We start from the raw sequence: 60,948 nt of genomic DNA on the forward strand, positions 1-60,948 counted from the left end.
TAATATGAGTCTGTGTATTGTTTAGAGATTTCCAGTGACAAACAAATAGAATTTCTCTGTGGTAAATTGGAGTGTGGGACTGTGAGCAAAGAATAATCTTTCTCAATTCCTAGCTAATTTTAACCTCTATTTGCAAATGTCTTTATTGCCCAATAATTTTGGGGTTATGGGGGCTGAGCAAAATTAGACCCTAGTAGTTTATCATTACCCTAAGAACAAACAGTCATGGGTCAGGACTATGATAACTTTTCAGTTGTTTCAGATAACTATTTTAACAATCTCAGTTGTTTTTCATTTGAAGATGTATGGATTTTCACTTTTTCTTGCTGTAAATTCACAAGGAGGCTTTGAGTACTTCAAGTTTGTGAATTTTATGAGTAATTGAAAGGTCTATCATGTGGATAGCACTAGGCCTACATAGCATTATTTTGATTGTGGCTTCCTCCCCTGTACCTGAATCAATGATAAAGCTCTGGACCAAATTATAGACGTTCAAATCTCTGAAGTCGACTATTGGTGCCACAATCATAACTCTCTGTTGTTCTCTACTCCAACCTGAGGTGGCAGACTAAAAGCAGTCTAAAAATAAAGGCACATTGAAAAGAGTGTAAGTAACATGTTCCTACAGTGTAGGCTCTGAGAGTCTACTACCACTTCAAGTTTTAGCTTCAATGTTGTTCCAGACATTTGCACAAAATTATTTTGAGTCAAAACATTGATTTCACCTCAGCTTATCTGGAAAAATGAACTTTTTCTTTACTGACATCTGTTTTAACAAACAAGACACAAGAGGTATATGTGTTGGTCAGTGCTAGCTAAAACAGAGGGGAGGAGAATCAAGTCAACAATGTTACTTTCACTGGTAAACATAACATTTCAATCAAAACAGCAAATATATGAATCATTTCAACCAATGTCAACATGAAGACATGCAGTCAACAATTTTCCAACAGTACAGACACAGTGATAATCCTACTGGTCAGCCAAAGGGGCTTGTAGTTGCACAAGATGTGTGATTTGCAGATAGTTATCATCTGTTGACATGGTCTTCGCCTGCCATGACACTACTACTACTCACATCATATCTCCTACATCTAACACAAAGACAGACAGAGCAGGCCTAAAATATGCTGCAACAAGCACATTGCCTCCTTGTTCTCACTCTTCTTATCAATATCTACAGCACTGTATCGTACACACATCATAAACACTTACATTTTCCCTGCGCTGAAGCTCTCCTAAAAATAATATGTTCCCATATAGTATATTCCAAATATCATTGACTCTTGGTTTCCCCCCAGTTGTTGCCTCCAGTTATTTGTTTTTTTCCCCCACTAGCTCTTTCCATTGGGATCGAACGTGTGGAATGAAAAAGAGTCATTCAGTGGAAGGTACAAATAGGCAGTGGTTAACAAATGGAGTTTGGTCAGTGGTCGGACTATTCAGATTCCTATTCAGAAGACAGACAGGACTTTGTTCACAAACTGGAGTTTGAAGTTAGTTTCAAAGGGGAGAATCACACTAGTGTTACATCAGGTCTCAGCTGCAGTCAGTCCTTTGACTTTTAGCCCCGGGCTGTTTCGGTGACTGATTATAAGACTGACTTGACAGGACTTCCATACACACGTCATACACAGATGAACATGGTTACTTCATACACTACCGTTCAAAAGTTTGGGGTCACTTAGAAATGTCCTTGTTTTCGAAAGAAATGCAATTTTTTTGTCTATTAAAATAACATCAAATGGATCAGAAATACAGTGTAGACATTGTTAATGTTGTAAATGGCTATTGTAGCTGGAAACGGCTGATTTTTTATGGAATATCTACATAGGCGTACAGAGGCCCATTATCAGCAACCATCAGTCCTGTGTTCCAATGGCACGTTGTGTTTGCTAATCCAAGTTTATCATTTTAAAAGGCTAATTGATCATTAGAAAACCATTTTGCAATTATGTTAGCACAGCTGAAAACTGTTGTGCTGATTAAAGAAGCAACAAAACTGGCCTTCTTGAGACTAGTTGAGTATCTGGAGCATCAGCCATTTACAACATTAACAATGTCTACACTGTATTTCTGATCAATTTGATGTTATTTTAATGGACAAAAAAATTGCTTTTCTTTCAAAAACAAGGACATTTCTAAGTGACCCCAAACTTTTGAACGGTAGTGTATGTGTGTAACGAGGACTGCCTGTGTCAAAAGGGAGCGTGAGGGAACATGTTATGTCATGTTAACCCTTCATAAATATTTTTGAATAACCTTGTTGAATACATTTTTCTGTGTGTTCCACAGAAATAAACTATTTGTCTAGAATACATTTCACTTTGGCCGTTTTATGGACTGCATGTTACTGCTAAAGGTCTAGTCTTCTGACTGTTGTGTTAGGTCTGTGCCCAGTGCAGGTTAAAACAGGTTAAAGTGAACTAGTTAAATCAGCAGGCTTCTCTGATTACTCTGTGATAAGGTACTCAGGAGGCTACTTTGGCTGCTCTATGATAACCCCCTGCTCTGCCCATCCCATCGTTGCTGTTTGTGTGCCGTGGGAATGTACGACATACAGGTTAACAGGAACTATTGTTAAACATACAACCTCATATAATAGCACTCTCCATATTTGAAAAAGCATGACAGATCATATAGTTATACTAAGATGATATATTATCATTGAAGATTATATTTAGCATACTATGACATGGAATCCTGTTAGCATCATGTAAATGATATGGAAGCCATGCAAATAATCAATATTATCCAGAACTCCCACATTTAGTTAAAAATCTCCCATCTGCATAAATGATCATTAGTAAAATACTGAAAGTTACTAAAAACGTAGACCAGTTATGTGAGTTTAAGGTGATGATCCAAAAAGTTGCTATCAGTATCTTTCTAAACCTGAACAGTCTGTCACTGCCCGAGTGTGAATACGAAAGCCTTAACCTTGCAGATTACACTTTATAGAGCAGTATATGACTGTTCTTGGACGAGTTCACAGAAAAGGAAGATGTGAGCTGGCGATAACAAAGACGTTTAATGGCTAAGGAGATAAGATTTGTTCTAAGTGGCTCATTCCCCTCATCCCTTCACACAGATTTCCCTCAAGCTACCTTCTAGGTTCTTCACCATCATTACTGCCGTGGTGACTGAGCAAATATGGGCACTTAGGGGGCGTTCCAACAGAGTCTTTGTATGTGACCCAAATGGCACCCTATTCCCTTGTGCAGTACTTTTGACCAGAGCTCTATGGGCCCTGGTCAAGAGAGTGCACTGTATAGGGAATAGAGTGCTGTTTGGAACTCAGCCGAAGTGCTTCATGATCATTACTGCAGTGGTGCTCAAGCAAACATGAGCAAATATGGGCAATTGAGGGGCGTTCCACTAGAGTCTGTGTCTACCAAATATGTGGAGAAGTAATCAATTGTAATGACCTCTGTTCAGACTTACTTGTATGATATACACCCAAAAGCTCTGGCGAGGCCCTAGATTACTTGCATGTTCTATTTGACCACCTCTTGTCATCCATTGATAAAACAATTTGTGACAGGCTACAAATATTCCTATCTAAAGCTCAAAGAAAAGTGAAGATTCTTTAGTGACATTTTCTTTGTGATTCTAAATCGATATTCATCCATCTGACTGGTTGTACTGTACTCTCTACACTCTCAGGCGGATCACGGTGACCGACTTAACCACAGGAATGTTATGACTCGGAAGGAGAGATTTTATTTGTTGAATCCTATATATGCTCTGGGTGGGTGATTATCAACTTCACCAGCCTGCGTTTTACTGCTCTGAGGTCTAGGTGAACCCAAGATCATTGACCTATCGCTTTGTACTGGCACCTTCCCTTCTTCAAATACAACACTTCTGTTTGCCATGTCACATTTACTTACACAGTGGGGCCACCTTATTTGCGTATTCTGCAACATTTATTTTTTTCTAAAATCAGTTGCTTTATATAAGTGTTGACTGTATTAGACCTTTAAAGATGATGTCATCTTATGAACTTATAATAGTAATACTTTAGAGTATTATAATACTTTTCTCGCAGCGCATTCTGTTCTCAAATTCTTGTTAAGCCACTTTCATTTGGTAAATCCTGCTGAAAGCTTTATAGTAGGTAGCTTAGTGGTTAAGAGCGATGTGCCAGTAACCGAAAGGTCGCTGGTTCTAATCCCCGAGCCGACGAGGTGAAAAATCTGCCGATGTGCCCTTGAGCAAGGCACTTAACCATAATTGCTCTGGATAAGAGTGTCTGCTAAATGACTAAAATGTAAATGTAGTACAGTGCTTGCTTTCCTGGAGTCCCCAAAATGAACCTGTATGGCTTGAGACTCATATCCCAATCCCAATGTGTTCCTAAAAACATACCTCCTACCAAATTAAAACACATTTTTGTTGGGTTCCAAGCTCCAACAGTGCAGTAGTATTTAACAATACACAACAATACACATGATTCTAAAAAGTAAAATAATGGAATTTAGAAATATATAAGTATTAGGAGTCCGGAGTATAATATATCTACAGTGAGGGAAAAAAGTATTTGATCCCCTGCTAATTTTGTACGTTTGCCCACTGACAAAACCCAGCGCCGTCCGGGTTTGGCCGGTGTAGGCCGTCATTGTAAATAAGAATTTGTTCTTAACTGACTTCCCTAATTAAATAAAGGTAAAAAGAAAAGAAAAAAAATTGTAATGATAAAATGATCAGTCTATAATTTTAATGGTAGGTTTATTTGAACAGTGAGAGACAGAATAACAACAAAGAAATCCAGAAAAACGCATGTCAAAAATGTTATAAATTGATTTGCATTTTAATGAGGGAAATAAGTATTTGACCCCTCTGCAAAACATGACTTAGTACTTGGTGGCAAAACCCTTGTTGGCAATCACAGAGGTCAGACGTTTCCTGTAGTTGGCCACCAGGTTTGCACACATCTCAGGAGGGATTTTGTCCCACTCCTCTTTGCAGATCTTCTCCAAGTCATTAAGGTTTCGAGGCTGACGTTTGGCAACTCAAACCTTCAGCTCCCTCCACAGATTTTCTATGGGATTAAGGTCTGGAGACTGGCTAGGCCACTCCAGGACCTTAATGTGCTTCTTCTTGAGCCACTCCTTTGTTGCCTTGGCCGTGTGTTTTGGGTCATTGTCATGTTGTAATACCCATCCACGACCCATTTTCAATGCCCTGGCTGAAGGAAGGAGGTTCTCACCCAAGATTCAGTCCTTCACAGCGTAGTGTGTTACCAATTGTTTTCTTGGTGACTGTGGTCCCAGCTGCCTTGAGATCATTGACAAGATCCTCCTGTGTAGTTCTGGGCTGATTCCTCACCATTATCATGTTCATTGCAACTCCACGAGGTGAGATCTTGCATGGAGCCCCAGGCCGAGGGAGATTGACAGTTATTTTGTGTTTCTTCCATTTGCGAATAATCACACCAACTGTTGTCACCTTCTCACCAAGCTGCTTGGCGATGGTCTTGTAGCCCATTCCAGCCTTGTGTAGGTCTATAATCTTGTCCCTGACATCCTTGGAGAGCTCTTTGGTCTTGGCCATGGTGGAGAGTTTGGAATCTGATTGATTGATTGCTTCTGTGGACAGGTGTCTTTTATACAGGTAACAAACTGAGATTAGGAGCACTCCCTTTAAGAGTGTGCTCCTAATCTCAGCTCGTTACCTGTATAAAAGACACCTGGGAGCCAGAAATCTTTCTGATTGAGAGAGGGTCAAATACTTATTTCCCTCATTAAAATGCAAATCAATTTATAACATTTTTGACACTGAGTTTTTCTGGATTTTTTTGTTGTTATTCTGTCTCTCAATGTTCAAATAAACCTACCATTAAAATTATAGACTGATCATTTCTTTGTCAGTGGGCAAACGTACAAAATCAGCACTGTATGTGTATACACTACCAGTCAAAAGTTTGGACACATCTACTCATTCAAGGGTTTTTCTTTATTTTACTATTTTTTACATTGTAGAATAATAGTGAAGACATCAAAACTATGAAATAACACATATGGAATCATGTAGTAATCAAAAAAGTGTTAAACAAATCGAAATATATTTTATATTTGATATTCTTCAAATAGTCACCCTTTGCCTTGATGACAGCTTTGCACACTCTCTCAACCACCTTCATGGGGTAGTCACCTCGAATGCATTTCAATTAACAGATGTGCCCTCTTAAAAGTTAATTTGTGGAATTTATTTCCTTCTTAATGTGTTTGAGCCAATCAGTTGTGTTGTGACAAGGTAGGGGGGGTTTACAGAAGATAGCCCTATTTGGTAAAAGATCAAGTCCATATTATGGCAAGAACAGCTCAAATAAGCAAAGAGAAACGACAGTCCATCATTACTTTAAGACATGAAGGTCAGTCAATACGGAAAATGTCAAGAACTTTGAAAGTTTCTTCAAGTGCAGTCGCAAAAACCATCAAGCGCTATGATGAAACTGGCTCTCATGAGGACCGCCACAGGAATGGAAGACCCAGAGTTACCTCTGCTGCAGAGGATAAGTTCATTAGAGATACCAGCCTCAGAAATTGCAGCCCAAATAAATGCTTCACAGAGTTCAAGTAACAGACACATCTCAACATCAACTGTTCAGAGGCCTTCATGGTCGAATTTCTGCAAAGAAACCACTACTAAAGGACACCAATAATAATAAGAGACTTGCTTGGGCCAAAAAACATGAGCAATGGACATTAGACCGGTGAAAATATGTCCTTTGTTCTGGAGTCCAAATTGAAGATTTTTGGTTCCAACCGCCGTGTCTTTGTGAGATGCGGTGTGGGTGAATGGATGATCTCCGCATGTGTATTTCCCACTGTAAAGCATGGAGGAGGAGGTGTTATGGTGTGGGGGTGCTTTGCTGGTGACACTGTCTGTGATTTATTTAGAATTCAAGGCATACTTAACCAGCATGGCTACCACAGCATTCTGCAGCGATATGCCATCCCATCTGGTTTGGGCTTAGTGGGACTATCATTTTGTTTTTCAACAGGACAATGACCCAACACACCTCCAGGCTGTGTAAGGACTATTTTACCAAGAAGGAGAGTTATGGAGTGCTGCATCAGATGACCTGGCCTCCACATTCCCCCGACCACAACCAAATTGAGATGGTTTGGGATGAGTCGGACCGCAGAGTGAAGGAAAAGCAGCCAACAAGTTCTCAGCATATGTGGGAACTCCTTCAAGACTGTTGGAAAAACATTCCAGGTGAAGCTGGTTGAGAGAATGCCAAGCATGTGCAAAGCTGTCATCAAGGCAAAGGGTGGCCATTTGAATAATCTAAAATATAATGTGCTTAGGGTCGTTGTCCTGTTGGAAGGTGAACCTTCACCCCAGTCTGAGCACTCTGGAGCAGGTTTTCATCAAGGATCTCTCTGTACTTTGCTCCATTCATCTTTCCCTTGATCCTGACTAGTCTCCCAGTCCCTGCCGCTGAAAAACATCCCCACAGCAGGATGCTGCCACCACCATGCTTCACCGTAGGGATGGTGCCAGGTTTTCTCCAGATGTGACGCTTGGCATTCAGGCCAAAGAGTTCAATCTTGGTTTCATCAGACTAGAGAATCATGGTCTGAGAGTCCTTTAGGTGCATTTTGGCAAACTCCAAGCGGGCTGTCATGTGCCTTTTACTGAGGAGTGGCTTCCGTCTGGCCACTCTACCATAAAGGCCTGATTGGTGGAGTACTGCAGAGATGGTTGTCCTTCTGGAAGGTTCTCCCATCTCCACAGAGGAACTCTGGAGCTCTGTCAGAGTAATCATAAGGTTGTTGGTCACCTCTCTGACCAAGGCCCTTCTCCCCCGATTGCTCAGTGCCCAGCTCTAGGAAGAGTCTTGGTGGTTCCAAACTTCTTCCATTTAAGAATGATGGAGGCCACTGTGTTCTTGGGGACCTTCACTGCTGCAGAAATGTTTTGGTACCCTTCCCCAGATCTGTGCCTCGACACAATCGTGTCTCGGAGCTCTACGGACAATTCCTTCGACCCCATGGCTTGGTTTTGCTCTGACATGCACTGTCAACTGTGGGACCTCATCTAGACAGGTGTGTGCCTTTCCAAATCATGTCCAATCAATTGGATTTACCACAGGTGGACTCCAATCAAGTTGTTGAAACATCTCAAGGATGATCAATGGAAACAGGATGCACCTGAGATCAATTTCAAGTCTCATAGCAAAGGATTTGAATACTTATGTACACTAACGTTCAAAAGTTTGGGGTCACTTAGAAATGTCTTTGTTTTCGAAAGAAAAGCAATTTTTCTGTCCATTAAAATAACATCAAATTGATCAGAAATACATTGTATACATTGTTTATGTTGTAAATGGCTATTGTAGCTGGAAATGGCTGATCTTTAATGGAATATCTACATATTCGTACAAAGGCCCATTATCAGCAACCAAGAAAATGAAGATCTCATACAACGCTGTGTACTATTCCCTTCACAGAACAGCGCAAATTGGCTCTAACCAGAATATAAAGAGGAGTGGGAGGTCAAATACATTAGAGTGTCTAGTTTGAGAAACAGACGCCTCACAGGTCCTCAACTGGCAGCTTCATTAAATAGTACCCACAAAACACCAGTCTCAACGTCAACAGTGAAGAGGTGACTCCAGGATGCTGACCTTCTAGGCAGAGTGGCAAAGAAAAAGACATATCTCAGACTGGCCAATAAAAAGAAAAGATTAAGATGGGCAAAAGAACACAGACACTGGACAGAGGAAGATTGGAAAAAAGTGTTATGGACAGACGAATTGAAGTTCGAGGTGTTCGGATTACAAAGAAGAACATTTCTGAGACGCAGACCAAATGAAAAGATGCTGGAGGAGTGCTTGATACCATCTGTCAAGCATGGTGGAGGCAATGTGATGATGTGGGGGTGCTTTGGTGGTGGTAAAGTGGGAGATTTGTACAGGGTAAAAGGGATCTTGAAGAAGGAAGGTTATCACTCCATTTTGCAACGCCATGCCATACCCTGTGGACGGCGCTTGATTGGAGCCAATTTCCTCCTACAACAGGACAATGACCCAAAACACAGCTCCAAACTATGCAATAACTATTTAGGGAAGAAGCAGTCAGCTGGTATTCTGTCTATAATGGAGTGGCAAGCACAGTCACCGGATCTCAACCCTATTGAGCTGTTGTGGGAGCAGCTTGACCGTATGGTATGTAAGAAGTGCCCATCAAGCCAATCCAACTTGTGGGAGGTGCTTCAGGAAGCAAGGGGTGAAATCTCTTCAGATTGCCTCAACAAATTGACAACTAGAATGCCAAAGGTCTGCAAAGCTGTAATTGCTACAAATGGAGGATTATTTGACGAAAGCAAAGTTTGAAGGACACAATTATTATTTCAATTAAAAATCATTATTTCTAACCTTGTTAATGACTACATTTCCTATTCATTTTGCTATATTTCCTATTCAAACTCATTTCATGTATGTTTTCATGGAAAACAAGGACATTTCTAAGTGACCCCAAACTTTTGAACGGTAGTGTAAATACGGTATTTCTGTTTTTTATTTTGTATAAATATCTTAAAATTGCTGTAAACGTAACAAAATGTGGAAAAAGTCAAGGGGCCTGAATACTTTCCGAAGGCACTGTATATATAAATATATATATATTATACTACGGACTTCTAATATTTATATATTTCTTAATTCCACTATTTTTCTTTTTAGAGTTGTGTGTATTGTTGTGTATTGTTAGATATTACTGCACTGTTCGAGCTTGGAACACAAGCATTTCGCTACACTTGTGATGGGATGTATAGACATTATGGACAGTATGTGGATAGAATATATAGTATACCTGAAGAATATGTAGGATAGAATAGTATATGTACAGCAATAGCTAAATAGGATGGCCTAGAGTAGAATACAGTATATACATATGAAGTGGGTAAAACAGTATGTAAACATTATTAAAGTGACCAGTGTTTCATTATTAAAGTGACCAGTGTTTCAAGTCTATGTACATAGGCAGCAGCCTCTAAGGTGCAGGGTTGAGTAACCGGGTGGTAGCCGGCTAGTGACAGTGACTAAAGTTCAGGCCAGGGTACTGGGTGGAGGCCGGCTAGTGGTGACAAACCAATGATATTAGTGACCAAAAAGTGTTCTAAAAAGCATTACATTTGACTCTACGGAGCAATTTCTTTGAACAAAAACGTTTCTGAAGAGTTGGGTCACATTGCTTTGTTATGTAACGTGCGTACAGAATTTTATGAAACAATGAACTCTTTAACATAAAGGCAACAATTTGTTATCAGCAATAGTTATTTATCTTGTTTATTATGCAAGAATTAACTGAAATTTACCAGAGACATATTACACGTGGACATAGGTCTGAATCTAGACTGTTGGCCGAGGCCCCCTCATGATACACTACTTCCAGTTGAGCTGCACCTCTCTTCATGTTGAGTATAGATTTGATTAAAACATCTAGCTAAAAGGCAAAATAATCGGTGTGCTCTCAGATTGCAATAATAATTAATATGATAAGATGCTCTTTGGTGCCCTGATTAAGGCGCTGGCTAAGAGTGCCTTGGCCTACAAGTTGAGCTTCCAATTCTTTGGTCAAAGACATTTAGTTATCTGATGGTTATAACTGGCAGGAAACAACAAGATGATTTCAAGCAAGTAAAGCACAATGATTTGGCTGAGATTCAACATTAATTTTATGTCTCTCATGATATAATTGTTGATCCATTACTGACAGCAGGGTGGAAAGAGAGAGAGAGAGAAAGAGAGAGAGAGAAAGAGAGAGATAGTGAGAGAAAGAGAGAGAGAGAGAGAGAGAGAGAGATAGAGAAAGAGAGAGAGAGAGAGAGAGATAGAGAGCGAGAGAGGGAGAGAGAGAGAGAGAGAGAGAGAGAGAGAGAGAGAGAGAAAGAGAGAGAGAGAAAGAGAGAGATAGTGAGAGAAAGAGAGAGAGAGATAGAGAAAGAGAGAGAGAGAGAGAGAGAGATAAAGAGCGAGAGAGGGAGAGAGAGAGAGAGAGAGAGAGAGAGAGAGAGAGAGAGAGAGAGAGAGAGAGAGAGAGAGAGAGAGAGAGAGAGAGAGAGAGAGAGAGAGAGAGAGAGAGAGAGAGAGAGGGAGAGAGAGAGAGAGAGAGAGAGAGATGGGGAAAAGAGTGTGAGATCCAAGTTATGTTTGAGAGAAAAACAACCATGATTTACCAATAGAGGAGTCTAGTTAATCATCAACCAGACTTCCACCCCACCCCTCCTCTGGATAGAGGGCCAGCCTGTGAGGAAGCTTCTCCTGTCAGTCAGACCCGGACTTATCATGGCCTCCTCCTCCAGAGCTCTGGAGGAGAGACTGTCCCCATCGCATACTCAGGGGTATCTCTATCTACTTTTAGGAGGAGGAGCTTGGCCAAATATGGGGGGGCACTTAGCTTCTTGGACAAGTCTTTTTGCCCAGCTGTCAGGTAGCTGAGAGGGCATTTGTTTGTCCAAAGCACTGGAGGAAATGGAAATGGCAGACTATAGTGACACCCTGGACCCAGCCTACACCACATTGGAGTTTGAAAACATGCAAGTGCTCTCCATGGGCACAGGTGAGTCAGAGTCATACGTTGCCTGGTTGAACTTTGAGACTTTTGGCTACTAAACGTTTGGACAGAGGGTTTTAGTTGATGTTATCAAGAGTAGCTGTCATTTGCCCATCTTGTATTGGATGCAAAAGGATGAGAATGTGATTCTTTCCTGATAATATGATCACCTCTTGTTGCAGTAGTAAAACATTCAGGGGTTTTGGACAATACACTTAATGCATCTGGATGATTTGGTGGTGAAACAATTGTTTGGTAGAGAATTACCTTATCCTGTTTAACTTGTACTGTTATGGTATATTGGTCATATTTCACCTAAGATAGAGTTACAACGAATAGATATTCATTCTCTGCGATAGTGACTTAAGTGACATGGACATCCATCTCTTGTTACCTATATCTATGTTCCCACGCATTTTGAGGTCCATACAATGAGAAAAGCGTTTCTCAGAGTTCTTTGACAGCATGATAGGCTTTTTGAAAGTGAAACATTGGCCTTTCTAGTCTCCCATGACGTTTGGCCGTGAACTTGATTCTGAAATGAAACAATTTCCTCTGAGGAAGAAAAGGCAATGACCCTTGAAAGATAATCACATTGCATGGCCAATATCATCTTTGCTAGCCCTTATTCATTGTACTGGCTTATCCACATAAATATTCCGATTTTTTATGATACGTAAACAGCATACAGTTCAATTGTATATGTGTTGTTTATTTCAACAATAAATGTTTTTACTAGTGTAATTACAGCTTTACTACACAGGTATAACTAAGAGTAACTTAATGTAAAGTGTTAGCAGAAACGTTCCATACTGTATGATTGATTGAACCAGTCATCTCATTGATGACTTTGAGGGAGGGTGAGACTGAGATTAAGACTGTCTGTCTCCAGTGATTGCCTTTTCTGAGGTAATCAAGCCTAGATCAGTTACTGTTTACCTTGACTGGGCTTTCAGCTACTACTCAGATAGGCAGTATATACTACTGTAATAGACCATAGCCTGATCAGAGCCGTATTAGCCCATTTGATCAATCAGCAATGACACTGACTGACTTTAATGTAATCACTTGATGCCTGTCGTTCTCACCTTTTAAATGAAACCAGTATGTTAAGTTAATATTCAGTCATTCTATTGACCAATTAGTCAATAAATGAGGACTGAGAGAGCTAAGAGTCGAAACGTGACTTTTTCACATTTTATAGCAGTAACAAATATTTCAGGATCACATAACATTTCCTTCAGTTCTATCCCTTCTAACTGTTTTCAACTAGTCACTCCACACCATCCATCCCTATCCTCACAGGATACCTTCCACCAAGTTCCAAGCTGTGAATTATTTCATACAGTCGTCAAAAATGTCTAGTAACTACTAATACCACTGCACACATACATATCCTCTTTCCTAAGTCAAACATTGAGGAAGATTGGATTTATATAGCACTTTTCCACAGCTCAAAATGCTTTACATAATGTAGCACCCACAATATCTCTCTGTCTGTTGTTTCAGACTCCTCACCGGCTGAGAGTGCCAACATGAACACAGCCAACCACCTCGGGGCGACCGCCCTGTGTGCCATCTGTGGGGACAGGGCCACGGGCAAGCACTACGGGGCCTCTAGCTGTGACGGCTGCAAAGGCTTTTTCCGCCGAAGTGTTCGCAAAAACCACATGTACTCATGCAGGTGAGGATCAGGCTTACAGTACATTATACACAATGGTAAACAAAAGAACCACCATATTCTGGTCTATTTGGTAAGAATAATGACAAAGTTGCAATTGCTGATTTATGCCTCTAGAGCCAGAGATAACAATGAAAGCATGACATACAGATGGTTGCAATAATGATACTGACATATTCAACAACAGTTTTCTCTCTACTGCAACACAATTCATCATAAAGCCTTCTTCTAACTCCCTTCTCCAGGTTCAACAGACAGTGCATTGTGGACAAAGACAAAAGGAATCAATGCAGATACTGTCGATTGAAGAAATGCTTTCGAGCTGGCATGAAAAAAGAAGGTATACAATTAATTCCACTTCATTCAAATGGTAATTTACAAGAGTGAAAGAGTGAAAAGATTATTGAGATGATTGAGATGATTGAGATGACTGAGATTATTGAGATGATTGAGATGATTGGAGATGATTGAGATGATTGGAGATGACTGAGATGATTGAGATGATTGAGATGATTGAGATGATTGAGATGATTGGAGATGATTGAGATAATTGAGATGACTGAGATGACTGAGATCACTGAGATGATTGAGATGACTGAGATGACTGAGATGACTGAGATGATTGAGATGACTGAGATCACTGAGATGATTGAGATGATTGAGATGATTGAGATGATTGAGATGACTGAGATGATTGAGATGATTGAGATGACTGAGATGATTGAGATGACTGAGATGATTGAGATGATTGAGATGATTGAGATGATTGAGATGATTGAGATGATTGAGATTGAGGTAGTACGTATTATGCTCAATCTCTACTTTTTGTACAAGAATGTGATGACACTAGCAGTTATTATTTCATAATCTCTGGTAAAGGATATCCTAGAACTAGAACGTCCCATTGTTATCAGCCAGTCCCTATCATAGTGTTGTAGAGCCAAGCAGAGCCTTGTCATGAGGTATGTTGCAAGAGCCAGGAGACCAGCACTTTGTTAATGTTGACTCCATGATGCACTGAAGTCTATGACCGGCTTATGCTAAGCAAACAGTTCTGTGGGGGAATTATAGCCACACATACTGATAAACACATCTACCTTGGGAGACTTTTGTCTCCCTCAGAGTCAATGCTAATATGAGTCAATGATAATATCCCCCTAAGAATTATTAAAGACTGTCAGATAATATTGTATGCACCGTTGATTACATGTGTTTTACTGTGTATGAAAGGAATGGCATATTTGAGTTGTATGACTTTGTAGGTTTGTCAAGTTGAGTCAGAATGACAGTATGGGGAGTGTTTTGACTGAACAGTTTCTGGTGAACAATAGATAATAAAATATATATTCTATTCTGATAGCCACGGTTTATTTGTTTCTCAGCTGTACAGAACGAAAGAGACAGAATCAGCACCAGGAGATCTAGCTATGAAGACAGCAGTTTACCATCTATCAATGCACTCATCCAGGCAGATGTACTCTCAAGACAGGTAAGGCCCATGGATATGGCTATTTCGATCGAAATCATGTAAACATTTTAAAGTAATTTTTAATTGCCCCAGAGGGGGTAAAAAGTTGTATTGAACGGAATGGAATTGAATTTATTTGGGTTAAATAAGTGGTGTTTATAATTAGGACACACATTTATTTATTATTGTGTGTGTGTGTGTGTGTGTGTGTGTGTGTGTGTGTGTGTGTGTGCGTGCGTGTGTGTAGATATCCTCACCTGGGCCCATACTGAATGGTGACATCAGGACGAAAAAGATAGCGACCATCACAGATGTGTGTGAATCAATGAAACAGCAGCTGCTAGTGCTGGTAGAATGGGCCAAGTACATCCCTGCCTTCTGTGATCTGCCTCTGGATGACCAGGTAAGACATTGCACTAGACTTTACAGTGATAGACTAAGGTTGGACTAAACCATACTACTCTCATTCTAGGGTATTGCACTTTATGGCCCATTTTGTCTTGGACTAAAAAGCCTGCAATATAGGGCAGGAAACCAGTCTGATAGATAATGAAAGTATTTTATTTAACCTTTATTTAACCAGGCAAGTCAATTAAGAACAACAATTATATTTACAATGGGGGCTTAGCAAGATGCAAAAGGCCTCCTGTGGGGACAGGGGCTGGGATAAAAAATAATGTAGGAGTTAAATATAAGTATTATTGTCATTCTTAAAAATAACAACTTAAAGCTATGTGTCCAGGGAATATACATCTTTCCAATCAGCATTTTGAGTAGGGAGTGCTGCTGCGGTCTTTAAAGACCTCAGAATCCAAAGAAGTGGTTAATGTATTTGAATCACCAGTTAGAATATGATGAGCTGGTTTGAAAGTTCTATCTGTGCTCAGAACCATTCCAGAATCATTAACACCATGATCACCAGGGCTTGGTAACTGATTTGCTGATGTTGAATTAGTGAGGGATCCAACAAGTGTATCTTCACACACTTACTTGACTCTGGTCAGCTCTTCAGTGACCTAAAAGGTGGTGGGAAAGCTTCCTTGTTTAATGGTTAGGTGTAAGTGGCATAAGTGGTATAATATTTCCAGGGTTGGGTAGGTTACTTTCTAAATGTAATCCGTTACATTTACTAGTTATCTGTCCAAATTTGTAATCAGTAACGTGTAACGTCATCAGATTACTTTCAGTTACTTTTTGATTACTTTCCCCTTAAGAGGCATTAGAAGAAGACAAAAAGAAATCCATCAAACTGTGAAGATATTCCTCCTAAACATAATTACAGGGCTCTTCTGTAAAAGAGACCTTGGTCTCAGCATGACTCCCTGCTGCTAAAGGTTCAATACATTTTTTTAAATAAATCAAATGCATTTGGTGTGTCATCATAGTGGTCTCTGACTTGTGGTCAGACTCGCTCAGGTGGAACAAACAAAAACTTTCTCAATGCTGAATTCAATGTAATTGAGAAAACAGAAAGGTGTCATAATGTATTATTTCCACAAACATCCTTTCTGAATGTAAAAGTAATCCAAGAAGTAATCATCTAGTTTTTCACAAGTATTTGTAATCCGATTACAATATTTTTTGCTGATAACATAACTGATTCCAGTAACTGTTATTTGTAATCAGATTACATGTAACTGCCTACATGTAATAAGTTCCTCCCCAACCCTGAATATTTCCCACGTCTTATCAAATAAATGGTTTTGTAGAAAAGACAGTTAACATGGAGACTAGCATGTATGCTGGTAAGAGGTGTTTTGCTGCAAGACAGTGTCAAGGTTAAAGCTAATCATTAAATGACTTTACTTTGTTTCAGGTGGCGTTGCTGCGAGCTCATGCTGGAGAGCATCTTCTGCTTGGAGTTGCAAAGAGGTCTATGTTGTACAAGGACATCCTGCTGTTAGGTAAAGTCAAGATAACATCTTAGCTACAGTACATCACATATGTCATATAATAGACTAGTTATAATAGTCATAATAGTTTATGCTAGCAATTATATGATACTTGTTTGGGGGGGGGATGATCAAACACAGAGTGATCCTGCCCTACAAGACAGTTATTTGTTTATGTTCTTTATAGGAAACGACCACATTATTCCCCGGAACTGCCCAGAGTTGGAAGTGAGCCGGGTAGCAGTGAGGATTCTGGACGAGCTAGTGCTGTCCTTCCAGGAGCACCAGATAGACGACAATGAATACGCTTGTTTGAAGGCCATTGTTTTCTTCGATCCAGGTACTACATGAAACACAACATCACTTTTAAAATAAACAGACTATCATCACATTCAAAGTGAGACATCATATGACACATTCTAGGGCAGTAACGTTTGTGTTGCAAAATAAAAATTATGTTACCCGTGAGTAACAAAACTATTGACTAGAAATGGTTGTTCTATGAGCAATATGACCAGGCAGTGAGTGACCAAGCTATTGACCAAACACATACTCTCTCCTGCTCCAGATGCCAAAGGTCTGAGTGACCCCAGTAAGATCAAGCGGATGCGTTACCAGGTTCAGGTCAGCCTAGAGGACTACATCAACGACCGGCAGTATGACTCCCGGGGACGCTTTGGAGAGTTGCTCCTGCTGCTGCCTACACTACAGAGCATCACCTGGCAGATGATCGAACAGATACAGTTTGTCAAGCTATTTGGGATGGCCAAGATTGACAACCTGCTCCAAGAGATGCTCTTAGGAGGTTAGCCTTCTTGATATTGTTACTAAGAAAGAAAAATTCTAAATCTATGGCCAAAAGTAATGCCAAAATAATTGAGTACAAACAAGTTTCCATGAGTTCTATTGGCTAAAGAAGTTTACACTCTTCAATAGGATAAAATGCTAGTTGGTTATCATACTGTATTACCAATGGACAGTGTCACAGTGAATGAGGAAACTAACTGTTTGTGGTATTTTTGTATGTTGCGTGGTTTTCCTCAGGTTCTGCAAACGAGGCACCTCACACACCTCACTCTCTGCATCCACATCTGGTTCAGGAACACCTCAGCAACAATGTCATCGTGGCCAGCAATATGGCTACTCCCATCCATAACGGCCAAATCTGTGAGTACCAATAACATCATATGCCTCACTCTAAATGTCCAACTCTGAGGGCAGGTTCCCCAAAAACAGATTAAGCCTAGTCCTGGACTCAAAAGCACTGAAAGTTGTGTCCGGGACACCGACCACAAAATGTACCTAAAAATGCTTGAGACTCTCAACGAACGATGGGCTCAGTGGCATCAATCCACTCCCATTTGCAACAGAGTCAGGTAGTTGGAAGGACAAACAAGCTTGGCAGAATAATCCACTAAATTCTTCAGAGAGACTAATCAGGCTTACTTTGTCAAAGAAAACGTCTGTTATTTTTTCTTAACATTTTTAATGCCCTCAGAAATTTCACAAAAGTGCTTATTCCTTGTCTGAAAAAAAAAAGTGTTTTCTTTCCAAGTAATGTCATGCCACAAGGTAAATATGCTGCTTTGTTGTGTACCTGACTGACTGTGTAGTTTAGTGAATTCCTCCAATAACTGATTCTTTCCGGTTTGTTGCAGCCACTCCTGAAACCCCAATTCCCTCTCCTCCCACAGCCTCCAGCTCAGAACACTATAAGATGGCTCAAGGGGTTATAGCCACTGTGCCCAAGCAATCTAGCTCCATCCCTCTGCCAACCATCACCAAACAAGAAGCCATCTAACACAGAACTGGACCCCACAAACCCCATCCAACAAAGCATTCACAATTTCAAAATCTTCACTAGTATCTCTGTTTCTTTATACATACTCAGTATAAAGGTGAAAAACAATTCAGATGTGAGAAATACGTATTCTCAACTAATCTCAGGAGTGTACTGTACAGTTGGGATACATTAGTCAACTGACCCCCACCAGAGGTACATAGGCCTACTTATATTATTGCATGTACAATGTAGTATCAAGCAGACTAGAGATGAGAGCGACATTGTCATGTTTTTAAATAATGTAATTATGTGACAGACATAGCTATATAATAGGTAGTCAATTGGTTCAGATTTCTTTCTTTTTTTAAATTCTTTTTTTTTGTATAGTTCTCTTCAACTTGCTGTATGACAGTTGTGTTTCATTGAAATCCAGGTTTAATATGTCCCTGTCTATATGTTTTAGAAATCGCTATTTAGTTCTGTAGTAACATGCTTAAAGGTTTGAATTAAAACAGCTCAGTCCATTTAATACTGTATACTTTCTGTGGAGCCACTTTATAAAAGCTTAAGGCATTCACAAGTTGAGGAATTCACAATGTTTTCCAATTTCAAATAAATGCATTGCATTGGTGTTTAGATATAACAAATATTTACAGTTTTACTGTAAAGACATGCTAGTGTATTTTGTTTGACCATAGAATCCTTTTGTGTAATGGTATTATAACTACTAAATGACTGAATAAACTGCCTTTCATTGAATACTGCCTTACACTGGAAAGATTGGCAATATGTTTCACCTTACAATGTGAAGATGAATAAAATGTCAATGTTTATTTTTACATCACATTGCACTGCCCGTTATTTAAATTACACAATACATGTACTAATGGAACATATGGAACCTTAACTTATATGGTATGAGACCAATAACATCAAAATGTAAATGTAGACAGCATAGCCTTTCCACTGTTAAACCCTGATTTTATGTCAGTAGGAAAAATATAATTTGCTACATTATTTCAGAGGTCTCCTCCTGTCACCCTCTATCTATCACACACTTTGCTGGCGAAGTCAATATTGTACAAAAAGTTAAGTGAACGAGCAAACTAGATGGTTTGTTATCTTCATTTTACTGTTCTTAGTTATTACTAAACTTTGATATTGAAGATGAAGATAGCCTACAATCATGAAGATGTGTATTTCTCAATTATTATTAGCATACTATTATAATATGGATAATGGTCAATGACCATAATGCTATTCAATGTTTCTTTACCGAGGACAGGTTAACCCTGGCTAAAGAATTAAAGTGACATTTCAAAACCAGTTCGAATTGCTTGTAAGCAGTTTTAGTCTCTGACGAATGAAAAGCTGTGGCCTACGTGGCAGTGCATGGTCAGGATAAATAGTACATGGGGTGTTTCTTCAAGCTGATAAAATGTCATAAAGTAATTGCAGATAACTGTGATTGAAAGCTTCTCATAGCTTATTTTTCTACTCGAGTAGGCTAAAGAAAAAGTCAGTAATATCTTCATCGATGGGTTCAAGACACACGTTTTTTTTGCACACATTTCTAGCATGTTGTATTGGTTATCTCTGCCACCTCCCCTCCATTTCTCGTTACAGTAATACGCCAACTTCGAGTTTTGTAAACAGGTGTAGTGAAATAAAGAGTTTACCAGTTCATTGCGGTCCAATGTGTGGAGTAGTGTGGTCTTACAGGCATGTTTAGGAGCGTGTAGAAGCGACAGTGCAATAGAAAAGGCTACTGTCTATTTATCATTTCTATGATCTGTCCATTGAAGCCAAAAGAGTACAGCTGTAACGCAAACGTTTAATACAATTTGCTCAATCTCTAGGCCTACCAACCGACGTTTGTGGTGCAATTGCACCATCTATCGGATGCAATGACCGCAGAAAACCTGTCCATTATCAGGCGCGTATCACGCGCATGGACTTTACTTCACATTATAGAAGGCCTAGGTTAACCGTTTTAGGGTGACGAGGATTAAATATAAAGTGTATATCATAAATTATATTTTAATTTCATCTGCATAAATATGTAGGCTAATTGAAAATAAAAAAACTAAAGCCAACACAATTCATAATAGCCTATTTAGGGGTAGATATATACTACAAAAGACAAACCAAGAGATTCAATACAGTAGTAGGCTACCAAGATCGCAATGTAGTAAGTTTTGATGATGATTTGTTGTTACAATGAAGCAAGTACTGAATGACGCAGCTCATCACATGCTACAGAGTAACCAAAGAGAGAAAGAATCTCGAGCCACCCGGAACTGGCTGCGGAACGCTCCAGAAATGTGGTCGTCACTAGTTATTACAGCCACAAAGTTATTAACCCCGCCCATTTCTACAATTTATCTTCTCAAAATGTGATTTTAAACCTAACCCTAACCTTAACCACACTGATAACCTTATGCCTAACCCTGACCATAAATTAAGACCAAAAAGCGAATTTTGGTTGAAATGAATTTTTACGATACAGCCAATGTTGACGTTGTGGCTGTGGTAACTAATGGAAACCCAGAAAGGTTGGTTTGTTTTTGGCAGCTTCTGTTATGGTTTGCCAAGCAGTCGTCTGGATAACACTTCCGACCCTGGAAATCCAAAGATTATTTATTTTTTTACCCTGTGGAAATACTAATTCAATTGTCGTTCCGGTTGGTATTCAGAAGCTGCAGTGTCTTGTAAGCACAGCTTCTCGAGTGCAGCGCTGTCAAAAGCAGAATTTATGGGAAATACAGGATAATGTTTACAAGACAGTGTTTTCAAGATATTGTCGTAACATTTATGTCGTTTAGGTCACTGCTGTTGCTGTAGACTAGACTAGAGAATACACACCATTTTGTGGCTACAGCGTATGACTAATTGCTGATAACAACCTTAGAGATGGCCTGTGGTAATTGTGGTATTTCTCATGTGGTTCTACTGTCTTGTGATGCTCTCCAGTCCAGGTTTTCTTGTACCATGACTATTTCTGCTGTATTGTTTTATATTTGTTTATATTTTAGTGGCCAAAATGATGTCTGAAGAAAGCGCGCCTATGAGGCACATTGATCTTGGGTCTCCGCCTCCTCTGGAACCACCAGTGGCTGGTTACAGGTTCCCCGGCCCTCCGCCACCCATCTACTCCTGCACTCTGACCCCTGAGCTGGTGGCCAAGGCCCGGGAGGAGCTACAGGAGAAGCCAGAGTGGAGGCTGAGAGACGTGCAGGCCCTGAGGGACATGGTGCTGAAGGAGCAGCCTAACCTCCGGACCAGGCTGGATGATGCCTTCCTCCTACGCTTTCTACGGGCCAGGTATAGCATGATGTACTACAGTACCTACCCATAATGCTCTGTGCAATGCTCTGGGAAACTGTCCCTAAGCGTCTCAGAGTAGGAGTTCTGATCTAGGATCAGGCCCCCCCCGTCCATATAATCATATAATTATGATTTGAAAGTCAAAACTGATCCTAGATCAGCACTCATACTCCAAGACTCTTTATGAATATGGGCCCTGGTTTCTTCTTATTCAAGATGCTCTATCTTAATGCTAACATAATGTTGCTCTGTCCCATCTCCTTGTCCAACCACCAGGAAGTTTGACTATGACCGTGCCATGCAGCTTCTCCTTAACTACCATACCAGTCGGCGGGCCTGGCCTGAGGTCTTCCAGGACCTGAAGCCTTCCACTATCAAACATGTGTTAGACCTGGGCTTCCTCACTGTCCTGCCCCATCCAGACCCTAATGGACGCTACATCCTCTGTCTCAGACCTGGTCAGTGTGTTAGCTTGCACTATTTACTGTCTTTCCATGTCGAATAAGCTTTCTATGTCCAAGAAGAGCTCTAACTCTATTTTTTTTCCATCTTTATTTGGTAACAGTTCATATGAACATACTCTTCATAGAAGAATAGAACAATATAATAAAATATTATTTAATCCATAGGAGACGGAAATTGGTCTTCTGCTTTACCCAAACCTGCATTATAAGCGCATTTACAATGCCCTGTGAGCTATGTATAATTAAGCAGTAAGGCACGAGGGGGTGTGGTATATGGCCAACATACCACGGCTAAGGGATGTTCTTAGGCATAACGCAAAGCGGAGTGGCCATATACCACAAACCCTCCGAAGTGCCTTATTGCTATTACAAACTGGTTACCAATGGAATTAGAGCAGTAAAAATAAATGTTTTGTTATACCCTTGGTATACTTAAGCAATAAGGCCTGAGGGGGTGTGGTATATGGCCAATATACCATGGCTAAGGGCTGTTCTTATGCATGACGCAACGCAGAGTGCTAGGACACAGCCCTTAGCCTTGGTATATTGGCCATATATCACAAACCCCCCGAGGTGCCTTACTGCTATTATAAACTGGTTACCAATGTAATCAGAGCAGTAAAAATACATGTTTTGTCATACCCATGGTATACGGTCTGATATGCCACAGCATTCAGCCAATCAGCATTCAGGGCTCGAACCACCCAGTTTTTAATGTCTGATATACCACGCCTGTCAGCCAATCAGCATTCAGAGCTCGAACCACCCAGTTTATAATACACTATAATGCATGACATAGGAGCTAATAGCTGCTCATAAACATCTATAGCAACAACAAAAAATCTGAATCTTGAAAACATGTCTGCCAATAGCAATAGCCTAACAGATTAAGATTGTCCTATGCTTGACCTTTTTCAGTGTTACTATATACTCATTATTTTACAACAGGAAAATGGAAAGCGAATGATTATCCATTTGAGGACAACATCCGGGCCATTTACCTGACTCTGGAGAAGCTGATTCAGCCAGAGGAGACTCAGGTTAATGGGATCGTCATTTTAGCAGACTACACTGGGGTGGGCTTGTCTCAGGCATCCAATCCGGGCCCATTCCTGGCCAAGAAGGTTGTCAGCATCCTTCAGGTAACCTTATTACTGTTCTGATATTTAAGTTTTTATATTATCACCCATAACAGTGTGATCAAAGTACATTCAGATCAGATCTCAAATATTGATCTTATCAAACCCCCTTAAGAAAGATACTATTGGCTTGTGTATTGTGTCAATAATATAAATAGATTTTAATTTCAATGTTGCATTTTAGGATAGCTTCCCAATAAGAATCAAGGCTGTTAACATCATAAATGAGCCCCGGATTTTCAAAGGGATCTTTGCAATAATGAAGCCTTTTTTGAAGGAGAAGATGGCAGAGAGGGTGAGTCTTTCTTCATATCCTCCTTTTTCTCTACACAGTAGCCTGTTGAATTTTGATCACTGTATTCAGATTAAATGTATCTCATATCAAATCAAATCAAATTGTATTTGTCACATGCGCCGAATACAACAGGTGTAGACCTTACCCTGAAATGCTTACTTACAAGCCCTTAACCAACAATGCAGTTTTAAGAATATAGAGTTAAGAAAATATTTACTAAATAAACTAAAGTAAAAAATAAAATAAAAGTAACACAATAAAATAACAATAACGAGGCTATATACAGGGGGTACCGGTGATATGATTTTCAGTGATTTCAAATGTATTTAAAGCCATTATGAATAAACTTTATCAAATGAACAGGAGTACTTGAAGTACTGTATGCTCCTTTGTGATTCTGTGACACATCAGCCTAACATAATTCCCTTTATTTTTCATACAGTACGTTCTCCATGGGTCAGACCTGCGCTCTCTTCACCGCAACATCCCTCGATCCGTCCTGCCAGAGGAGTATGGTGGGGTGGCCGGCCACCTCGACATGTCAGCCTGGTCAAAGACATTACTGGACTCTGAGGAGGAGTTTATAGTGGAGTTCTGCCAGCCAGATCCTCTAGAGGGCCTAGTTCTCCCAGACTCCATGCTGTTAGAAGGGCAGCAGCCCAGTGGTGCTGCCCAGGATGATGACACCTTCAGGGGGCTACGCTCTCAGCTCTACTACTGTTACTGATACTGACCATTACGTCTCTCTTGTTTAACTATTGTGAGGACACTAGCCTGGTCCCAGATGTGTTTGTGCTGTCTTGCCAACGCCTATAGTCATTTATGTGACAATGACCATAGGAGTTGGTAAAACAGCACAACTAGATCTGGGACCAGGCTATGAGGACACTACTGTTCCTTTTGAACAATGTATTTATGTTTTATCGTAGTCCCATGGGGCAAGTTGTCAATGTTATTTAGTAGAAATCACTACAGGAGGAGCTAAAGAGTCGTCTGGGGCCATAATCAAAAAGCGTCTCAGAGTAGGAGTGCTGATATAGGATCAGTTTTACCTTTGAGATCATAATGAATAATATTATATGGACACAGGGGACCTGATTCTAATTACTGCTACTCTGAGACCCTTTACGAGTACAGGGCCTACTACATGGCCAAGCATAAGGCAGCTTTAGGTTCTGGCAAAGAGGCTTTATAGGAGCTGCCTCTCGGTTTTAAACAATTTCCAGTGTTTCATTTATTTCCTATAGAGGAAGACGATCAACTGTGCCCATTTGAAATGCCACTCACTTCCGCTTTCTCCTTAATTTCTCAGAATACACGTACTGAGGCTGTTCCTATTAGACTTCCTCTGCATGGTCATATTCAAACACCATGTTGTAGCTATACCGGATCCATGCCTTAATCTATTTTCGATAATGATAGATGTGCAAGGGGTTATGAATGGGGTTTAATTTGTAACCATACAAGGTTGCCACTTTTATCCAAAGCAACTTACAGTGCAGTGAGTGGATAGCCTACAATTTTAGCATGTGTATGTGATCCCTGCAGGAATTTAAACCAGTGATGAACTTGCCATTGCTGGTGCCACGCTCTTACTAACTGAGCCACTCAAGACCAGTAATGTCAGAGTTACTGAGAGCCCTAGCCTACAGTATGACACGAAAAGCGATATTGATGTGCATTCGTTCTTATTAACGTTTACGTTTACGTCATTTAGCAGACGCTCTTATCCAGAGCGACTTACAAATTAAGACTCATTTTACTAGCCTGGCTTCAAAGACGTAACATAGTAAACATACATCTGTGACCCTCCAATTAGTATGATATGTTACATTTGGTATGGTTACATAAGACAGAAGGTTACTTAAGGCAAAAACAAAAGTAGGGAGGTTGGTCAGGGAGGATGGGTGGACGTATAACGCAAACATCTAGCAACCCAAAGGTTGCGTGTATCGAACCACATCACAGACAACTTTAGCTAATTAGCAACTTTGCAACTACTTACTACTTTTTAGATACAGTGGGGAGAACAAGTATTTGATACACTGCCGATTTTGCAGGTTTTCCTACTTACAAAGCATGTAGAGCTCTGTAATTTTTATCATAGGTACACTTCAACTATGAGAGATGGAATCTAAAACAAGAATCCAGAAAATCACATTGTATGATTTTTAAGTAATTAATTTGCATTTTATTGCATGACATAAGTATTTGATACATCAGAAAAGCAGAACTTAATATTTGGTACAGAAACCTTTGTTTGCAATTACAGAGATCATACGTTTCCTGTAGGTCTTGACCAGATTTGCACACACTGCAGCAGGGATTTTGGCCCACTCCTCCATACAGACCTTCTCCAGATCCTTCAGGTTTCGGGGCTGTCACTGGGCAATACGGACTTTCAGCTCCCTCCAAAGATTTTCTATTGGGTTCAGGTCTGGAGACTGGCTAGGCCACTCCAGGACCTTGAGATGCTTCTTACGGAGCCACTCCTTAGTTGCCCTGGCTGTGTGTTTCGGGTCGTTGTCATGCTGGAAGACCCAGCAACGACCCATCTTCAATGCTCTTACTGAGGGAAGGAGGTTGTTGGCCAAGATCTCGTGATACATGGCCCCATCCATCCTCCCCCTCAATACGGTGCAGTCGTCCTGTCCCCTTTGCAGAAAAGCATCCCCAAAGAATGATGTTTCCACCTCCATGCTTCACGGTTGGGATGGTGTTCTTGGGGTTGTACTCATCCTTCTTCTTCCTCCAAACACGGCGAGTGGAGTTTAGACCAAAAAGCTATATTTTTGTCTCATCAGACCACATGACCTTCTCCCATTCCTCCTCTGGATCATCCAGATGGTCATTGGCAAACTTCAGACGGGCCTGGACATGCGCTGGCTTGAGCAGGGGGACCTTGCGTGTTCTGCAGGATTTTTATCCATGACGGCGTAGTGTGTTACTAATGGTTTTCTTTGAGACTGTGGTCCCAGCTCTTTTCAGGTCATTGACCAGGTCCTGCCGTGTAATTCTGGGCTGATCCCTCACCTTCCTCATGATCATTGATGCCCCACGAGGTGAGATCTTGCATGGAGCCCCAGACCGAGGGTGATTGACCGTCATCTTGAACTTCTTCCATTTTCTAATAATTGCGCCAACAGTTGTTGCCTTCTCACCAAGCTGCTTGCCTATTGTCCTGTAGCCCATCCCAGCCTTGTGCAGGTCTACAATTTTATCCCTGATGTCCTTACACAGCTCTCTGGTCTTGGCCATTGTGGAGAGGTTGGAGTCTGTTTGATTGAGTGTGTGGACAGGTGTCTTTTATACAGGTAACGAGTTCAAACAGGTTTAGTTAATACAGGTAATGTGTGGAGAACATGAGGGCTTCTTAAATAAAAACTAACAGGTCTGTGAGAGCCGGAATTCTTACTGGTTGGTAGGTGATCAAATACTTATGTCATGCAATAAAATGCAAATGAATTACTTAAAAATCATACAATGTGATTTTCTGGATTTTTGTATTAGATTCTGTCTCTCACATTTGAAGTGTACCTATGATAAAAATTACAGACCTCTACATGCTTTGTAAGTAGGAAAACCTGCAAAATCGGCAGTGTATCAAATACTTGTTCTCCCCACTGTACTTTGCAACTACTTAGCATGTTAGCTAGCTAACAATTTGTTGTAGCTAGCTAACCCTTCCCCTAACCTTAACCCTAACCTCTAGCCTAGCTAATGTTAGCCACAACAAATTGGAATTTGTAACATATCATACGTACTGCCGATTTGTAACACATTGTATGAATTGCAATCATTAACATATCATAGAAATTGTAATTCATAACATATAAGAAATTATCCACAAATGAATTCATACCATACTAAACGTAACATATATTAAATGGAGGGAGACAGATTTACATTTACTATGTTACGTCTACCCCTGAGTCCAGGTTGGTTATTTCTCTTCATCCTGATTTGATGTCACCCACAAGCATTGTAAATAGTGGATAGTTGTAAAATAGTAATAACTAACTACAATATTACATATTAACGTCAACATAGCTGACATTTATCTACATGAAACGGCCTTGTTTATGCATTGTTCTAGACAAGTTTGAATCCACAGACAGATAATTATTTTCATATGTACAAATAGATACCTGCTTTATGTTTTCTTTGCATTATACCAATATAGACAACACTTAGGGCTGGTTTCCTGGACACAGATTAAGCATAGTCCTAGACTAAAAAGCATGTTCAATGGAAATTCTCCATTAATACAGAACTAGGCCTAATCTGTGATTGGAAAACCGGCCCATAATGTTCTGTTTTACCTATTTTAATATCAACCCAGGGTACAGAAGCCAGTTCTATTGGGATACCCACCCAGCAACACTGGAGCTATATGTCATTCTTTGCCAAATATTTTATTATTACCACAGGTCATTTAGAGATTAGGTAATATTGTGCAGATGAACTTTCTCTCTCTCTCTCTCTCTCCCTCTGTCTGTCTGTTGGTCTGTCTGTCTGTCTCTCTGTCTGTCTCTCTCTGTCTCTCTCTGTCTCTCCTCTCTCTCTCTCTCTCTCTCTCTCTCTCTCTCTCTCTCTCTCTCTCTCTCTCTCTCTATATATATATATATATATATATAGGCCTATAATTCATTATTTTAGGAAAGGCCAAAGTGTTTTATAAATATATTTTATTTTGTCATTGTTACATTGCACAATGTTATATTGTAATTAACTAAAACATTTCTTTTTCTAAGTATGTCTGCAGTATCCTCCCTCATATTACAGAGTAGGCCTATATTGATCAAGAGATTAATAAACTAATTTCAAATGCAGATGTTGTGTATTCTGCAAAACCCTTACATGTCCATTAGGCCTAGAAAGGATGGTTTGCACATAGAGATCCTAGGGCAGTGTTCCCCAACTATCGGCCCACGGTACGAATTTGGCCCGCGGGTTATTGTATTTGGCCCCAAAGTATTCTGAGCAAAAAAAAGTGTTTTATTTTATTTTATTGTTGAACATAAAAGACTGTAAAAACACCAGCAAATCCTCTCCAAGTGATTTTAATTTTGGAAATCGGTTCCAAAGTATTCCCACACATAATAGCGAGATATATGTGATCGTATACAAATGTAAGCAAGGTTTGAAATGATTATGTTTTAGTCAAATCTTATATATGTTTGGGCTTCTTGCAGTCTACAAATTATTTGTAATTATGTTCTGGCCCCCTGACCATCCACTCAAGTAAAAATTGTCCCGGGGCTGAATCTAGTTGATGATCCATGTCCTAGGGAATGCATGGGGTAGAATAGAACAGGGCCCGGCTTCCCAAAAGCATATTAAGGCTAAGTTCATCGTAAGAACCTCCATAGGCACATCATTAAATTCGCTGAGCTGTTTCCCAAAACCATCATTAACGTTGCACTTGAAAACGTCATAATCTAATGAAAACCGAGATGAATGCATTAAATTATTAACAGTACACTATAGGCCTATTTCAATCATATTGAAATACATTGCATGTTGAATTGAGTTCTATTTGAAGTTTCTCGTTTTAATGTCAGGTGCACAAGTAGGCCACACTGAAATGCCTTTCTTTCTACTTGTAGGCTACTGTCTGTAATTTGTCTCAATAACATGTGCGCAATGATGTGCCAAATCGGGAAACCAGGCCCAGAACGATCCATATCGGGAAACCGGGCCCAGAACACAATAGAATAGAATATAAAATTCTATATTTTTAAATATAATAATCAATGTAATCACAATAGGCGACCATTTACATGCGATTTGAGAATTAGTCTACAACTTTGTTGTCACATTCTACTCGTTTACATATTTGAAGTTCTGAAGAGTTGCACTGAAATTATTGGCAGTGACAACGCTTGAGTGAAATTTAAGCCTGAATCTGCACACGATGTTTGATTGGCTATGGGATGGCTAACTCCATTTTGGAAACAGCTGTTTGAAGACGTACCCTTCCTTCATTGTTTCCCGAGGTTGCCAGAGAAACATCCCGCTTTCGGATACTTTTTATCACTAATCCAGACCAACATCGTTACAAGATTTATACTACGTGTTGCAGATGAGCCCGGAAACTTAATTGGTGTTTGATCCGATTGTAACAAGTGGATAAGAAAGGCGAGCGAATCAAGGTTAGTCATGTCTTTTTGTTACAGTATAACAAATTGTTGTGAAAATAATTGTAGCGGCACGACCTCGGCCGATGCGCATTTGGACTACGAGCAATTAGCCTACAATTCTGATTTTGATGCAGGCCCTGTGTTCTTCTAAGTGGCCAACATTTTGGGACTTGAGGGACGTTTTATTTGATTCTTTGCTCATTGGAATTCATATCTATAGCGTACATGAACAATGTAGGCTATATTCTCTGACCCGAAAATACTGTATCGTCTGGTGAAATAGATAGCCTATCAATGCCTAAATCCCTATTATTCTCCTTTTAGTATTCTGGGCGATTTATGTAAAACTGTATTGTCCAATATTTCAACCTTCGATTCAGTTTTGCGTATTGCGCACCATAATCAGATAAACACATAAATAAGTTCAGCACTCATCAGCACCAATAAACTGATCCTGTAAAATGACCATTTCAAAAGAAAGGGCGTTTTCACACTTGGTCCCTTTCAGCCAATTTGTTTGTTAGCCAATTTGTGAGTAATTTTTTTGTGCAGCGTGAACATTCCAAAGGAGCTCAGAAAAAACGTGTGCTGTTTTGGGTTATTGATTAGCGACTGTCAAGGATGCACAGAAATTCCAAAATATGTGTGGAGTTTTGATTAATACATTCAGATTATTTGTTTGCAATATTTGTTGTATTGGCTAAACGAGCTTCATAAACTGTTTATTCGATTGTGGGGTTTAAATAGTGTGAGAAGACGACAACATATTTGGTGAGAATCACAACATCGGGTACAAAATAAAGGTAATTGCTATCTGGATCCCAACTCTGACGTTACCACATTTGAAGTTGACATTTTAAATGGTTAGAGTTAAGGTAAAAGAACCTAGGAAGAAACCTAGAGGAACCAGGGGGTGGCCAGTCCTCTTCTGGCTGTACCGGGTGGAGATTAAGAGTACATGGCCATTAAGGCCAGATTGTTCTTCAAGATGTTCAAACCTTCATAGATGACCAGCAGGGTCAAATTTTTTATTTATTTTTATTTCACCTTTATTTAACCAGGTAAGCCAGTTGAGAACAAGTTCTCATTTACAACTGCGACCTGGCCAAGATAAAGCAAAGCAGTGCGATTAAAAACAACAACACAGAGTTACATATAGGGTAAAACAAAACATAAAGTCAAAAATACAACAGAAAATAGAAAATATATATACAGTGTGTGCAAATGTAGCAAGTTATGGAGGTAAGGCAATAAATAGGCCATAGTGCAAAATAATTACAATTAGTATTAACACTGGAATGATAGATGTGCAAATAGAGATACTGGGGTGCAAATGAGCAAAATAAATAACAATATGGGGATGAGGTAGTTGGGTGGGCTAATTTCAGATGGGCTGTGTACAGGTGCAGTGATCGTTAAGGTGCTCTGACAACTGATGCTTAAAGTTAGTGAAGGAGATAAGAGTCTCCAGCTTCAGAGATTTTTGCAGTTCGTTCCAGTCATTGGCAGCAGAGAACTGGAAGGAATGGCGGCCATAGGAGGTGTTGGTTTTGGGGATGACCAGTGAGATATACCTGCTGGAGCGCATACTACGGGTGGGTGTTGCTATGGTGACCAATGAGCTAAGATAAGGCGGGGATTTGCCTAGCAGTGATTTATAGATGGCCTGGAGCCAGTGGGTTTGGCGACGAATATGTAGTGAGGACCAGCCAACAAGAGCGTACAGGTCACAGTGGTGGGTAGTATATGGGGCTTTGGTGACAAAACGGATGGCACTGTGATAGACTACATCCAATTTGCTGAGTAGAGTGTTGGAGGCTATTTTGTAAATGACACGCCGAAGTCAAGGATCGGTAGGATAGTCAGTTTTACGAGGGCATGTTTGGCAGCATGAGTGAAGGAGGCTTTGTTGCGAAATAGGAAGCCGATTCTGGATTTAATTTTGGATTGGAGATGCTTAACGTGAGTCTGGAAGGAGAATTTACAGTCTAACCAGACACCTAGGTATTTGTATTTGTCCACATACTCTATGTCAGACCCGTCGAGAGTAGTGATTCTAGTCGGGTGGGCGGGTGCCAGCAGCGTTCGATTGAAGAGCATGCATTTAGTTTTACTTGTGTTTAATAGCAGGCTACGGAGGCTACGGAAGGAGTGTTGTATGGCATTGAAGCTCGTTTGGAGGTTTGTTAACACAGTGTCCAATGAAGTGCCAGATGTATACAAAATGGTGTCGTCTGCGTAGAGGTGGATCTGAGAATCACCAGCAACAAGAGCGACATCATTGATATACACAGAGAAAAGAGTCGGCCCAAGAATTGAACCCTGTGGCACCCCCATAGAGACTGCCATAGGTCCAGACAACAGGCCCTCCGATTTGACACATTGAACTCTATCTGAGAAGTAGTTGGTGAACCAGGCGAGGCAGTCATTTGAGAAACCAAGGCTATTTAGTCTGCCAATAAGAATGCGGTGATTGACAGAGTCGAAAGACTTGGCCAGGTCGATGAAGACGGCTGCACAGTACTGTCTATTATCGATCGTGGTTATAATATCGTTTAGGACCTTGAGCGTGGCTGAGGTGCACCCATGACCAGCTCGGAAACCGGATTGCATAGCGGAGAAGGTACGGTGTGATTCGAAATGGTCGGTGATCTGTTTGTTAACTTTCAAAAACTTTCGAAAGGCAGGGCAGGATGGATATAGGTCTGTAACAGTTTGGATCTAGAATCTCACCCCCTTTGAAGAGGGGGATGACCGCGGCAGCTTTCCAATCTCTGGGGGGGGGCATGGGCAAGTTGCAGCGGAGGGTGCAGAGCTGGTGACCGGGGTAGTGGTAGCCAGGTGGAAAGCATGGCCAGCCGTAGCAAAATGCTTGTTGAAATTCTCGATTATTGTAGATTTATCGGTGGTGATAGTGTTTCCTAGCCTCAGTTCAGTGGGCAGCTGGGAGGAGGTGCTCTTATTCTCTATGGACTTTACAGTGTCCCAAAACGTTTTGGAGTTAGTGCTACAGGATGCACATTTCTGTTTGAAAAAGCTAACCTTTGCTTTCCTAACTGCTTGTGTATATTGGTTCCTAACTTCCCTGAAAAGTTGCATATCGCGGGGGCTATTCAATGCTAATGCCGTATGCCACAGGATGTTTTTGTGCTGGTCAAGGGCAGTCAAGTCTGAGGAGAACCAGGGGCTATATCTGTTCTTAGTTCTGCATTTTTTGAATGGGGCATGCTTATTTAAGATTGAGAGGAAAGCACTTTTTAAAGAACATCCAGGCATCCTCTACTGACGGAATGAGATCGATATCCATCCAGCATACCTGGGCCAGGTCAATTAGGAAGGCCTGCTCGCTAAAGTGTTTTAGGGACCGTTTGACAGTGATGAGGGGTGGTCGTTTGACCGCGGACCCGTTACGGACGCAGGCAATAAGGAAGTGATCGCTGAGATCCTGGTTGAAGACAGCGGAGGTGTATTTAGAGGGTAAGTTGGTCAGGATGATATCTATAAGGGTGCCCATGTTTACGGATTTAGGGTTGTACCTGGTAGGTTCCTTGATAATTTGTGTGAGATTGAGGGCATCTAGTTTGGATTGTAGGATGGCCGGGGTGTTAAGCATATCCCAGTTTAGGTCACCAAGCAGTACGAACTTTGAGGATAGATGGGGGGCAATCAATTCACATATGGTGTCCAGGGCACAGCTGGGGGCTGAGGGGGGTCTGTAGCAAGCGGTAACTGTGAGACTTATTTCTGGAAAGGTGGATTTTTAGAAGTAGGAGCTCAAACTGTTTGGGCACAGACCTGGATAGTATGATGGAGCTCTGCAGGCTATCTCTACAGTAGATTGCAACTCTATCCCCTTTGGCAGTTCTATCTAGACGGAAAATGTTGTAGTTGGGGATGGACATTTCTGAATTTTTGGTGGCCTTCCTAAGCCAGGATTCAGACACTGCTAGAAGATCAGGGTTGGCAGAGTGTGCTAACGCAGTGAATAACTCAAACTTAGGGAGGAGGCTTCTGATGTTAACATGCAAAAAGACAATGCTTTTATGGTTACAGAAGTCAACAAATGATAGCTCCTGGGGAGTAGGAGTGATACTGGGGGATGCAGGGCCTGGGTTAACCTCTACATCACCAGAGGAACAGAGGAGGACTAGAATAAGGATACGGCTAAAGGCTTTAAGAACTAGTCTTCTAGTGCGTTGGGTACAGAGAGTAAAGGGGGAAGATTTCCGGGCGTTGTAGAATAGATTCAGGGCATTATGTACAGACAAGGATATGGAAGGATATGAGTACAGTGGAGGTAAACCTAAGCGTTGGGTAACAATGAAAGAGAGAGCATCACTGGAGGCACCGATTGAGCCGGTCTCCGCGTGTATTTGAGGCAGTTTGAGAGGGACTTGGTGCTTTACAGTAAAATTGAATAATAAGAACTAACTGGAACAGCAATAGGCAAGGTATATTGACATGGGAGAGAGGCATAAAGCAATCACAGGTGTTATTCGAGAGAGCTAAGACAACAACTGGTAATGGTGATGAAAGTTTGGGCTGAGGCTAAACAGATAAACAGGACAGGGTACCGTGTAAAGGAACAGTCCAGCAGGCATCAGCTGTGCAGGTGAGTGATCATAAGGTCCAGTGAACAGCAATATGTGAGTCCGAGAGCAGTTCGAATTGATGCTACAGCACTGGCTAGCAGGAAACAAGGCTGTTGTTTGCGTGTGCTGGTGGGCCGGGGCTAGCAGATGGATCTTCGTGGTCGTCGCAACGGGAAGCCTGTTGAAACCACAGACGATTACGTCGGCAGACCAGTCGTGATGGATCGGCGGGGCTCCATGTCGACTCTAGGAGGTAGAGTCCGGTTGACAGAGAGGTAGATAGCCGGGAGATGGGCCTGACTCGAGGCTAGCTCAAGGCTGATTAGCCAACAACAACATCCATTTGGTTGCAGCTAGCTAGTTACGATGATCCGGAGTTAAAGGTTCAGTGATTCCGGCAGAAAAACCGATATGTTCTGGGTCGATAACGCGCTGTGAAGACAGTGCAGACTGGCCGATAATCTCCCGAGTGGCGCAGTGGTCTAAGGCACTGCATCGCAGTGCTAGCTGTGCCACTAGAGATCCTGGTTCGAATCCAGGCTCTGTCGTAGCCGGCCGCGACCGGGAGACCCATGGGGCGGCGCACAATTGGCCCAGCGTCGTCCAGGGTAGGGGAGGGAATGGCCGGCAGGGATGTAGCTCAGTTGGTAGAGCATGGTGTTTGCAAAGCCAGGGTTGTGGGTTCGATTCCCACGGGGGGCCGGTATGAAAAAATAAATAAAAAAATTATGTATGCACTAACTGTAAGTCGCTCTGGATAAGAGCGTCTGCTAAATGACTAAAATCTAAAATGTTAATGTAATAATAGTCCAGGCTAGAGCTGGCTGGTAGGTAGTGCAGTCCACGGACAATGGTGAAAAACCGCTAACGGTGGCTAATAGCAAGTAGCTAGTTAGCTGGCTACTCCCGTCCGGTAGACAGCGAGGTAGATAGCCGGGATATGGGCCTGGCTCGAGGCTAGCTCAAGGCTAACTGGTGCTTGCTTCAGGGGCAGTGGTGATTAGCCAACAGCAACATCCATTCTGTTGCGGCTAGCTAGTTGCGATCCGGTGTTTAATGTCCAGTGATTCAGTTATTCCGGCAGAAAATCCGATGTTCTGGGTGAAAACCGCTAACGGTGGCAAATAGCAAGTAGCTAGTTAGCTGGCTAGCTAGTTTCAACTGGAGATTCTAGATAAAAGGTAAGTCAATAATAGAATCCATTCCACATTGAGTGAGGCGGGTTGCAGGAAAGTATATTTAGTAGAAGGATGAAAAGAAAAAACAGGCTATTTACATGGACACACACATAGTACACCACCGCACTGCTACGCCATCTTGGATACATCTTGGATACAATAATAAGTGCAATCTATTAGCTTCCAAAATGTAAGTAGGTATATCTAGCTGTCCAATTACACGTTCTGATGGAATGGCTTGTTCTGCACTTTAAAAAACCCAGAGTGCATTGAGTGAATGTTGGAAAAAGATCTTGGTTTCTTTCTAAACATAGTAAATGCAAAGGGTACTCGGGCCACAAAATAGGTGAAGTGAACTCGGAAAATAGTTGAGTCCTCATTCAAAGGCCAGGGCAGCGTGAATGCAAAGAGAACTGAGTTTTTTATATATTTTTTTACCCCAGAGTTCACTTTAAAGAGGATTGAGATCAGTTATTTTAAAGAGGACTATATGTGAAAACACCCTTCTCAACAAATACCCTCTGTTAAGATCATGATCATCACATTTTCATATGCAGTTTACAATGGTCTTGACAGAGGGATTTCTCAAAAAAAAAAAATGGTTATCAAGAAAATACATGCAGTTTACAATTTGTCTTGAAAGAGGGATTTCTTGTGACCAGGTGCTGCTGTATCTGATTATCTGTATGAACACATGATTATCATTGGGATGTGTTGGTGTAAAATGGAGATGTTGCCTATTGACCCAGTAGTAGATGAAGGGGGGCCCCAGTGGACCTGGGGGTGTATTAACTAGTGCAAACCGTAAACCAAAACAAGTTCACTTGTCGTATATATTGCCCTCTTGCTTTGGTCAATGTTCTCTCCTGGTCCTGTAGGGATTTATTTTGTATTTGCAGGTTTTTTGTTCAAGGCCAGCGGTGCAATCACTTGATTAACAAGACCATTAGCTGAATCCGATGATATTTTATTTTTTATTTAACCTTTATTTAACTAGGCAAGTCATTTAAGAACAAATTCTTATTTACAATGACGGCCTACACCGGCCAAACCCGGACGACGCTGGACTAATTGTGCGCCACCCTATGGGACTCCCAATCACGGCCGGTTGTGATACAGCCTGGAATTGAACCAGGGGGTCTGTAGTGACGCCTCAAGCACTGAGATGCAGTGCCTTAGACCGCTGCGCCACTCGGGAGCCCATGAGCTTAGACAAAAGCCTGCACACACCTCTAAGACCAGGGGTGAAAAACACTAGCATGAGAACTTTATCTGCAAGATCAAAAATTAAAGGCTCATGGATCAACAATAATGATAATGTACTGTATATCTGCAGTAGCACCAGCAGCACCACTCTATTATTTATTTTCCAACTCCCACTTTAGCTAATGGATGTCATATCTGCGTGTGTTGATAGCTGCCAAGGCAGCAATAACATTATTAGTCAGGACAAATTCTGATTGAATCCCCTGTAGAGTAGGCCTACTCTGGATGAGTGTAAAGTACTGTATGTGTGTGTTGTTGGGTTGGCTATGAGGGTTGGTTGTTGTGTATGGTTGTTTATCGTCTTGGGTGTGGTGGTCATTACTTTCTTCCCTCAGGAGGTACATTCTTTTAGTCTCTGGTGCAAGTCTGGTTACGTGGGCGATTCTACGCCAGGATAGGCCCTTTTTAGAGCTATACATGCAAGACCCTATGATCCGTGAACCGTACATGATACAGACAACATCTTGGTGTCATTATATTCCTTATAGTGTGCTCTCAAATATGGAGTATGTCTAGATTGTGAAATAAAACATCTCACATCAATTTATTAAACATTAATATTACTATCTTGAAAGTACCCTTTTTTGATTTAGCTTATTTTTAGACATATTGTTTGGAACAATATACTCAACACGTTACATTTCCAGAGTGAGCTCTCTGGTACTTTTAAAGATACTGTATGTCAATTTCTATGTATAAAGTTTGTCATATGTCATTAACCAATCACAGCCCTCTTTTAGGAGTGCACATTCAGCAAATCACCAGCAGAGTTCCCTTTGAATCCATTTTCCCATTCACTGTATTGGTGGTGCTCATAATTTATCATACCTTCAAAATTAGCAGAGAGCCCTCTCTGGAAATTTGATGTACTTGTAGAGTATATTGTTCTAAACAATATCTATTAAAATGAACAAAATCAAAAAGGGTACTTCTGAGATATTATTTGTTATGTTGAATAAATCAATGTGACATATTTTTTTCAGAATCTAGACATAGGTTACGCCATATTTGAGAGCACACTATAAGGAATATAATGACACCAATATGTTGTCTGTATCATGTACAGTTCACAGATCATAGGGTCTTAAAGGAGGCATGTATAGGTTTAAAAAGGGCCTAAAATGGCCACCTTTATCATTACAAATGTAAGAAGCATGTCAAGCATCCTTCTTCCTAATTTAAGTTTCTATGTGAAAATTGCCAGAACAATCTGAGTTACCAAAAATATTTCTGGGCTGACCAGGTGTGGAATCCGCCAACTCCTACTGAAGTGCTCAGCACATTCTACAGCAGACCAGTGTCCCTACTCTACAGGTGGCATACCATTAAGAGTATCCAGGACTATATTTCGTTAGCCTGACGACTCACACTCAATTCTTCTGCTGCTCTGTCGTTCGCTACATACTTTAGTCTGAGACTGCCGTCATTGGCATGATGGACTTTGTACATGATGGACTTTGTACAAAACAAAGTCGTCAGTGATTGGAACATCTCAAACCAATCAGAGTATCAAAGCCAATGATGAATTTTCAAACTGCCGCTTTACCCACGTGTGTTCTGGCTTTGGCCCAACCCATCGGTTTCTGGACCAATCAGACGGCCCTGAATGTGTTTGCATTCGGTGAAGGGTCTGGGAAGTACTTGGATCCAGACTCATTGTGGAGAAGAAACTAATGTCCATGGGTGTGGCATAGCGTTTGGACAGAGCAAGGAGTCTGGGTAGCCAGACAAATATTTCTTACAGAAGAAAAAAACGTTTAAAAAGATGTTACTGGTCGGTGTGAAGCAATCCAGCACAGACCTCTGTCTAAAATGCATAATGGAAAATGGTTGCTATATTTTGAGCTATAGAAATACAGCTTTAGAAATATTGAGTATTTGTGTGCACATTCTTCTTAACTATAAATGGGCATTTATATATATATATAATCTTCTTCTCCCCTCTTCTCTAATTATAATTATGGGAGATGTGTTTCCACATTTGCAGGCTGTACTTTTTGTCAGTAGTAGCCTACTCAGTACTTCAATGACCTCTAAGCACGTTCCATGCTCTGTAAGACTAGGCTGGAGGACATTTGGTTGTGTGTCTGTTTTTAGCTCCTTCACTTTCTCATGACCAAATGACTGGCAGGAAGATAAATGTCTCTTACTGCACAAATACATTATAGATACACACGTACACCTCGTCTGTAGACCAGACTTTAGATTTGTCAGAATGTGCTTGTGTGCTGCTTCTTAAGTCTCTAACTTAATCGTGGCATTACTTTAGTTAAGTTGAGTCCTGATTTTCATATTACCCATCATTTTGTGTTTTCAAACTTCTGCTTTTTCTGGAAGTCAAGAAGATGTTAATTGGTTTTGCAAAATAACCGTGTAGGCTTAGTCATTAAGAACATGTAAAGGGTTAGTTTGTGTTAAGTGGGTATGATTGAGGCCCTCTTAGAATAACGTTAATGATTTACTTTAACTCATTAACATGACTGGGTAACCTGGGGAATCAACTAGCAACTAAGATTACATTTCTCAATAATCTTCATGTACTACATTAGTAGTTATTATAATGCAGAGCTGGTTTCATTATTTATAACAAACCATAATGATTACCCGAGTTTGCTGTTTCAAAGCTTGCTGCTTACGGGGAATATTGTGCCTTCACTTCCACCCTCCACCCTCCTTATTCTGTACAAAGCAAATCGAATCACTGGACGCCCACATCCTGGTAGATTTGTGGGAGAGGACAAGGCTGAGGTTGCGAGACCTGATGCAGCTGTGGATATGTTTTAGCCCTGGTAAATGATTGAGATGTGTTCAGTTTGAACATTATGTTATAGTTGTCTGATGATGAGGGAGACATGGTTGGGGAGGAAATTTACTGTAACAGGTGTTCCAAAAAGCTGCACCCTACTAGTTGTTTTGTTATGTTGCAGTTAGATACCAGTGCAGTCGCTGTACGCATACATGTATAACAGGGTGTTTTCCAGGGTTTTTTCAGTTCTAAAAACAGAAAAACAGGAGGATCCAATAACAGATTGCCTTATTTAGCCACAACCACAGGAATAAACATGCATGCATTCTTTCCTCTCCTCTCTTCCCTCCCCTGTTTATTCTCAGAAGTAAAGCATGGTGGTCCTATTCCAGGGTTCTTCAATTCCGGTCCTGGAGGGCCGAAACACTTCTGTTTTTTATTTCTACCTGGTAGTTAATTGCACTCACCTGGTGTCCCAGGTCTGAATTAGCCCCTGATTAGAAGGAGAGGATGAACAGAGGTGTTTCGGCCCTCCAGGACCGGAATTGAAGAACCCTGTCCTATTCAGTCCCATCCTTTTTTTACTTTTAAGTCTGACGTTGAGGTTTGGAGAAGGCAGGCCATAAACAACTCTAGCAGACAACCCACCTGCTTCCTGTCTTATGTTGTTAAATATGGGAGCAGAAATATACTTAGTCTGTCACCATGATCCCTGTCTACCACCATGGTAGTGAACAGAGCTAAAGAGACTTCTAAATATTCCCACTCTCTAGATCCTTCTCAAAGAGTTATCTGCTTGTCTCGTCTTTGCAATGTGGCCTGTGCCCGGTTTCCCAGAAGCATCTTAAGGCTAAGTTAATCGTTAGAACCTTTCGTAGGAGCATCATTAAATCTCAGAGCTGTTTCGCAAAATCATCATTATTAAAGGGACATTTCAAAATGTTTCAACTTCATATTCATCATCTCCAGCACCACCCCAACATCAACATATGTGAAAATGGCGCGTTTCTATGTTTTGTAGTAAAAAGGATAGAGGATGATAAGTGTTTCCAATGACGTCGGTGTGCATCATGTGATTTTAACCAATTATGAGTAGGCATTGCCTACAAATTGCGTACTAATTGTCTACTAATTGGTTGATGATGTCATTGGAAACACTTATCTTCCTCTCTTTTTTTACTACAAAACATAGAAACATGCCATTTTCACATACAGGATGTTGATGTTGGGGTAGTGCTGGAAATGATGAATATGAAGTTGACCATTTTTGAAGTTTCCCTTTAACATTTCACTTGAAAACGCTCGTGATCTAACGCCTGCTTCAGGCCACTCGTAGAACAGCTGTGCGTCATTAGATGCTTATTATACACAGAAGGTCTCTGCTAAATATTGAATCAAATGATTTATCCTTCTCTCTGTGACCGCTGATCAAATCAAATCAAATTTTATTTGCCACATGCGCCGAATACAACAGGTGTAGACCTTACAGTGAAATGCTTAGTTACAAGCCCTTAACCAACAATGCAGTTTTAAGATAAATAAGTGTTGAGTAAAAAATAAAAAATAAAAATAATTAAAGAGCAGCAGTAAAATAAAAAACAGTAGCGAGGCTATATACAGGGGGAACCGGTACAGAGTCAATGTGCGGGGGCACAGGTCAGTCGAGGTAATTGAGTTAATATGTACATGTGTGTAGAGTTAAAGTGACTATGCATAGATAATAATCAGAGAGCAGCAGCAGCATAAAAGAGGGGATGGGGTGGGGTGGAGGGCAGTGCAAATAGTCCGGCTAGCCATGATTAGCTGTTCAGGAGTCTTATGGCTTGGGGGTAGAAGCTGTTAAGAAGCCTTTTGGACCTAGACTTTGCGCTCCGGTACCGCTTGCCGTGCGGTAGCAGAGAGAACAGTCTATGACTAGGGTGGCTGGAGTCTTTGACAATTTTTAGGGCCTTCCTCTGACACCGCCTGGTATAGAGATCCTGGATGGCAGGAAGCTTGGCCCCAGTGATGTACTGGGCCGTACGCTGATAACTTTAGAACAAAGTTGACTGCAAATACAAAGTTGACTGCAAATACAAAGTTGACTATCTTTGCAATTGATACAAACAAGCGACATATAAAAATACGCTTCATATGAAAACCGATATGACTGCATTAAAATATGAACAGTAAACTATAGGCCTTTTTCAATCATATTAAAATACATTTAATGTTCAATCACTATTTTGCTACTTGTAGGCTGCTGTCTGTAATTTGTCTCAATATTTTTCATAGTGTGTAGCCTAACGTGGGCAAATATGTGCCAAATCTGTGATTTTGTGCATTTTTATTGGGTAAGCATTAGAATAAGCCACCTCAATTTTTGCAGCCGTAGGTGGTAATATCTCTCTAGGAGCTGAACCGTCATCAGTATTGTGAAATAATTATACTGTTAAGGTAAGATTTGAATGGAGAAAGCTGATCCGAGAGCAGCACTCCCTTTCTTTCGATCCTATCAGTAGGGTAACTTGGGGGAAACTGTCCCCCTTAAGGGAAATTTATTTTCTGACAGAAAAAAAGCTACGTTTGGTAAGATTTAGATATGTGCATACTGGCTATCCTTAGGCAAACACATTTTGAAGGGAAATAAGTGGAATTTTTGTTGTTGTTATTCAATAAAAACATAAACCTTAGAACGGGGGCATTTTGCACCACTATAAGGGCAAAACGCCCCCGTCTATGGGGCAAAATGCCCCCTAAAGATTAGTGTGTTAAAATGAATTTTATATGTTTTATTTGGGCATTTTTGGGTAATTGACTCTTAAAAACCTAAAGTCTAGGTGACTTATTTTAATTAAATAAATCAAATATTGGAACAAAAAGACATTAAACATGTCACTATTAATATTGATGATATACACTACCGGTCAAAAGTTTTAGAACACCTACTCATTCAAAGGTTTTTCTTGATTTTTACTATTTTCTATATTGTAGAATAATAGTAAAGACATCAAAACTATGAAATAACACATATGGAATCATTTAGTAACCAAAAAAGTGTTAAACAAATCAAAATAGATTTTAAATTTGAGATTCTTCAAAGTAGCCACCCTTTGCCTTGATGACAGCTTTGCACACTCTTGGCATTCTCTCAACCAGCTTCACGAGGTAGTCACCTGGAATGCATTTCAATTAACAGGTGTGCCTTGTTAATTTGTGGAATTTCTTAACTTCTTAATGCGTTTGAGCCAATCAGTTGTGTTGTGACAAGGTAGGGATGGTATACAGAAGATAGCCCTATTTGGTAAAATACCATGTCCATATTATGGCAAGAACAGCTCAAATAAGCAAAGAGTCCATCATTACTTTAAGACATGAAGGTCAGTCAATCCGGAACATTTCAAGAACTTTGAAAGTTTCTTCAAGTGCAGTCTCAAAAACCATCAAGTGCTATGATGAAACTGGCTCTCATGAGGACCACCACAGGAAAGGAAGATCCAGAGTTACCTCTGCTGCAGAGGATAAGTTAGAGTTACTAGCCTCAGAAATTGCAGCCCAAATAAATGCTTCATAGAGTTCAAGTCACAGACACATCTCAACATCAACTGTTCAGAGGGGACTGTGTGAATCAGGCCTTCATGGTCGAATTGCTGCAAAGAAACCACTACTAAAGGACACCAATAAGAAGCAGAGACATGCTTGGGCCAAGAAACACAAGCAATGGACATTAGACCGGTGGAATTCTGTCCTTTGGTCTGAAGAGTCCAAATTGAAGATTTTTGGTTCTAACCGCTGTGTGTTTGTGCGACGCAGAGCAGGTAAATGGATGATCTCTGCATGTGTGGTTCCCACTGTGAAGCATGGAGGAGGAGGTGTGATGGTGTGGGAGTGCTTTGCGGGTGACACTGTCAGTGACTTAATTTAGAATTCAAGGCACACTTAACCAGCATGGTTAGTTACCACAGCATTCTGCAGCGATACGCCATCCCATCTGGTTTGAACTTAGTGAGACTATCATTTGTTTTTCAACAGGACAATGACCCAAAACACACCTCCAGGCTCTGTAAATTGCCAAGAAACTGAAGATCTCGTACAACGCTGTGTACTACTCCCTTCACAGAACAGCGCAAACTGGCTCTAACCAGAATAGAAAGACGAGTGGGAGGCCCCGGTGCACAACTGAGCAAGAGGACAAATACATTAGTGTCTAGTTTGAGAAACAGGCGCCTCACAGGTCCTCAACTGGCAGCTTCATTAAATATTACCCGCAAAACACCAGTCTCAACGTCAACAGTGAAGAGGCAACTCCGGGATGCTGACCGTCTAGGCAGAGTTGCAAAGAAAAAGCCATATCTCAGACTGCCCATCTTAATCTTTTCTTTTTATTGGCCAGTCTGAGATATGGCTTTTTCTTTGCAACTCTGCCTAGACGGTCAGCATCCCGGAGTCGCCTCTTCACTGTTGACATTGAGACTGGTGTTAAAACACTTGTAAGTTGATGTCGGGAAACCGGCCCCTGCTTGACACCTATACATTTGCATTCTGCTTAAAGTAAACAAAAGGGGATTATTAGTAAATGTTTGGAAAAAACATGTCATACTCAACATTACTCTTGCACATGTTCAACATTGTTAGGTAGGCCATATCACATTCCATTATGCTGAATCAGATCTGTGTTTGTTTAGCTTGCTTAGAAAGATATCACGATGACAGTTACTCTAAATAAAAGCAGCACAAATTTGACCTTCTGTCACAGTTGTTTTAGGAACATTGCTTCAGGAGAACTTCAGAGCTTTTTTCTATTTAATATCAGGAACATTATCTTCTCCAGTGAGTCCCTGGCTGCATCCAAAATGGCACCATATTCCCGATATAGTGCACTACTTTTGACCAGTGCCCTATGTGGAATAGGGTGCCATTTCAGACGCACTCCTGTGCCTCACCATATGGGTGTCCTGGCTCGTTAGCTTTTTCCTATATACTCATTCTGCACCAGTAAAGAGAATAATGTCAGTGTGTGTGCCTTTGCTTATCCTCCCAGTCTGTCTCAAATTATATACAATTTTTTATCCTCATTAAACTTGGTTTGATTTACAATGGTAAATCAATGGTGATTTAGCAGCAATAGAAAGACCAGTTCCAATATGCAAGTGGCTTTTCTATGACGTCCAGAGTTCTTTGGACTACTGACTCAGCCTCAGCTGTGATTTGTGGCTGAGTACTCCACACATGCACACGCACACACAGACTGGGGAATCCCATTGCTGTATAGCGGGCAGGCCATGTTGCTACAGTACATTTATAGAGCTCGCCAGCTTGTAGTCCTAAAAAATTGAAATAAGTTAGCATTTTCTACCTCTGGTTCGTTGGCTATTCCTATGGGGGAAATGAATGGGGAAAATAATGGTGTTTTGGGATATATACGCCGGAAATAAGATCTGAGGTTAACACAACCTTAGAAGATCTTGTATGTTTTGTTCTATGAGATATCAGTCAGTTAACATGAACTTTTTATGAATAATTAAGCCTTTATGTGCTCAAAATAAGTTATTTACTAACAAGTCGCTAACGGTCAGAGAAATGGAACTACAACATTAGTAGTCACACAATTTTTCACATTACTACACCGACCACGCAAACAAGTCTACGCTACACTAGTCTGCCAAAAAGCTAGTTAGCTTTCTGCTTACCAGCTTGAACGAAACGCAAGGATGGTACAGTGGGGAAAAAAAGTATTTAGTCAGCCACCAATTGTGCAAGTTCTCCCACTTAAAAAGATGAGAGAGGCCTGTAATTTTCATCATAGGTACACGTCAACTATGACAGACAAATTGAGAAAATGTTTAATGAATTTATTTGCAAATTATGGTGGAAAATAATTATTTGGTCACCTACAAACAAGCAAGATTTCTGGCTCTCACAGACCTGTAACAACTTCTTTAAGAGGCTCCTTTGTCCTCCACTCGTTACCTGTATTAATGGCACCTGTTTGAACTTGTTATCAGTATAAAAGACACCTGTCCACAACCTCAAACAGTCACACTCCAAACTCCACTATGGCCAAGACCAAAGAGCTGTCAAAGGACACCAGAAACAAAAGTGTAGACCTGCACCAGGCTGGAAAGACTGAATCTGCAATAGGGAAGCAGCTTGGTTTGAAGAAATCAACTGTGGGAGCAATTATTAGGAAATGGAAGACATACAAGACCACTGATAATCTCCCTCGATCTGGGGCTCCACACAAGATCTCACCCCGTGGGGTCAAAATGATCACAAGAACGGTGAGCAAAAATCCCAGAACCACACGGGGGACCTAGTGAATGACCTGCAGAGAGCTGGGACCAAAGTAACAAAGCCTACCATCAGTAACACACTACGCCGCCAGGGACTCAAATCCTGCAGTGCCAGACGTGTCCCCCTGCTTAAGCCAGTACATGTCCAGGCCCGTCTGAAGTTTGCTAGAGTGCATTTGGATGATCCAGAAGAGGATTGGGAGAATGTCATATGGTCAGATGAAACCAAAATAGAACTTTTTGGTAAAAACTCAACTCGTGGTGTTTGGAGTACAAAGAATGCTGAGTTGCATCCAAAGAACACCATACCTACTGTGAAGAATGGGGGTGGAAACATCATGCTTTGGGGCTGTTTTTCTGCAAAGGGACCAGGACGACTGATCCGTGTAAAGGAAAGAATGAATGGGGCCATGTATCGTGAGATTTTGAGTGAAAACCTCCTTCCATCAGCAAGGGCATTGAAGATGAAACGTGGCTGGGTCTTTCAGCATGACAATGATCCCAAACACACCGCCCGGGCAACGAAGGAGTGGCTTCGTAAGAAGCATTTCAAGGTCCTGGAGTGGCCTAGCCAGTCTCCAGATCTCAACCCCATAGAAAATCTTTGGAGGGAGTTGAAAGTCCGTGTTGCCCAGCGACAGCCCCAAAACATCACTGCTCTAGAGGAGATCTGCATGGAGGAATGGGCCAAAATACCAGCAACAGTGTGTGAAAACCTTGTGAAGACTTACAGAAAACGTTTGACCTGTGTCATTGCCAACAAAGGGTATATAACAAAGTATTGAGAAACTTTTGTTATTGACCAAATACTTATTTTCCACCATAATTTGCAAATAAATTCATTAAAAATCCTACAATGTGATTTTCTGGATTTTTTTTCCTCATTTTGTCTGTCATAGTTGACGTGTACCTATGATGAAAATTACAGGCCTCTCTCATCTTTTTAAGTGGGAGAACTTGCACAATTGGTGGCTGACTAAATACTTTTTTTCCCCACTGTATATTGTTTTACTCCAGGCTGCAACCATATTTCTTCAGCGGGAAGGTGCTTGTTTTATCGGTTCCCGAACGATGTTGTCCAGAGGAGACTGGGTCCGTCTGATAAGGCAAGCTAAGCCTGTTAGCTAGACGTGAAAGGCATGCGACCCAGAGGTATAGTTGTATTTTTTTTAAATGTTAGCACATTGTTAGCATTTTATTTGTTTTGATTACATAAATGCTTACACAGTGATGTTAGCTGATGAAGATTATCTCATAGAACAAAACTTATAAGATCTCCTAAGCCTGTGTTTACCACAGGCTTTATTTTCGGCATTTATCCAAAACCCCCATTCATTTCCCCATAGGCTTTGGCCACTGAGCCATGGTGGAGTTAGCCTCGTTAGTGCCTACAAAAATACGCCATTACAATTGCTCTCTATTCTCATGTGTCTGGCTGACAGGGTGGAGCAGGGTTATAGGGTGATCGACACACTTATCTCTCTAGTGTATTCTGGAGAAGAGAATAGAAAAGCTTATTTAATTGTACAGCTCCTTTCTCCTCTCTATTTCCACTCATGGACGACATTCATTCACCAGAGGTCACTTTACTTTCTGATTTTGTGCTGTTTTGCCCTCAAGATGGAAGTCACTTTACTCCATTGTGGTCATGTGGTGTGGTTACATTGTGAGAAGACAACCATTATGTATCTCCACGGCCCTACATTGTTATAATGCATTAAGCCTGTGGTCCACAGGGACTGATATTGACCCAGCTTTAGGCAGCATGGAACACACTGAACTAGGCCAACATAGAGAGCAGAATGGCCTACTGTAAAGAATGTATTCTACCTGTATTGTGAGACGATTTATTCTTGTTCATGACGTTAACTTTGCCTTCTGGTTTTGGGCGTCAAGGAGGATTCTGATTTGCCTTGAAGAACCTATGAAGCAAGATTAATATTAAAATCTGTGTTAGTTCTTTCCGCATTACGTATGGGGTAAAAATCGATGTCCTCAGGATCTTTGGCCTACTAGGATTTTAAAAGATTCAAAAGGCTGTTTAGATGTTAATTCATGTATGAGTTTCCGGGTAGTAAAAAATTGATAACAACGTGAGTGGATGTCAGGCCTGGCATTGGTGTGTTAGAGTAGATTATGTTGATTTTTATTCATTGGGCCTGGGAGCAGCAAGTTTTTAGGGAAGCAGTGAGTTCGTTGAATAGGTGCCATGAGAATATGTGGAAGTTATGAAGGACTTCCTGAGATGTGGTGAGTCATGTGAGGGATGACGGGTGAAGCCCCAGTGATGTCATCCTCCAGCTGAATGTCCTAAAGCAGAAGGGTTGTGTTGTTCAGTAGAGTCCCTTTGAAACAGTAAATTACCAGCTGAACTTGTCAAATAAGAACAGATTTTGTTTACTGTTGCAAAATGTTTTGCTACAGTGTGCGCTACTGAACACGAACCAGGCTGCCCACTAGGACTCCACATCCCCTGGGTCTCCCTGTCCCGGTTACTTCCTCACAGCACTGCTCAGCTCACCCCACCACTCATTGCCAACACACAATGATCCAAATCATCGTTCAAGAAATGCAAATTGAAAATTGCCATTCAACATTGTTTCTACAGCATCAAAAGAGGGAGAAAACAGAGGAGAAAACAGATTGCATTAAGTATTGTATTATCCCTTAATGATAGGCTAGGTCTGTACTCTGTAGCTATGGGAACGATTTGGCTAGATTTACATAGATATTTACATAGTGAGCCACAGGGAGCAATGAGGGCAACTGCAGTTTGAGGTACTGAAAGTCCCTAGTGACTCTTCTAAATTAAACTTGGCAAAGATGTTAGAGCCTAAGCCTCCCTCTCAGTCAGTCAGGGGAATGCCTTACTTCACAAACGCAAACTGCTGCAAGTTCTCCCTCAACTCACACCAGGCTATCTTTCTGTCTCATAACTTTTATGCTACTCACTACTACCAGGGGAAATTAAGTATTCACACCCAAGTCCGGCAGTCTCATAAAAACAGGAAGGATATACTGAGCCGGGGCACATACTCACCACTAGTATTCAATAGACACTGTTTTATTGATTTATTTATGAAAGAAACTGAAGAGCTGTGTAGAACAACAATGCTAATCCTGTTGCTGGAGGAAATACAACTCCCCAGTGTTGTGGAGTGGGCTGGTAGTCCACACAGGCAGGCAGCAGCTGCTGACGGCATGAGAACGGCCAGCACCCAGACTCTCCAAGTGTCTCTGTGAAGCCCTGGTTTAGAGGAGAGGAAGGAGTGGCGGCTCTGTGCCATAGCTGAGCCACACTTGGCTATCTTTCCCAGAGAGAGCCTCTATGGACTGCTGTCTGCTTTACACACACTGAGTTTGGAGTTCTAAAATTGTTTGTGTACACTTTTCTTTAGATTATTTTACCATCTTTCTCTTTCTGAATGAATGTGGCATATGGTTTGATTATAAAGGCTCTTTGGTGTTTGGCTGGACTTGGCATTCCTGTTTAACAGGAATATTAGGGAAGTTGAGTGTCATATTTCTACTCAGCTGGTTGCGCATGGTTTCCTATGGTTTCACCTTGTTTGTTGTTGTTTTGCATCCATATTTCAGCAAAGACCCTTTGTTCTGCTTTTAAAAGGGAAGGACTCTTGTTTTGATCATTCGTATTGTCAAGCTAACGTGTAGCCTATAATAATGATATCTTAAAACATTTTACCATTACTGTAGCTTAAATATAATGAACAGATCCCCAAAGCAACCAGGCAGGAGAGAAGAATAGTCACAGAAGATTAGCTTGTTGCTATGAGATAGAGTTGGATTAAGTCATGTGTAGCCTAGGCCTTCTCCCCTCCATCAATAAATGCAGTGAAATTAGTTGACAGACTTCCAATTGGGCAGGAGAACGTCCTAATGGGTTTAGAAGACAGCAAGGCGGCTTTCCTTTGTGCAGGTTATTGCAGATAATGTAGAGTTTATTACAAGGATCAGGCTTAAAAGGCTCCGGTGTGATTGGACCAGCATCTCTCCCTAATGACCCAGTGAAAGCACTATGTTTGTTCTGCTGACTCATATTCATTCTGTTCCCTGACTGATCTCACAGGCTTTTTTTGTTGATGATGATATTGGTGTGTTTGTGAGCGGGTGCGTGCATACGTGTGTGGTCCTATTACATCATGTTGTCTTGTCGGTGATGTTCATATACTGTAAACAAAGCCCTTTATCCAATCAAGAGCCTTCTCTCTCTCCAGCCTGGTCTCATAGACTAGACGTAACATAGTAAACGTAAACTCAGGACACTCAAATTAGTATGATATTGTATGTTACGTTTGGTATGGGTGCATAAGACAGAAGGTTACTTATTGCAAAAACGAAACTACGGTGGTTGGTCGGCCGTATAACGTGAATGTCTAGCAATTCAAAAGTTGCGTGTTCAAATCTCATCATGGACAACTTTTTCATTTTGGCTAATTAGCAACTTTGCAACTACTTGGTACTTTTGAGTTACTTTGCAACTACTAAGCATGTTAGCTAACCTTTCCTGTAACCTTAACCCTTTAACCTAACTCATAAGCTTAACCCTAATCTTAACCACTAACCCAGCTAATGTTAGCCACCTAGCTAACAGCGTTAGCCACCTAGCTGACGTTAGCCACAACAAATTGGAATTCGTAACATATCATACATTTAGCAAATTTCATAACATATTGTACAAATTGCAATTCGTAGAACTTATTGTACGAATTGCAATTCATAAAACATATTGTACAAATTGCAATTCGTAAAACATATTGTACAAATTGCAATTCGTAAAACATGTACGAATGGTAATTCGTAACATATTGTACGATTGCAATCCGTAACATATTGTATGAATTGCAATTGGTAACATATACCATATGAAATGGACATCCACAAATTAATATATGCCATACAAAACGTAACATATCATACTAATTAGTATCCAGGATTTACATTTTTCTATGTTACGTCTACCCCTGATTCCAGGTTGCTCTGTCCCCCACTACCACAAATTCAACTAGTGATGTATTGTACATGGAGCCAATGAAGGCACAGCCTCTTGTTCTGAGAATCACAGCTTGTTCAGAGATTCACAGAACATTGTAAACACACAGTAGTGTCTTGCAGTAGAGCGAGCACTGGGCTAAACTAACAGATCACACTGACTGTACCGCACTCTACAGTAGTGATTTCCCGTAGAGAGTTAAGGAGGTGTTTGTCTGGGATGAAAGCACACCTGTGACATTTGACCTCTTGTAGTGTTAGAAGCTGCAGCTAGGTATAGTTTAATCTCCTCCCCTGCTCTACCCTTTCAGGACATAAAGAGAGCCCTTTATAAAGTGGGCCGTTGGCTAATATATTGAGTTACCATTGTGACTTTTAAACTGTAACACTAGGAAAACAAACTGTTAAACCATAGACTACAGTAAAAGTAAAGTGGGAAACTGAGGTAGAACTTGGTTACAGTAATAAACTGCTTGCCTCAAGCAGTCAGTGCCATACATTATAATAAGACGTCTATGTATACTGAATGTAGATTACATTCCCTGGAGTGCTGTCATCTCCTGGAGGGGAGGATGGATAAAACCCTTCAGACCATGACAATTTGACTAATATGGTCGCCGGTCCACCCATCACGGAGTGTTGACTTGAATGGAAATGTCTGTTCTAGTAATCTAATTCTATGCGGCTCTCTCTCTCCCCTGCAGTCCATTCCTCATTCTCAAGCAGCACAGACACAGCTGCCCTGGCCCCATACTGACTGACACTGGGTACTTCCCATTTGGCATGGTGGATAATATTCTGTAGAGAGGAAGCCAATTCTGAGTGATTCAGAGTTCCTCTGAGTGATACTGAAGGAATGTGAATGTGAGTGAAGTGTTTGACAACCACCTGACCCAGGGTTACTGTGTCACTGCTCAAAGAGAAAGAGGGAAGGCTTTGGCTGCCAACTTTGTTTTTCTCCAGGAATTCTTCATGGTTCAAGGTTTTGTTGAATCCGTTGACATGTTTATTTTTTTTGCAGGTTAAGTGGCTTATGTGTGGCCTTTACTATCAGACAATGTAGCGCTTGGTTATGCTCTATGTTTTATCAACTCTTTGTAATGCTGTTGGCCATGCCACGACGAGGCTCTTGACTGTGGGCCTACCATGCCTGATTCTTTTCTTTTAATGGTGGTTGGAGGAGAAGGGGAGTGTGGGAGTAGGATAGGTCCACTTGTAATTGTCAGACACACCGGGCCGACAGATTCATAGCCTGGCATCCAATGATTTTGCTACATGTCACTGTTGTTTCAAACAATGGTGAGCACAGCGTTCAGTCTGGTTTAACCAGCTAATCGATTCAGTCGCCCTCATCTCTTTTCCAGAGGAAGGCCCTACTTTGAAAAGTAGCAGATTGTCTTTTCTTTCTGGAGCAGCTTGTTTCTCCTCCACCCTCCTTTTCTCCTAGGAACCACCAATTGTATAGTGTTGTAGTCCCTGGCAGGATTCATGACCCAATTTAATATGGCCTAAGAAGAAAAAGAGAGCAGGGAGGAATCAATAGCTAATGTGAGCTGATCTCAATACGGTCTTTACTGGAACTCATTATTTTCTGTATTTCTCTCCCACGGCCGGCCTTTGGGTCATATTGATCACATCTTGTGCTTTTACTTCAATAAAAGCTCCTTATTGCCTATAAAGAAGACCTTCCTGCAAGCTTGCATTGTTCGTGTGAGTCGTTTTTAGACGGCCGACGTGAGTGAAGGGCTTGAAGGTTTGATGAGTCCCAGATCAACGCTCCTGTTTTGCGTTTTGTAATTAGGTTGGTGAATTAACACTAACACTAGCTCCATTAGCCCCTTTGCAGAAATAGAAATGGTAATAATGAAATCCTTCACTGTTGCAATGTCATTTCACATTTGACTCAGAACTCTGAGCTCTGGAGATAGTACAGAATGGCACAGATTGTATGGCTCAACATTAACATAGTCATACCCCTCACACTATTGTGTCAACCTGAACCAAACTGTGGTGCCTTTTTTCCTTTTGTACACAGTTTCAGCTGCTATGGTGGATGCATAACCAGGCCAGCTCCATACAGCTTGGTTTTGCTCAGCTTGGTTTTGCTCAGCTTGGTTTTGTTTGGCACAGTAGTAGGACTTTGAAAAGCCCAAGTGTGTATTAATGTCCTATGCATCATGTGTTCTCTCTCTCCCTCTCGCTTTCTTTACCTCTCTTGCTCTCTCTCTCACTCACTCACTTTCTCCATCCCTCTCTCTGCAGGTGTAATGAGGTTTCTGGTCATGGACAGATGATGGATGTGGAGACAACAACGTCGTACTCTGACTTCATCAATTGTGATCGTACAGGCCGCAGGAACGCAGTACCTGACATCCAGGGACAGGGGGCAGGAGCCAGCACCAGTGAATTAACCAAAGACATGGAAGGGATGGACCTGAAGGCTGCAGGTGAGCATATATGCTATATAACCAGGAGGTGTCTTATGGTTTTATGATTTTATTAGGATCCACATTAGCCGACGCTGATGGCGACAGCTAGGCTTCCTGGGGTCAGACACATAACGAAAAATACATTATAGACAAAGATACTTTACAATTGACATACATGTAAAACATTAACATAGACATTAGACTTATACAGTGCATTCGGAAAGTATTCAGACCCCTTCCCTTTTTCCAGATTTTGTTACGTTACAGCCTTATTCTATAATAGATTAAATAAATAAAAAAATCCCATCAATCTACCCACAATACCCCATAATGGCAAAACGAAAACAGGTTTTTAGAAATGTTTGCACATTTATTACAAATAAAAAGCATACCTTATTTACATTTACAACAATACAACTAAAGCGTGTGTGTGTGTGTGTGTGTGTGTGTGTGTGTCTATCGGTTACACATACAGTACCAGTCAAAAGTTTGGACACATCTACTCATTCAAGGGTTTTTCTTTATTTTTACTATTTTCTACATTGTAGAATAATAGTGAAGACATCAAAACTATGAAATAACACATATGGAATCATGTAGTAACCAAACAAATGTTAAACAAATCAAAATATATTTTATATTTGCGATTCTTCAAAAAGCCACCCTTTGCCTTGATGACAGCTTTTCACACTCTTGCCATTCTCTCAACCAGCTTCACCTGGAATGCTTTTCCAACAGTCTTGAAGGAGTTCCCACATATGCTGAGCACTTGTTGGCTGCTTTTCCTTCACTCTGCGGTCCGACTCATCACAAACCATCTCAGTTGGGTTGAGGTCGGGGGATTGTGGAGGCCAGGTCATCTGATGCAGCACTCATTACTCTCCTTCTTGGTAAACTAGCCCTTACACAGCCTGGAGGTGTGTTGGGTCATTGTCCTGTTGAAAAACAAATGATAGTCCCACTAAGCCCAAACCAGATGGGATGGCATATCGCTGCAGAATGCTGTGGTAGCCATGCTGGGTAAGTGTGCCTTGAATTCTAAATAAATCACAGCGAGTGTCACCAGCGAAGCACCATCACACCTCCTCCTCCATGCTTTACGGTGGGAACTACACATGCAGAGATCATCAGTTCACCCACACCGCGTCGCACAAACACACGGCGGTGGCAATCAGAAATCTCCAATTTGGACTCCAGACCAAAGGACACATTTCCACCGGTCTAATGTCCATTGCTCGTGTTTCTTGGCCCAAGCAGGTCTCTTCTTCTTATTCGTGTCCTTTAGTAGTGGTTTCTTTGCAGGAATTCGACCATGAAGGCCTGATTCACACAGTCCCCTCTGAACAGTTGATGTTGAGATGTGTCTGTTGCTTGAACTCTGTGAAGCATTTATTTGGGCTGCAATTTCTGAGGCTGGTAACTCAAATGAACTCATCCTCTGCAGCAGAGGAAACTCTGGGTCTTCAATTCCTGTGGCGGTCCTCATGAGAGCCAGTTTCATCATAGCGCTTTTGATGGTTTTTGCGACTGCACTTGAAGAAACTTTCAAAGTTCTTGAAATATTCATGTCTTAAAGTAATGATGGACTGTCATTTCTCTTTGCTTATTTGAGCTGTTCTTGCCATAATATGGACTTGGTCTTTTACCAAATAGGGCTATCTTCTGTATACCCCCCTACCTTGTCACAACACAACTGATTGGCTCAAACGCATTAAGAGGAAAATAAATTCCACAAATTAACTTTTAACAAGGCACACCTGTTAATTGAAATGCATTCCAGGTGACTACCTCATGAAGCTGGTTGAGAGAATGCCAAGAGTGTGCAAAGCTGTCATCAAGTCAAAGGGTGGCTATTTGAAGAATCTCAAATATAACATATATTTTGATTCGTTTAACACTTTTTTGGTCACTAGTGTAAATGTCAGTACACTGTGCACAGTACACTTCAGTACACTGTGCACAGTGCATAAAAAGTAGGTCACATGGGGAGAGGCATTGTGCCGTGAGGTGTTGCTTTATTCGTTTTTTTGATACCAGGTTTGCTGTTCACTTGCGCTATATGAGACAGTTTATGTGGAAAAGGTTCCTTTGTGGTTGCTGTGTTTTTAATGGACCATGTTTCCTCTGTCTTTCAGAAGGAGACTCTGGTGCATCACCAGCCCCTGAGGGTGAAGGGTCGACCAGCCAAGAGGCCCAGGGAGGCAAGGGCCCATCGTAAACCACCTCACAGGAGAGGAGAGAGGGACACACGGAGAGAGGATCTACTGGTTGTCCTGCCTGACTGAACCCTACTCCTCTCCTAGCCCAACAGTGATGACATCAAAAGTGATGACATCATCTCTCACCGTGTTGCTCTGATGGAGCTTTGCTGGTCCAGTTGCATGATGCTTCTTCTCCTTTATCAATTGGCATTGTGGGAAATGGAGTTGACAACTTGACAGTTGACAAGTAGGACTACATCTGATCCTGGCCTATAGTTGCTGCAGGACTACAGTGGTAAAGGAAACGTTCTCAAATCACTATCAGAAAGCACAGAACTTTGGATCGAACTCCCATCAAGAAGCAGAGCTATACAGAATATATAATCATTTGTTACTCCTTTTGTTTTGTGTACGTTTGTGACCCAGTTAACATTTTTCATTAGTTTACTCCTTTCTTTTACAATAACACATGAAGTTGCAATTACAATGTACTGTAATGGAGGTCATATTTATTTCAAATGGTTCTCTGATACCTTTGTAATAGGAATTTCTTTGTGTAATAAAATGTGTAATATGGGTCTTCTGTAACAGTTGTTTTTGTTATGGTAGGCCTCTGTGTATACTTTGGCTGTTGGAACAACTTGTCTCATCTTCAGAATACACAGCATTGCTATTGATAGACTACCGAAGGCCCTCCTGGAATATTTAATTTCCTTCAGTGAATGGTTTGAAATTCCATTTGTCCTTTCAGTGCTCAGAATACAGCTAGTTGGATTTATGTTGTTCTCAAGGAAATTCGCAGTTTTCTATTGGTTTTTAACCCGTTACAGTCCAAGCTATATGGAATTGTTTTAAGAAAGTCATACCAAGGATCATTTAGTTATTTGATTTTGAATTCTAAGACCCCAGAAAATGTGACCTTACTGCTATTAGCCCACTCATTGAATAACATATTCACTACATGGAACAACAGTCCCCCCAAAAAATCTAAAGGAAGTTTGTTCTGAAGTGCCTATTCTATATCTGAGAGATATAAAGAAAGATCAGGATTATTTAAAAATTATACATATACAGTGGGGAGAACAAGTATTTGATACACTGCCGATTTTGCAGGTTTTCCTACTTACAAAGCATGTAGAGGTCTGTAATTTTTATCATAGGTACACTTCAACTGTGAGAGACGGAATCTAAAACAAAAATTCAGAAAATCATATTGTATGATTTTTAAGTAATTAATTTGCATTTCATTGCATGACATAAGTATTTGATACATCAGAAAAGCAGAACTTAATATTTGGTACAGAAACCTTTGTTTGCAATTACAGAGATCATACGTTTCCTGTAGGTCTTGACCAGGTTTGCACACACTGCAGCAGGGATTTTGGCCCACTCCTCCATACAGACCTTCTCCAGATCCTTCAGGTTTCGCTGGGCAATACGGACTTTCAGCACCCTCCAAAGATTTTCTATTGGGTTCAGGTCTGGAGACTGGCTAGGCCACTCCAGGACCTTGAGATGCTTCTTACGGAGCCACTCTTTAGTTGCCCTGGCTGTGTGTTTCGGGTCGTTGTCATGCTGGAAGACCCAGCCACGATCCATCTTCAATGCTCTTACTGAGGGAAGGAGGTTGTTGGCCAAGATCTCGCGATACATGGCCCCATCCATCCTCCCCCTCAACACGGTGCAGTCGTCCTGTCCCCTTTGCAGAAAAGCATCCCCAAAGAATGATGTTTCCACCTCCATGCTTCACGGTTGGGATGGTGTTCTTGGGGTTGTACTCATCCTTCTTCTTCCTCCAAACACGGCGAGTGGAGTTTAGACCCAAAAGCTCTATTTTTGTCTCATCAGACCACATGACCTTCTCCCATTCCTCCTCTGGATCATCCAGATGGTCATTGGCAAACTTCAGACGGGCCTGGACATGCGCTGGCTTGAGCAGGGGGACCTTGCGTGCGCTGCAGGATTTTAATCCATGACGGCGTAGTGTGTTACTAATGGTTTTTTTGAGACTGTGGTCCCAGCTCTCTTCAGGTCATTGACCAGGTCCTGCCGTGTAGTTCTGGGCTGATCCCTCACCTTCCTCATTATCATTGATGCAACACGAGGTGAGATCTTGCATGGAGCCCCAGACCGAGGGTGATTGATCGTTATCTTGAACTTCTTCCATTTTCTAATAATTGCGCCAACAGTTGTTGCCTTCTCACTAAGCTGCTTGCCGATTGTCCTGTAGCCCATCCCAGCCTTGTGCAGGTCTACAATTGTATCCCTGATGTCCTTACACAGCTCTCTGGTCTTGGCCATTGTGGAGAGGTTGGAGTCTGTTTGATTGAGTGTGTGGACAGGTGTCTTATACAGGTAACGAGTTCAAACAGGTGCAGTTAATACAGGTAATGAGTGGAGAACAGGAGGGCTTCTTAAATAAAAACTAACAGGTCTGTGAGAGCCGGAATTCTTACTGGTTGGTAGGTGATCAAATACTTATGTCATGCAATAATGCAAATTAATTACTTAAAAATCATACAATGTGATTTTCTGGATTTTTGTTTTAGATTCCATCTCTCACAGTTGAAGTGTACCTATGATAAAAATTACAGACCTCTACATGCTTTGTAAGTAGGAAAACCTGCAAAATCGGCAGTGTATCAAATACTTGTTCTCCCCACTGTGTGTATGTGTATATATATATATTTTACATGTATTTAACCCCTTATTTTTGGCACTAAACAGTCTCCATATATACTTCCATAAATTTTTTTCAACTGGTACCGGGGGACCTTCAGACAAGTCTTGTGGGCATCCTAGATCAAAACAACCGACATGTTTGTGAGAGTCTCACCTTTCGCCAGAGGGGTCATATTGGTGTGTAGCCCAAACGGTTCGGACGCTACCGATAGAAGTTGGCAGATCGGCTGTACCGACTTCAGACGAGTCCCAAGACGCTTGTGGGGTCCGTAGAGCAAAACTGAGACATGAGTCTCATCTTTCCATAGAGGGGTCATAATAGTTTTGCGGCTCTGTCACCTTTCACCGCAGATGCGGAAGTGCGATATCGGCGGATGAGGTGGATTGAGACACATCCAATGCAAAAAAACTGATGCACTACATGACCAAAAGTATGTGGACACCTGCTCGTCGAACATCTCATTTCAAAATCATGGGCATTAATATGGAGTTGGTCCCCCCTTTGCTGCTATAACAGCCTCCACTCTTCTAGGAAGGCTTTCCACTGGAAAATTGCTGCGGGGACTTGCTTCCATTCAGCCACGAGCATTAGTGAGGTCGGGCATTGATGTTGGGAGATTAGGCCTGGCTCGCAGTCACTGTTCCAATTAATCCCCAAAGTGTTCGATGGGGTTGAGGTCGGGCCTCTGTGCAGGCTAGTCAAATTCTTCCACACTGATCTCAACAAAACATTTCTGTATGAACCTTGCTTTGTGCACGGGGCCAATGTCATGCTGAAACAGGAAATTGCCATCCCCAAACTGTTGCCACAGTATGCTGTAGCATTAAGATTTCCCTTCACTGGAACTAACGGCCTAGCCAGAACCATGAAAAACAGCCCCAGGGCATTATTCCTCCTCCACCAAACTTTACAGTTGGCACTATGCATTGGGGCAGGTAGCGTTCTCCTGGCATCCGCCAAACCCTGATTCGTCCGTTGGACTGCCAGATGGTGAAGCGTGATTCATCACTCCAGAGAATGCGTTTCCACTGCTCCAGAGTCCAATGGTGGCGCGCTTTACACCACTGCAGCCGACGCTTGGCATTGCGCATGGTGATCTTAGGCTTGTGTGCGGCTGCTCGGCCATGGAAGCCCATTTCATGAAGCTCCCGACGAAAAGTCATTGTGCTGACGTTGCTTCAAGAGGCAGTTTGGAACTCAGTAGTAAGTGTTGCAACCGAGGACAGATTATTTTTACACGCTAAGCGCTTCAGCACTCGGCAGTTCCGATCTGTGAGCTTGTGTGGCCAACCACTTCGTGGCTGAGCCATTGTTGCTCCTAGACGTTTCCACTTCATTATAACAGCACTTACAGTTGACCGGGGAAGCTCTAGCAGGGCCGAAATTTGACGAACTGACTTGTTGGAAAGGTGGCATCCTATGACGGTGCCACGTTGAAAGTCACTGAGCTCTTCAGTAAGGCCCTTCTACTGCCAATGTTTGTCGATGGAGATTGCATGGCTGTGTGCTCGATTTTATTAATCTGTCATCAACTGGTGTGGCTGAAATGGCCGAATCCACTAATTTGAAAGGGTGTCCACAGTTTGTATATGTAGTGTATCTCTATCTTAAATTGACAGATATTTATGGGGATTTTTTTTATTCTGCTAATTATACTAAACAAAAATATAAACGCCACATGCAACAATTTTGAAGACTTTAATGAGTTACAGTTCATATAAGGAAATCAGTCAATTGAAATAAACTCATTAGGCCCTAATCTGTGGATTTCACATGACTGGGAATACAGATATGCATCTGTTAGTCATAGATAACTTTTTTTTAATGGTAGCGGCGTTGATCAGAAAACCAGTCAGTATCTTGTGTGACCACCATTTTCCTCATGCAGCGCAACACATCTCCTTCGCATAGAGTTGATCAGGCTGTTGACTGTGGCCTGTGGAATGTTGTCCCACTCCTCTTCAATGGCTGTGCGAAGTTGCTTGATATTGGAGGGAGCTGGAACATGCTGTCGTACACATCGATCCACAGCATCCCAACCATGCCCATGGGTGATATGTCTGGTGGGTATGCAGGCCATGGAAGAACTGGGACCTTTTCAGCTTCCAGGAGAGATCCTTGCAACCTGGGGCCATGCATTATCATGCTGAAACATGAAGTGATGGCGGTGGATGAATTGCATGACAATGGGCCCCAGGATCTCATCACGGTATCTCTGTGCATTCAAATTGCCATTGATAAAATGCAATGGTGTTCGTTGTCCGTAGTTTATGCCTGCCCGTACCATAATCCCACCGCCACCATGGGGCACTCTGTTCACAACGTTGACATCATCAAACCACCCGGCCACACGCCATACACGTTGTCTGTGGTTGTGAGGCTAGTTGGACGTATTGCCAAATTCTCTAAAACAACATTCGATGTGGCTTATCGTAGAGAAATTACAATTAAATTATCTTGCAACAGGTTCTGGTGGACATTCCTGCAGTCAGCATGCCAATTCCACGCTCCCTCAAAACCTGAAAACAAAACGTTTGAGTGGCCTTTTATTGTCCCCAGCTGTTATGAGCATGCTGTTTAATCAGCTTCTTGAAATGCCACACCTGTCAAGTGGATGGATTATTTTGGCAAAGGAGAAATGCTCACTAACAGGGATGTAAACAAATTTATGCACAACATTTTTGTAATTATGGAAAATGTCTATCTTTTATTTCAGCTCATGAAACAGGGGACCAACACTACATGTTGCATTTATATTTTTGTTCAGTGTAGATTTAGGGGGTTCGACTCTAGGGTTTTTTAAAACAAT

General features: G+C 41.3%; 3 protein-coding genes and 1 long non-coding RNA gene across 7 annotated transcripts in view; 3 read left to right on the forward strand and 1 right to left on the reverse strand.

Annotated features, from left to right (window-relative positions):
- Positions 1-1,476, reverse strand: part of LOC121545795 — a 14,754-nt gene extending 13,278 nt beyond the window's left edge. The window contains exon 1 of the long non-coding RNA XR_005996297.2: positions 1,216-1,476. This is a non-coding gene — a long non-coding RNA (uncharacterized LOC121545795). The remainder of the gene's footprint in view (positions 1-1,215) is intronic.
- Positions 1,477-11,336: 9,860 nt separating this feature from the next.
- On the forward strand, positions 11,337-19,233 carry LOC121545792 (hepatocyte nuclear factor 4-alpha). 2 transcript variants are annotated; one of them, XM_041856627.2, is made up of 10 exons: positions 11,337-11,576; positions 13,080-13,254; positions 13,497-13,591; positions 14,634-14,740; positions 14,967-15,122; positions 16,536-16,623; positions 16,799-16,951; positions 17,180-17,416; positions 17,656-17,778; positions 18,306-19,233. In XM_041856627.2, exons 1-10 carry the CDS (start codon positions 11,489-11,491, stop codon positions 18,410-18,412), a joined length of 1,329 nt encoding a protein of 442 aa, XP_041712561.1. In that variant the 5' UTR covers positions 11,337-11,488; the 3' UTR covers positions 18,413-19,233. The 2 variants fall into 2 exon arrangements, with proteins under 2 accessions (XP_041712561.1, XP_041712560.1); XM_041856626.2 differs by having other exon boundaries at positions 11,348-11,576; positions 18,270-19,233.
- A 1,586-nt stretch (positions 19,234-20,819) lies between these two features.
- Positions 20,820-25,611, forward strand: LOC121546743 (alpha-tocopherol transfer protein-like). 3 transcript variants are annotated; one of them, XM_041857978.1, is made up of 6 exons: positions 20,820-20,949; positions 21,430-21,718; positions 21,998-22,179; positions 23,134-23,327; positions 23,509-23,619; positions 24,062-25,611. In XM_041857978.1, the coding sequence occupies exons 1-6, from the start codon at positions 20,934-20,936 to the stop codon at positions 24,344-24,346; spliced, it is 1,077 nt and encodes a 358-aa protein (XP_041713912.1). In that variant the 5' UTR covers positions 20,820-20,933; the 3' UTR covers positions 24,347-25,611. The 3 variants fall into 3 exon arrangements, with proteins under 3 accessions (XP_041713912.1, XP_041713913.1, XP_041713914.1); XM_041857979.1 differs by lacking the exon at positions 20,820-20,949 and adding an exon at positions 20,964-21,105; XM_041857980.1 differs by lacking the exon at positions 20,820-20,949 and adding an exon at positions 20,964-21,078.
- A 3,904-nt stretch (positions 25,612-29,515) lies between these two features.
- LOC121546742 (cAMP-dependent protein kinase inhibitor gamma) lies at positions 29,516-56,033 on the forward strand. Its single transcript, XM_041857977.2, has 3 exons — positions 29,516-29,774; positions 53,089-53,273; positions 55,391-56,033. The coding sequence occupies exons 2-3, from the start codon at positions 53,117-53,119 to the stop codon at positions 55,471-55,473; spliced, it is 240 nt and encodes a 79-aa protein (XP_041713911.1). The 5' UTR covers positions 29,516-29,774; positions 53,089-53,116; the 3' UTR covers positions 55,474-56,033.
- Positions 56,034-60,948: the final 4,915 nt, after the last annotated feature.

Source organism: Coregonus clupeaformis, chromosome 30 (genome assembly GCF_020615455.1).
Source record: "Coregonus clupeaformis isolate EN_2021a chromosome 30, ASM2061545v1, whole genome shotgun sequence".
Taxonomy (NCBI): domain Eukaryota; kingdom Metazoa; phylum Chordata; class Actinopteri; order Salmoniformes; family Salmonidae; genus Coregonus; species Coregonus clupeaformis.

Coding starts and splice junctions, on each gene's coding strand:
- LOC121546742 (XM_041857977.2), top strand. CDS start 53,117: ATGATGGATGTGGAGACAACAACGTCGTACTCTGACTTCATCAATTGT. Junction 53,274..55,390: donor GATGGACCTGAAGGCTGCAG/GTGAGCATATAT, acceptor TCTGTCTTTCAG/AAGGAGACTCTGGTGCATCA.
- LOC121546743 (XM_041857978.1), top strand. Junction 23,328..23,508: donor AGGTTGTCAGCATCCTTCAG/GTAACCTTATTA, acceptor GTTGCATTTTAG/GATAGCTTCCCAATAAGAAT. Junction 23,620..24,061: donor AGGAGAAGATGGCAGAGAGG/GTGAGTCTTTCT, acceptor TTTTTCATACAG/TACGTTCTCCATGGGTCAGA.
- LOC121545792 (XM_041856626.2), top strand. CDS start 11,489: ATGGAAATGGCAGACTATAGTGACACCCTGGACCCAGCCTACACCACA. Junction 11,577..13,079: donor AGTGCTCTCCATGGGCACAG/GTGAGTCAGAGT, acceptor CTGTTGTTTCAG/ACTCCTCACCGGCTGAGAGT. Junction 13,592..14,633: donor AGCTGGCATGAAAAAAGAAG/GTATACAATTAA, acceptor TTTGTTTCTCAG/CTGTACAGAACGAAAGAGAC.